This window comes from Salvia miltiorrhiza, unplaced genomic scaffold, assembly GCF_028751815.1.
Source record: "Salvia miltiorrhiza cultivar Shanhuang (shh) unplaced genomic scaffold, IMPLAD_Smil_shh fragScaff_scaffold_79, whole genome shotgun sequence".
NCBI classification, from domain to species: domain Eukaryota; kingdom Viridiplantae; phylum Streptophyta; class Magnoliopsida; order Lamiales; family Lamiaceae; genus Salvia; species Salvia miltiorrhiza.
This window is the reverse complement of record NW_026651486.1, coordinates 57,642-129,371: the sequence shown is the minus strand read 5'-3', so window position 1 is coordinate 129,371 and position 71,730 is coordinate 57,642. Positions and strand designations below refer to the sequence as shown.

Sequence of the window (71,730 nt, the reverse complement as noted above, 5' to 3'; positions counted from 1 at the left end):
TGCGAAATCGACGGCGAAAGAATTGTGGCCCATAAACAGGATCGACAGAAAAATAATCGCGATGGAGGCGCTCGGCTTCACTTTCACGGTCACGACGAACCACTATCCGCTTCTTCCTCGGGCGTGGTGGAGGTGGATCGAAACGATATGAACTTGCCACTGTCATAAAATTCACAACACATCTCATAAAAAATAAATCGGGGGCTTGAGTAGGATCGGGAAGAGGAGGAAGTTGTGCGGGATCAACATGAACTTCTTCGTCGGATGAAGAATTTGAGGAAGAAGAATTGGTGGATGAAGACATTTTCTTTAAGAATTGAAGAGAAAATGAGTAGTTTGATATAGTGTTTGTGATTGAGGAGGAAGGGGATATGTGATTATATATAGGTGAAAAAGAAAAAAAATATATTAAAATTGGCCAAATTCGACCGTTGAGAAGGCAACGGTCATTTGACCGTTTATTTTTTTTTAATTACGGAAATGGGGCGCGTGTAGCACACCCATCTCCTTCGCTCCACCTTCGCAGCAGGAGCGTTCCATCGCTCCACCTCCATTGCACCCGGGTGCGGCATCGGTTGCGGGTGCGATAGATCGGGATCGATCCCGGCTTCGCACCCGCCGATGTTGATGCTCTAAGTTGGTTGCTTCAAAAAAAAACACACATAAATTGGTTCATAGTCTTTCAGCATGCAAGCGTATTTGGGTTTTTATCAACAATGGAGATTACTCAGGTTTCAGATCACATGTTTATCTCATTTTTATGTATTGTGAAACGAGATAGTAACATAGAGAAGAGAGAGAGTTGGGGGTGCTGTGTCATTGTTGTTGGTTTAAATTCTGCATATTCTTTCATGTTCGTGTAGCTGATGTAAAGTGTACATTCTTGCATTGACTAATGAAAAGATTAAAGCTCTCATGTGCATGTAGATTATTAGATCGAACCACATAAAATCAGTGTCTTCATTGTTGTTTTAATTTCTCTGTTTCATGTATGAACTTTGTTCTTGTTTAGAGTTTGTGATTTTCTTGAATTCTTAAGTTCTGTTTTGAGTTCAAATAGAGTCTAAATCATAATAATTGACGCCGTCTAGCGAAAAGTAAATATCACGGTGAAAGTCAAAAGGAAGCGATCAATCTAACACAAAATCAATTGATGAAAGTATCATAACGACTGCTAAGTTCGATATGAAAAAATTTACAGAGTAAAATGACTTCGCACTATGGAGATTAAAGATGAAGGCTATCTTAACCCAACATAGTCTAATGGGTGCGATGGATAGCAAGCGAATGAGGAAGATAAGGAAAAACATCTATAGATTATGCAAAAGGCACATAGTGTTATCATATTTTGTCTTGGAAATAAAGTATTGCGTGAAATAGCTAGGGATGAAACTGCAGCATGGGTTTGGACTAAGCTAGAGTCCCTATACATGACAAAGTCACTAACAAATAAACTTTACACGAAAAAGAGATTGTATTCATACAAGATGACAGATGACAAGAGCATTCTTGATCAATTAGATTAACTCACTATGGCAGTGGAGATCTTAAAGATATTGAAGTAAGTCTTGGGGATGAAGATAAGGTTATCCTAGTGCTAAATGTCTTTCCAAGATCTTTTGATAATCTCAAGGTTGCGATGATCTAGAGTAGAGAAACCTCTATCACACTTAAGAAAAGTGCATAATGCACTAACATCGAAGGAGCTACAGAAGGCAGTTGAGACCAAGACTGGAGCTGCAAATGAAAGTTTAAACATGAAGAGTAAATTCACAAAAGGAAATAACAAAAAGCATTGGAATGAAAACAATAAGTCTGGAAATTCTAAGGCTAAAGAGGATAATAAGAAAGAAACCAGAATATGTCACTTTTGCAAAAAACCAGACGATATAAAAAAAATATTGTTATAGTTGGAAGAAGAAACAAGAACAAAAGACTACAACAACCACTGGCATAGCAGACATTGCATAACAATGTCAAGAAACATAAGCTCTCAATATCCTTACTGATATCACACACTTTTCCATGATTTTTAATGTTCTTAAGATGTCAATTTTATAGGAAATTGAGTGTTTGATGATTGTTTTGTACTTAAATTATTTTATCTTGTGAAATATGATACTTGTTCGTACTTTGATAAAAACTACAGAAATATATATTGAAGTTGAATTTGGAGATATGTTCTTAATAAGAGTTCGTGGGTGCAAACGGATCGCAAATTAGAGTTCAAACAAGAAAATATGGCCGAAACAAGAAAGTCGCACGCAGTAGTGGAATTGTGGCGATCAGGTGGAGACCGCCCACTCAAGAAGGATTTTTTGCTTGGAAGCGGCGACCTGGCGGCAGTCGCCAGCCGTGGTCGCCGCGTGTCCGTCTTTTTCTCGGTTTCTGTATTTTTTTCATGTTTTTTGGAATTTTTATACTGTGTTTTTCCATGTGCCTATAAATAGTCTTTTTGTTGACCTATTAGACACTCTTCTACACCTCTTTTCTCCCTCTTTTTCATATGTTCCAATTTTAGACTTAGAACTTTATAAGTTTTCATAATTTATTTTCTGCAAGACTTCAAGATTCAAGATGTTCATTCAAGATTATTTTCAGGTTTGATCTATTTTATTTATTTTAGTTGAATTCGAGTTTTAAAACTAGATTTCACAATTATAAATAATTATGATAACAAATATTTTAGTTTTACTATCTATTTTGGACATTTTAAAAATCCAATCTTAAATTTTCGTCGCTATTCTCGATTTATTCTTGCATTTTTATTTTATTTTTAGAAAAATATGATCAATAATGGTTCCTCATTCTTCCCATTGATGACTCGAACCCCCAACCTATTAGTTGGAGGGAAAGTGTCTTACCAACTGAGCTACGCTTCGTTGTCTTATTCTTGGCAAGTTGGCTGTTGGCGACTTCTTTTTTAAAGTAGAATTATTCTATGTTGGGACACAAAAAGATATATCCAACCTCCTGGTTTTGATGATACCAAAACTGATAGAAAGTCTCTTCTAGACTGATATTCTCTTTATGGACTTAAGTGTTTTAGTCCTATCTAGTTTAGACTGGAGCGGCAAAGACTGAAGACCAACATCTAAAGACACCTGACTAAAGATTGAAGACTAAAGTTGAAAGAAGCTAGACTAAAGAATTACAGACGCTTGACTGATGAACGATGTGATCTCTGATCAGCCGAATCAACTGAACGATACGCACTAAAGATGCAGATACTGGAAAAGCATCAAGGACACTATCTCAGCCGGAATATTCAACTGATGAACTTTAAGCTGAATACTCTCTCTGACTAACTGGCGGTTCGAAGACTGATACGTTGGAAAGCTTCAGTCAGTCTCTCAAGAAACTGAAGTAGTCAACAATTGTACTTGGTGCAATTAATGCTAAGGACAGAAGCATTAAAAGCCGAAGATAGGAGATCGGCCTTCCTGATACAAAGCTTCTATTGCTGTGTCACATCGGCCTGCAACACCATCTCCAAGAAAGAAGACTTTACTTCTTTCAGAAAGGATATCAGAAGATTGAAGACTTGAGCCCAAATTCAAAGTTATCTCACAACGGCAAATTTATGAAGACAATCTCCACTAACTGATCTATTCAAGACTTTGCCTATAAATAGGTTCAACATCCAAGTTTAATCTTCACCGATTCAAACACATCCTGCTGAACCTCTGCCAAATCCACAAGTCAGCCTACTCATACTTATCCATAGTTTGAATCGAAAAAGAGAATACACCAAGCCAAAAATCAGTCATCTGATTACATATATTCTCTTAGAACCTCTAGGCATTCCTTTGTAAATCATAAGCCTAGATGTCAATTACAGAGAGCATGTTCTCTGTAATCTAGTTGGTAGTACAAAGCCCTTTTCAACCGAGCGAAAATAGTGTTTGAGTGATAGAGTCTTAGACGGTTGTCTAAACTCGAAGAGTTCTCAGCCCCGCAAGCAAGACGAGTGAAGTCTTAGCAAACCTGCGAGATTGAGAAAAGAGACGAGAAGTTCAACCCAGTGTGTTGGCACTGAAACGGTAGTTTTAGTTGTAAGGTTTGTTGTGCACCCGTAAGCACAAGCCTAGTGGTTGTCACTCTAACCAGCTGACCGTGAATGTAGAATATTGATCTGAACCACGTAAAATTCTCTGTGTTCTTTATTGCTTTCAGTTGTTACTTTTCTTTTATGCTCTCAATCTTTACTTCAACTGAAACCGGTATAATTGAAAAAGAGAAATCTGAAACCTGACAACCCAACCTTCAAAAGGCTATTTTGTAAAAGATCATTTTATTCCGCTACGTGTGTTATTGATTGAACTGACAAATCTTTGATTTGTTCGTGAGATTCATAACACCTATCTGATTTTACTAACACTAGACTAAAGCAAAATTGGATCAATTGTTTATTGATATGTTTTTTGAACTGAACCTTTATCAAATTCAGTTTAGGGCTCACTCTCATTTCTCATTTTAAAAATATATTTAAAAAAAAAATCTTAAACGGAATATAATGAACAACAAAAGAGGCCAACAATTTGTGTAAATTGCGACTGAACAATATTTCCAAACATATATTTTAGTGTATATATTGTGTATAAATTAAATACAGAATGGCTGGCGATTAATTAAGATGTACAAGCAGGCCTTCGAGGAGGCAATTGCTGGTGAGGAGTTCTCTGCAGAAACAATTTAAAAAAAAAAAGCAAGTTAAATATTTTTTAATATTACTTGAAAATATAAATGCCATACTACAAAGTTAAAAATTGATAATGTAACTTTACTTAAAAAAATATGAAAGGCTGTGCACCAATTTGATAAAAATTTAGAAACGCGACATTATTGAATTTTTTTTTGATATTTTCTGTTATTTTTACTTAAAATATTAAAATATTTAATTCCTTAACCTTGCTGGTAAAACGTTGAAGTGTAATACCTGTAATTTTGGTCGCAATGTCTCGATAGCAATTGTTGATTTTTGATCAATTCCTGCACCTTGCTGGTAATTTTATGCAAAAAAGAAATATAATAATAAAATGATATATAGGGGGGAGATTTATATGATTATGTAATTAACTATTCTTTAAGTTTTTATCCGAAATACTTCTTCCGTTTCATAAGAGTGTACATGATTGTCGGCAACACAGGTTTTAGTAAACATTAATTAGGTGAGTATATTATTGGTGGAAGAAGTGATCCATATTTATTAGTGTAAGAAGGGAATTAAAAAAGAAAAAAGTACACATTTATATAAAACGTATCAAAATAGCAAAGATTGCACACTTTTATAAAACGGAGAGAGCATGATTCATCATTATTTTTAATTGTCGTTACTTGAGATAAATTACCTTGCATAGAGCCCAATCTGCCGAGTCAAAGAAGGCCCGCTCATGGTCCTGAATTTAGGGCCAAAATAATTAGGTATTTATTTTAAAAGTTAAAGCCCTTTTAAAATAGCCTCAAAATGACATTTTAAGAGGTACTCGATCCTCTTTCATAACGAAAACCTAGACATATATATATATATACTTAAATAAAATATGGAATAAATGAGTAGAAATACAATTTAAAAATTAACGATATTAATAATAACTACAAGATTAATAGCAGTCCCTAATTATAATTTGAATTTAAACTACAAAGTTGAATTAAAATGGTATGAGACCGTCTTGTGGATTAAAATCCGTAAGACAAATTAAACTCCAATTTATGGCATACTAATACGCACATCCGTGCTATGCACGGCGAACATCAAAATTAAATGACGCATTTGAATAAATAAGTATAAATATTAAACAGAAATAAAACATAAATAAAATATAAATAAATATAAAATATATTTTAAAAAATAAAATAAGCACATCAATTCCTCTAAATTATTTGATAATGAAAATTAACATTACAAATCTTTATTATAGAGTATTACATGTCATAATAAATAAATAAATATTTTCATACACAAAATTTTAACGAAGAGAGAGAAAATATAATATTTTAAAGTTTTCTTAATTTATTCGTTTCAAATTCATATTTTTATTATTTTTATACCATATTAAATATTTTGTCACGATCTTATATATAATATGAATATTAAATTTTTATGCATAAATTAAATCTGAGGATGTTTAGACAATAATTAAATTGTATAAAAAAAATAGAGAAAAATTGATGGGAGAAGAAAGAGAAGAAAAAGGGAGGACGGGCAGGGGGATGAATGGGAAAAACTCCTAATTTATACTATATTATATAGATTTATAACTTACTGACATCCAATTGACTTTGTTTCTAGATTTTTACTTATCTTACATATTTTAATTCATAATTCATAAGACTGACATCCAATTGTCTTTGTTTCTAGATTTTTGCTTATCTTACATATTTTAATTCATAATTCATAAGACGAACTCATACAAGAATCTCTTTTAAACAATTTATAAATTAAAAATACAATTTTAACGACTACTTCATCTTGTTTTTTTCAACCCCAATAATGCCTCTCTAATGCTCTCTCTTTCTCTCTCTCGGCTAGGGATGACAATGGGCAGGATCTGGACCGAATCTCATTAATATCAGATTCAGATACATTTTAATTTATGGGATCCAAATCCGCCCCAAATTCAATGGATTTGAAAATTGGGATTCAAATCCGCGGGTCCACTGGTCCAAATCCATGGATCTATTATTTTTAAATTAAATTCAAAAAAGTCACAAAATCAACAATATCTAGTTTCCATCATAAAAAAAAAATTGCACAAAACATATTCATGCAATACAAAGTCTCAACATAGAAAAATAAGTCACTAAAAATTCAAAATAAACAAATCTCAATGCTTAAGTCAATGATAACAAGTCTTCCAAATTACATTTTCTAAGAAAAAAAGTCTCCATCATCCATGATACAACTACTGTAGGAGAAACTAGGGTTTCTTTTAAGACATAGTGTATTATTTTTAAGATCTTAAGATGTAGCAGAACGCAAAATATCATTTTACCAATTTTAATTTAGAAAAACTTACTTATGTTGAAGTTACAATAATTAATATAGTTAATAACATTTTATATGCAATAGAAACATCGAGAAAGCAATATGAAATTTTAACAAAATCAAGAATTCAAATAAAGTGCGAGAGAGCATAATGAGAGAGAAAGAAAGTGTAGTGTGAGATGAGAGAGCAAAATATAAAAAGCGAGCACAATACAATTAAACTTTTTTTTTATGATCGATTAAAAATTAATATATAATAATTTTAAAATTATTACTATATTATAAATAGTGAATTTATTTTTAAAATTTAGCCACTTAACTTTGGGACCCTAGGCCTTTGCCTACTTGCTATATAGAGTGGCCGGGTCTGAGCAGCAATAGCAGACTAGCAGTATAGTAATTAAACATTCTTGTTATTATTACTAAAGTAAAAAGTACACTCACCTTTGATATTAGAGGCTTCTTTTTGGGAACAAGTCCGCCATACTTTTTATCAACCATTGCAATCTGTAATAAAAGAAAATTTCAAATAATAAATTATTTCACGTGACCAAACTACCAATTTTTTCGACTAACACATAAAATTCATGGAAGCAACCTAACAGCCTAAATAATGACAAAATAAAGGGACTAACATCCTAAATTGGAATTTAAAAATTAATTTTAGGGGTTAGGTGTCATTTGAGCTTCAACGTCCCGCCTAACTCAATTTGACTTCCATTTTGGAAAAGGGAAATTAAGCCACGAATATTCTACTTTTAATTTCAAGTATATTACCGAATTTGACTTTCTTAATTTTATCATCTTTTTAAAACCATTTGCATCTTATTAGGAGTGTCAAGTGCGACAATCTCATTAACAAAAATTAATACATATATTAAACAAATAGAACATTTGAAAGGGGAATTTCTGAGTGTTCACATTAATTTGTTGACAGGCTAACCACCATCAAAATTAATCAAAGGCATGCAACAAGTCTATGCCGACATTAAATTTTATGTATAGTCGAGTAAATTAAATTATTACTATTATTTTAGACATATATTTAAATTAATTAAAATCTTAAAGAGTCAGTGGCTGAAAAATGCTATCTTGTAACAATCAAATAACTCAAGAATTGAACTATCGAATTTTATGGACCACTATGTTGCTAGAGGTAGACCATATTGCACGTGAACACCTCCAAAAAGAAAAAAGAAAAATCTATATCTTTATTCCATTTTGTTTCTCACTATTCGAAAAAGTTCTCATGTGAATATTCTATATCACTATAGATGTCATAATATAAATTCAACTTTTTTATATCACAATCACATAGTATTAAATCAGGAAGTCTCTTATACCGATGATCACACGATGTAGATTAGTCACATACTGTAATAAAATACTTTGTGTACAAAAGAATTTGTGTTAAATTGTGTATTGCACACAAATGTGACGAGTTTAGATTAAATTTCTCGTGATGCATGTAAATATAGCATGTATGCATATTACACTAATTCTATTCTATAAAACTAAATTATAATAATAAATCCGCTGGCAAAAATCCTATTATAGCCCATTGGAAGTTTACCTTTTGTATTTTGTGTTTAGAACATTGACTATAATGGCCTAAAAGGAAAATAACAATTTTAGGTGTGACACGATCATCGTAAGCATCGTATTGTTTCAATGAGATGAAATACGACATTGAAAAAATTAATGAGAATTTTGTAAGAAGTTACCTCATGATCATGTTGGGAAGAAGCATTATACTGTTCACTTCTCTTGTAATCCTCCATGAGACTGCCTGTCAATTGTGTGTGTGTGTGTGTGAAAGAGAAAGAGAGAGAAGAAACAATACAGAAACAGAGGAGCTTTGAGAAATGGGCATTGGAAACGGATTGAACTAAGTATAAGACGGAATTCTTATTTCATTAATTTTATATATTTGAAAAAGGGAAAGAATATGAAATAACAACAGGAAAATTCCAACCATACAGTCAAACAAAAAAACCAAAAAGATAAAATAAAATTATACATTTAAAAAATAAAAATTCCGAGAAAGAAGAAGAGAATCGACATTACCTTGATGTAGAGGAAAGGAGAGAAGCAAGCAAAGAGAGAGAAAGAGAGAGACGATGGAAACAAAACAAAAATATATACAAGCGTGTGTGTGTGTGTGTGTGTGAAGGCGGATTTGTTAAGAGGATTGAGTTAAAGGGTAAGACAATATTAGACATGAATATACTAGTATTTTATTTTTATTTTTGTTTTGAGAAAATGGTATTTTAATTTAATTTATCAAACACGCAAATATGTGTGTGCGTATAATATGTGGCATATCCGCATATCTAGAAATATTCTTTATACATGGATACATATTTTGTGCCATGTAAAAAATAACCATTTTGACACCTACCGAATTGCAAATAAATCCATGATTAATGACGGATATATAAAATAAAAGATTAATTCTATATTGGAAATGTATAATTAATTTGAGTGTAGCAAAAAATACACATTCAAATCCATGATTTATTACGTGGTATATATAGAAAAATATATTTCCAAATTCACACCTACTAATATGCGCATATGTGTGTGAAATTTATTATAACAAGGTTGAGAGGGTTGGCTAATATTGGTTAGGGTAAAAGTTAGATTATAGTTAAGGGTGTTAGGACATCAACATCAATTGGAGCCTTAGCCTAACACGAACCCTACAATTTTTGGACAGCCTAATCTTCTTCACGCCGACACGTCATCTCAATACATTTTTTTTAGTATCACTAATACGCGTATATTAAAATTAAATGATATATTTAAATATATATATATATATATATATTTAAATATATCATTTAATTTTAATATACGCGTATTAGTGATACTAAAAAAAATGTATTGAGATGACGTGTCGGCGTGAGATCTAGGGCACGATCTGGTGCGTTTATTTTATCAATCCTATGACTGATATTGTATCTGGAGGGTGATTTTTTTTTCGCAGGGTTCGAATCCTGGAGGGAACAGAATATTTTAAATTTTGTTATTCATCAGTATATACTGCATTGTTCATCAGTATATATGTCTTATTCATTACGAATTTTTTAAATTTTATTTTTCATCAGTATATACATCTTGTTCATTAGATATACGTTTTGTTCATTAGTATTATATGTCTTATTCATTGTACTCATGTTACACGAAAAATAGGCGCGCCCCTATATATATATATATATATATATATATTAGATAAAATTAGAATATTAATTAATACAAAATAAGATTTAAAAATAAAATAAAATAATCCACATCAGTTACTCAATAAAAACACGAATTTCATCACGTAAATTTTCAATTTTATATAAAATGTAATGGTAATTATAAGTATTAAACAATTAAAAATTATATGAGAAAATTAGGATTACACAAAAAAATATCTCCTGATCACTCCCTACTTTTTTTTATCTCTCCCATTTTCGCAGCTTAACTTTTATCCTCTTTCAGCTCTTCTCTCTTTACATTCTAAAATATGGCTCTCCATTAATATTATAATTGCAAAATTATCATCAATTTAGTGGAAAATAAATTATTGAAAAACTGTGATTTCATATTATATATAGATATAGATTATCAGTTAAGTGAATATATTGGAATATTAAATTTAATAAATATTGTAATAATAATTAAATTATATATAACCTCAGTGTTTGAGTGGTGAAGGTGTCCGGAATTACTTAGGGGCTATGATGCACGGATTCTTCAAAAATTAGCATGTACGGCAAATCAAATTCTTTTAGGGTGCGATTCTCTCGGATTCTCGTTGGATTCGCACCCGATTCGCCGCGTGGCGTATCTTTTAAAATAATTTATAAAAATAAACCGGATTCGCAAATTCAATAGGCGAATTTCACGTATCTCGTGCACGAAAGGCCTACACAATGTTATTTTGATAATTTTATTTTCAGTTATGACTTATATATTGGACTAATAATATTTGAATCGTTATATTGTTGCTCAATTAACTTATATAATTGAAAATGCTTAACTTTTGGGTAAAATAAAATGTAAATGACATATAATTAATTTAAGAAAATTTAAATTGTATATATTTTATAAGCATTATATATCATAAAATTTTAATAGTTAGATGTATCATTGCCGAATCGCACCCTATAATTTTTAAAAACCCGTATCCCCGTACTCGTATCGTATCGCTCCCGCATCCGCACCTCCGTACCTATGCAACATAGCTTAGGGGCAATGGTTAGCCGGAGCTTCTGAAGTTTTTCCACTCTTCACTGCTTTTGTTTTGCTTTCTCGCTCATTTTTCTTTAGACGGGTACTCTTTTTCCTTGCTAAGGATTTTCCCATTGAATTTTTCCTCAGTAAGGTTTTAACGAAGCCCGGCCCTTAGTCTGCTTTTCTGTGCTTTCAAGGGTTTCCTTAAGTTTGCTTTTCTTTTTCTTCTTTTAATAAAATCGTTATTCAATCAATTAAATTATATATAACAAGTAGAATATTTTTCATTTTAAATATATCTCTAAATGTCAATCTAAAATTAAATTTAATTGCAAAAAGAAAACAACAAATATGTTTAAATTTATATTAAAATTAATATAAATTCTACTTTTTCAAATTATATTTTGAAAAATAAAGAGTTCTAAAATGAATTAATATAATCTAACTCTTCTTAGTTGCATTAAACATTATTATAATTAAAATATAGTATATAACATAAAAAATTATATCTAACAAAAACATAGGAAATGAAATAAAATTAATATATATAAAAAAGAAACAAAGAGAAAAAAAAATGGATCTTCAACACTGAGAGGAAGGAGAGAAAATAAAAGGTTTAAAATTTTAATGAAGAGATAAATTTTATTTAATTATATACTATTATTTATTATAAATTTATTTTTGATAGTTTTTATATCATATTAAAGATTTTGTCATGATCTTTAATTTATGATGCATATTAAATATTTTTTTCGTGAATCAAAGTTGACGATGTTTAAAAAAAAATAAGAAAAAAGATAAAATTGATTGGAGAAGAGAGAAAAATTTGGTAGAAATTTGGTGGGTGAAGATAAAAAATGGAGAAAAAAATAGCATTAAAATTATTTTTTATATATTATATAAATTATTTTGTTAAGATGTATTCACATGTCACAAGTTGAGTACGGATGTTTTAATTCGACTCTCGATCTAGAAGAAATCGGTATAACCTTTTTCACTAAGGTTGCGTTTACTTTGGTGAATAAAAATTTATTCATGAAAAAGGAGGAATAACAAAAATTTATGCATTTAAATGTCTCATTCCTTTTTCAACATGATTTGACACAAAAGAGATGCTCACTATTTTTCCTTTCTCATTTTCACTTCAAGGATGAATAATATTATCACACCAAAAATAGAGGGATAATATTATCCATCTTTCAAGTGAAAATAAGGAAAGAAAAATTTTTAGCATTTTTTTTGTGTCAAATGTTGGAAAAGAAATGAGACATTTAAATGCATAAATTTGTGTTGTCCATCCTTTTCCATGGAAATATTTATCCATCAAAGTAATATTTGTGTTGTCCATCCGTTTTTTTCTGTTAATGAGCCGGGGTTGTTTAGGGACGATGGTTCGGCCGGAGTTTCTGAAATAATCCCAACTCAGCTCGTTAACAGGGTTTCTTAGACGAGTACTCTTTTTCCTAACTAAGGCTTTTCCCTCCCGGGTTTTCCTTAGTTAGGTTTTAATGAGGCTCGACCCTTAGTCTGCTTTTTGTGCTTTCAAGGGTTTTTTGGTTTTCCGTTTCAATAAAATTTATCCATCAAAGTAAACGCAGCCTAAAAAATCAACATTCCACTACTAAACACGCCCGTTAGCAAACTATAATTTTTATCTCTTTTATTACAAATCATTTTTCTCGAGTTTTTTTTTTTTTTTTAAGAAACCACCCGAAGGGTGAGAGGTTAGGCAGACCCCCAATCTATAAATAATATATTTCTAATTAATTATTATTAATATTTTAAAAGGGGCTATAAGAAATAAAATGGGGGCTACGAATAGAATCACCCTTATTATAAGAAACAATAGGGCCGAATGGCCCTACTGGGCATACAAAATCAAAATTTAGCCTCAAATCTTAAAACATCAAATTTTAGCCATTAATTAGGCGGTATGCCTAATTTGCCCCTTTTCCATCGCACTCCAATGCTGCCTCTTCCGCCGCGCTGAACTCAAATGGCCTCCGAAGTGAAACCGCCGAGCTGCTCCACTATCCTCCGTCCTTCAATTGTCGTCGCGGAGTTCTGAGCCTGCCGTCAAATGCTCTCACGAACCGGAGTTTAATCTGCCAGCACCGCTTTCGCCGCGTCGGAGTGGTGAGATCGTTCGCCACCACGGCGGAGTCGGAGGCTGACTACGCCGCCGGCGAAGGAGCACCAGGTGTCGACAGATCTGATCTGATCTGTAGGCGGCGGCGACAGATATGATCTGATGAGGCGACAGCGGTGGATCTGATCTGATCGTTGCGCCGCCTCCTCCATCGGCAGATCTGATCTCCACCTTCTTCGATTTCAGCCATCGACAGATCTGATCTGATCTGGTCTGTGCTGCACGTATGGCACTTATGGCACTAATAGTGCCATAAGTTCCATAAGTGCACACTTCCCCCTAGGGTTTAGATATTCCATTTAGGGTTTAGATTATTCATTTGGGGTTTAGATGTTCCATTTAGGGTTTAGATTATCCATTTAGGGTTTAGATGTTCCATTTAGGGTTTAAATGATGTTGTTGTTTCTGTATTTGTGCTGATGACCATTTTACTTAGTTTTATTTTGAATTTCGTTGGCACTTATAGCACTAATAGTGCCATAAGTGCCAAAATGACTATTTTACTTGGTTTTATTTTGGATTTCCAATGGCACTTATTAGTGCCATAAGTGCCATTGGAAATCCAAAATAAAACCAAGTAAAATAGTCATTTTGGCACTTATGGCACTATTAGTGCTATAAGTGCCAACGAAATTCAAAATAAAACTAAGTAAGTGCCATAAGTGCCTAACCCGACCCGGCACGCGACCCGCGTGCCTGATCCTACCCAGTCCGCCTCATTAAGGGCAAAAACGTCCAAATCAATAAAAATGGCCAAAATTTGTGTTTTTTCAATGTGTGGCCATAAATTGTGTTTTATGCTTCATTTTGGCTACTTCAAAATTTTACTCTTATTATAATTAGTCAAATATAACCGTTTCTCGATTGCCAAGGAATGGATAATGACTCAATAATATGACAATAGTTAATTAATGTTGCTAAATATATTACTTCAGAAAAAAAATATTGCTACATATATGGTATACTATCGACGTGTACCTATCTAGGACCACTAAATACATCAATAATATGACAATATAGTTAATTAATGTTGCTAAATATATGGTATACTATGGGTGTGTACTTATCTTGGACCACTAAATACCTTTAGTGGGCTAAGGCTTGGTGGGCAAAAACTCAAGGGCCCATTATTGCTAAAGTTTTTTTTTTTTTTTTTTTTTTTTTAACTTATCATTGTTAAAGCTATGTAATACTCCCTCCGTCCCTGAAATGGCTTCCTCTTTGGAGACGGCACGAGTTTTAATAAAAAGTTGTAAAGTGTATTGATAGTGGAGAAAAAGTGATATAATTATTATTGGAAGTTGTGAAAAGTGTTATAATTAGTATTGGGAGTGGTGAAAAGTGAAAAGTAAGAATAAATAAAGTATAATTAGTGGTGGGGTAGGTTTCCAAAAATGGAAAGAAAGAAAGAGGAAGTTATTTGGGGGACGTCCCAAAATGGAAAAAGAGGAAGTTATTTTAGGGACGGAGGGAGTATAAAAGTGTGTGTTTGGTAGATGAATTACACTACAAGATACTCGACATAGGCTTGTTCGTGTAAGAGCACCTCCAATGCTTGTATCTTCGGTTGTGTCTTAGGTGGTGGTCCTCACCTAAGACACAGCCATCCACAGTCCTTGTGTTTTAAGTTGTGTCTAAGATCTTAATTTTCAAAAAATTTCCAATTGTATATTTTAATTTTAAAATTTCAAATTTTCATTAAAAATAAAATTCAAACATTACAACAAAAAAATATTACACAATTTAAATAATAAAAAAAATACATAAAGAAAATATAGAATTTTAAAAGAAAAAAAAATTGAAACCCTACCGACCCCACCCCACCCAGCCTTTTTTCCCTTCTTTCTTCCCCACCTATTCACTTTATTTCCTTCTTTCTTCCCCACCCAGCCGCTTCCGCCCATTTATCCTCTACAAATTTTTTTCCTAAGTTTTTTTTTTTTTTTTTTCCATTTATCCATTGCTCTTCAATTTTTTTTAATTGTGCGCGTCCGCCGAACGCGCCAAATCCCATCGCCCTTCGCCCCGATTCGCCGCTAAGTCGCGGCCTCGACCCAACTGAGGTCTCCAGCGCGCGGTGTCGTCCCTCGCACCGCGTCAACCCAGGGCCTATGCTCCGCGTTGGAGATGCTCTAAGAACTAAGACCATATGCTTCAAAAGTTTTACAATAATAACTGTTTTGGTTCTCTTCAATGCATATCAGAAACTTCGCTGAGAACAAATTTAGTTAGAGCTTTCCATACTTGATAGAGAAGATGAAACACCTCCAACATCGGCAAATAGCACTATGTTTCATAGGATGTGCTTCTGAGAATTCCAAGTATTCTGTATGATTATTGACTAATGTTTTACTCCGTGTAGGAATCTGAGCCACAATTCATCATCTAGATCTTTGGGAAATGTGTTTGCTGGCCTTGAGAGTCTTGAACAAATGTATGTTACTGTTGGGTCCCGAAGGGTTTACTGAACAGGTGTATGGGGGGAGGGAGAATACACCTGTAGGCTATTTTTGCGAAAAACAAACAAATCAATCTTCAGTTGGCAAACGGTTGTAGACTGATACTGAGGAGGCTTCAGTATTTTGATTCCAGTCAAGCACAGAGCTATAACTGATATCCACGTAAGGCTTCAGTCTAGAGTTTGTAAAACATAGTAGAGTTACAAATCTTACTGACTATCAGTTGATTGGTTAGTTAGACTAATAACTCAGCAACGGAAATTTAAACTTAATTCAAATAGCCTTTAGAAAGTTTGTCACTTAATAAAATCCTTAGTTACACTTTTCAGTTAAGCAAGTTCAGTAATAAAATAGACTTAAGCACAGAGAAAGATCAACTGAAAGCAAATAAAGAAGACAAGGATTTTTACGTGGTTCGGAACAAGTTCCTATATCTACGGCCAGATGATCGATCTGACAAACATTATGGCTTGTGCTTACGGGTGCACAACAAACCTTGAACTGAAAATCAAATTTTCAGTACCAACACACTGAGTTGGATTTCTCGCTCACTCTTAGCACGCTAAGACACACAAATGCTTTTTCCAGCATTTGTCTAAGATCTCTGGAGTCAGAGCACTAGTCTGAACTCATCTATACTCAAACACTCTTTTCGCTCAGTTGAAAAGAGGTTTGAAATCTTCCAACTAAGATTACTGAGAACAGGCTCTCAAATAATCGATTCTAGGCTTAGGATATAACATGGGTTGCCTACATTTCTAAGAGAGTTTATGTAATCAGTATGACTGATTTTACAACATTTGTGTACTCTCTTTTTCGATTCAAAGTTTTGTCTAAAATAAGACTGCTTGTGATTTTGACAGAGCTTCAGCGTAAATCTTTGAATCGGTGGTTATTGAAGGCGTTTCTCAAGCTCTATTTATAGGTGAAGTCCCGAATATATCCGTTGGAGAGACGGTCTTCAGGATTTTAGTCGTTGTGAGACATTCCGTGCTTTGGACTGAGGCTTCAATCTTCTTAGCTCTTGATTGGTTGAAGGTTTGAATCCTTTTTGTCCTTGGAGCAGGGCGCGTCTGAATTTTAGCACGAAAAAGAAAAGTTGGTGTACTGGAAAGGACGATCTTCATATCAGGTGCATTTAATGCTGTTGCGGGTGCCAGCGTTTCATTTTGATGAAGAATGTTGACTGATATACTCAAGTTGAAGCTCCGTTGTTTACACGTGTTTGCACGTGAGACTCGAGTTTAACTGAAGAATCAGTTAGAGCTTTTGTCATTCGCTTGAATAGTCGTTGTCTTCAGTTAAATTGTCTTCCTATTTAACTGAACGTCTCTAGTTCATGGTGTCCTTCGTATCACCAGTGTCTTCCTTCAGTTGTTCTATCTTCAGTCGAACTTTGATCTTCTAAGTCTTCAGTCTTTAGTTTCTTCGGTCTTCGACAAGGAGAAACTTCAGTTATCTATAAACTCCAATCTAGCTAAAAGATTGAACTCTAACAGTTGAGTTCAAATAAAGAGGCTAGTCTAGAGAAAATAAAACTAAGGGTTTTGAGATCATCAAAACTGGGATAAGAATATTTTTCTATTTCCCAACAGTTATATTGCTACATTTGCTGAAATTCATTTGATCATTTTTCAGTTTTGAGAAAATGCATACTTTTTTCACCAGGGATTTGTCGTTCAATAGCTTCACTGGAAATCTACCTATCCCGATCAAATCTATGTCAAATCTTAAAAACTTGTGAGTTTGTTTCTCTGTTATTGACTGTGAAAATTACATGAAACTGACATGAACTATTTCAGGTGTTTGTAGAGCCATCAATTTATTGGATCAATAATTTTCTTAGCTAATCTCACTCCCATTGAACTGTATGTAAATCTAATAATTTTTTGGAAATTATTTCCACTATATTTAGGTGATTATGCACTAACCAATCCCAATTTTCAAGGAGATTGAAGATAACCATTCCAGTGGTGTTATTCCAGGACATTTCAGTGGTGTTATTCCAGAACACTTTCTCATCATAAAATCAGAATTTCAAACATCTTTTAACATAGAGCTTTCTTCTTCATAACCTATTAAAACCATTAAAAGAATTCATTAGTTTCCATAATGAACTCCAACAGATAATAATAAGCATGAACTATGTATTAAAATCCATAAAAAAAACTCTCAAAATATGCGTATAAAATACGCCTAATCTAATTCCCCCACACTTAGACAATGCTCGCCCTCGAGCACAAGAAAAAAATAATAGGAAAGATAAAACACAAGACAAAACTCAACAAACTAACAAGACCAACTATGGCAACAATCACAACAACAAAATCTCAAAATTAGGACAAGATACAATCATCATTTTCCTCAAACCATTCTTGGAATCAACAAATATGTGCATTCACCCCTTCATTCGAGTCAAAAGTGTGCAAATCGATCCAGTCTCACCAAGTTCGCTCAAATCTCTCAATATCAAAATGCAAGGTGAATTCACATAATGCAACTTGATTTTATCCATTATAAGTTTGCCACTATGTCAATATCTTCAATCCCAAAACGAACTCATTCATGAATCAACAGGTCTTTTCACAAGGTTGTAATGGAGGTAGGGTGCATAGGTAGGATAACAAAAGTGGATAAACAAGGCTAATAAAACCAACAAAATGCAAGTAGTTCACCACATTCGAATCCCAAAATCAAACTCAATCAAATCAACCCTCATTCACAATATATAGGCATACAAATTCCAATATCCTCTTTAACTTCTTGCTTCTGTTTTTCTTTTTCCCTTTTTTTTTGCAGATAGTACTGTTCACATTTATTTTTGAACTAAAATCATTGTTGTGGTCCCGGAGGGTTGACTGGACATGTGTATGGGGGAGGAATACACCTGTAGGCTATTTTTCACAAATCAAAACAAACTTAACCAAATTTCAGTTGGAAATAAGTTGTAGACTGATACTGACAAGACTTCAGTAATCTGACATCAGTCAAGTACATGGCTTAACTGATATCCACGTAGGGCTTCAGTCTATAGTTTGTAAAACATAGTAGAGTTATTGATCTCAGTAACTATCAGTTGAGTCGTCAGTTGGATTAATAACTCAGCAGCAAAATTTAAACTTAGTGCGAATAGCCTTTAAAAAAGGTTTATCACTTATAAAATCCTTAGTTACACTTTTCAGTTAATCCAGTTCAGTTGGAAAATAATTTTAACACAGATAAAGAAAAACTGAAAGCAGATAAAGAACACAAGGATTTTTACGTGGTTCGGAAACAACATTCATATTCCATGGCCAGATGATTAATCTGACAAACACTCTGGGCTAATGCTTCAAGGTGCACAGAAAACCCACCAACCCACTCTCAATTGGATTTTTCTCTGACACTTAGCACACCTTGACACTCTCGTGTCTCGCTAAGGTCTTTGGAGACAGAACCCTTGGTCTGAACTCCCTCTTGGCTTACCTGGTGCCAAGGAAACCGATCTATTTAGTTTTTTGGTACTAAACAACCACTCAAACACTCTTTTCGCTCGACTGAAAAGAGGTTTGGACTCTTCCAACTAAGACTACTGAGAACTGGCTCTCAAGTAATCCATTCTAGGCTTAAGATAAAACAATAAGTGCCTAGTTCACTAAGAGAGTTTAGGTAATCAACTAGACTGATTTTACAACAAGTAATTACTCTCTTCTTCGATTCGAAATGCTATCTATGGAATTGCTGGCTCGTAAATTTGACAGAGCTTCAGCGTATGTCTTCGAATCGGTGGAGATTGTTGGCGTTCCTCAAGCTCCATTTATAGGTGAAGTCTTGAATAGATCCGTTGGAGAGATGCTCTTTAAGATTTCTGCCGTTGTGAGAGGATGTCACTTCTTGGGCTGAGGTGACAATCTTCAAATACTCCATGTAGCAAACATTTGAATTGTCTTGTCCTTGGAATATGTCGTTTCTGCATCTTTACACGCAAGGGAAAGCTTTAGTGCTTGCAAGGACGATCTTCAAATCTTCAGCATTTAATATTGTTGTACTTGAACATTTAATGCGGCGTGTCCAATACTCTTCACTTTTGTTTGATGCAGAATGTCGACTGGTACTTGACTTAAGCTTCAGTTCGACACTGATATTGTATTTCACGAATATCTTCGACTGGTAACTGTAGTCTTCCAATCAGGGTGCATCTTTCGGTCATCCAGTGCAAAAGCTTCAGTAAACTTCCTTCAATCTTCGGTCTTCAGTCAGTTTATCTTCAGTCTTTGCCGCTCCAGTTAAAACTAATGTGGACTTAAACACTTAAGCCCCTGAAAAGAATAAAGACAAAGAGGCTTTCTAATAATTTTGGTATCATCAAAACCAGGAGGTTGGATATCTTTTTGTGTCCCAACAATCATAGCATCACCTACAACCTCATTCTTAAACGACCTACAACCTCCTTTGTCAATTTCAATCCTCATTCATTCTAACCAATGCATCTTATCTCAATCAACCTTATTCCTCCAACAATATAATATCACAATGCAAAACCACTTGCATCGTGTTGGAAATGGACAAAACTTGGCTAAAATTTTTGAGGCTTTAATCATATAAACAACTGAAAGTGTCAAGACTTCAAAATGGCTTACTAGTGAATATTGAAAGGTAGGATATTTTTAAGGCCAATGACACGTTCATTCCTAATGCCTAAATCACTTTCACAAATGAGTCCAATTTCAAATTTTTTAATTATGACAACATGGCAAACCGAATATCAAGAAGTCAAGTAGGGGTGTGCATTCGGTCATATGATTCGGTTTTTGCTAAAACCAAACCAAATCATATTTTTGTTCGGTTTAAAAAAAATCGAATTGAACTGAATTAGCCGAAGAAACCGAACCGAATTAACCAAAATTTTATAATTAAAATCGAACCGAACTGAAAAACCGAATTAATCCAAAAAAATCAGAAAAAAATGAAAATTTGAAAAAAAAATGAAAATTCTGAAAAAATAACTATAAAATTTAAAAATATATTAGAAATTAGATATTATAAAATTATAATTAAAATATTACTCCCTTCGTCCCACTTAAATTGACACTTTCCTAAAATAGTATGTGGTCCCTACTTTCTCTACACACATAAAATAAGTGGACCATACCTACTTTACACTCTTAACCTAATCTTCTTAATCTCCGTGCCCAACTCAAAAGTGTCAATTTAAGTGGGACAAAGGGAGTATATTGTATGTATGTATGTATGTATGTATGTATGTATGTATGTATATATATATATATATTATAAATATAATTATGCTTTTCAGTTTTATTCGATTTTAAAAAATTTGAACCGAATCGAACCGAAAAACTGAAATTTTATGGAAAAAAATCGAACCGAACCTAAAAACACAAGAAAATCGAACCATATTTTAAAATTTTGATTTGGATCGGTTCGATTATTTGGTTTTGAATTTTTCGCTCACCCCTAAAGTCAAGTATGAATAATACTCATCGAAAACAAGCAAGGAGCATTCAAATTGTTGCTCGAAAGGTTGAATCATCACTATATGAGTGATTTCCAACAAAATTGATCAATTTGTATATTCGTCATCCTCAAACACATATGAGTTTCAACACATTTTAATATCATCCAAGTAAACAACCAAACAATCAATATCAATATGCTCATCCTAACTAATCAAAATGCCCGCATGATATGTTGCCACAGACAGAGTCACAAATACCAAAAGATAACCAAAATAAAATGAGCACACAAACTCAAGACAAAAGACATAAAACTTTCCCAACTCTTAGAAAACACAATGTCCTCATTGTGTGGGGAAATACTAAAACAAAGACACAAAACATAGAACACATAAAAGATAAGGGTAGGGGTGGAAAATCGGGTACCCGCGGGTACCCTACCCGCAAAATGCGGGTACCCGCGGGACGAAAACTGCCGAAAACGGCACCCTCACCCGACCCTCTTTTCCGATGCGGGTACCCGAATACCCGCAGCGGATACCCGCTGCGGGTATGAGGGTACCCTCACAGTCCCGCAATTTTTTTTTAATTGTAATTTTGCGGGTTTTTGGTCCCGCTGGAGGGTATTTCGTCCCGCGAGAGGGTATTTTGTCCCGCATTTCACAAAAAAAAAATTGAAAATATCCTTTCTATTTCATCGATTATCCATAAAACCTGTGACGAATAAAATTCCTAATATTGTTAAATAAAATTATTTAATTTAATTTTTAAATTTTGGTTAATTGGTTTAATTCCTAATATTATTAAATAAAATTGGTTTAATTCCTAATATTTATTGGTTTAATTCCTAATATTATTAAATAAAATTCCTAATATTATTGGTTTAATTCCTAATATTATTGGTTTAATTCATAATATTTATTGGTTTAATTCCTAATATTTATTGGTTTAATTCCTAATTGGTTTAATTCCTAATATTATTAAATAAAATTCCTAATATTTATTGGTTTAATTCCTAATATTATTGGTTTAATTTCTAATATTTATTGGTTTAATTCCTAATATTTATTGGTTTAATTCCTAATAAAATTGGTTTAATTCCTAATATTTACTTTTGGTTAATTGGTTTAATTCCTAATATTATTAAATAAAATTATTTAATTTTTGTTTTTTAAATATTTATTGCGGGTATGCGGGTACCCGCGGGTACCCTCTACCCGCGATTTTTGAGGATGCGATACCCGCACCCGACCCTCCACCCGAATTTTGCGGGTATCGGGTACCCGATACCCGCGCGGGTATCGGGACGGGTGAGGGTATACCCGATACCCGCAACCCGATTTTCCACCCCTAGATAAGGGGGAAAAAACGAAGCAAACTAAAAGAACTTCCATGAAACTGGATCAATTTTTAGGTGGTTTCAATTTCCTCTTTGGTAACTTTACAATTGAAGGCACAATTGGTTTAATGCTGGTTAGTATGGGCATACCGCGCGACAGATGCCGTGCGAGTGAGAACTTCATTGGTGGAGTTCAACTGCACTTTACACTCTTGAATTCCATCACAACATTCTGGTTGTGCTTCTTTATCCTTCTTGAATATCTCCACAATCTCATTTTCATCTTCTTTTTTCTTGTTTTGAGGCAACCTGAAAAAATAAGGAAAAGAAATTAGTGCTTTAGAATTAGAAATTTTAGATTCAACACTTGCATTGGAAGAAGAGAAATTTTCATATTGTTGTGCCCCTTTGACAACTTCATCTTTCTAAACTCTTTCTTGCTCTTCCTTCTCCTTTTCATCTTCATTAGGCTTTGGATCAAAAAATTCTTCCTCACTCATTAAATTCGCAACATAAACATACTCATTGGGATGTGCTTTTGTTTGAGATGGATGTTTTTCTTGATTGACTTAGAATTTGTTCACTTGAGTGGCGAGTTGAGTAATTTGTGTGCACATACTAGTGTGGCAGTATAATATGAATAGGAATTTTAACTATAAAATTTCGTTTGAGCATAAATGCTACAACACCGAAGTTTTGCATGGATGACATAAATTTTGTTAAAAGTAATTTGATTTATGGCGGAGATAATATGAAAAAAAAGGCTAAAACAATTTGAGATGAATATATTTTAAAAAAAATATTTTGCGAAACAAGGATATATAAAAAAATTAATTAAAAGTTTAAAAAGTCTTTTAGACTAATAGAAACTTGAAAGAATACATATCTAGATAATTTACTGGAATTTTTAACTAGTGAATAATGTTCATTAGATAAAAAAAATGTGTTTGTTAAAGGTCTTTCTCATTGATTTGCTAGGTCTAATATTGATTAAAGCTAATTTACTCATTATTTTTATCTTCTGATTATTATATTATCGCTAAATTATATTCTCAGTTATATTATAGGAGAATGTACCAAAATTTAGAAAATATAATTTTTTTAATATTTTAATCAATTAAGTATCATAGTGCATGGCATGAGAGAAAAACTAATGAGGTAAAAAATATGAGACCATACATTAAATGAAACATATATATTATAATTATTATTAGATAAAGATTATTTTTTATAATTCATATGAATACATACTATATAATTTGGATGACACAAGGAGTATAAAATAGCCAAGCAATATTAATTTCCTTGATAATAAACACCCAATACATTTTTTTACACTTGCAAACTATTGTATTGAAATGTAATAATGGTTGACATTTGGTTTAACAATATGTAGGGAATTTATTAATACTTGATTTCCTCCAAATCATTATGGAGTAGAATGTTATGTTTGAGAGCTTCACCAAAGTGTAGAGTATGTTCACCCATTGGAATCCTTCGGATCCCAAATTGGTCCACAACGCTTAAATGAGTGCACGGATGGAGGTTAATTTTTACGCTTTCTTTAGCTCCGGCCACCACATGAACCTTCTCGAATGCCACCAAACGTTTCTCCTCCCCCATAGATGGGGAGGATGCAAATAGCATCATAGTGTGGGTCCCGTCCATATCTCCGGCATTCTCAACATCAACATGAAACCCTAAGTTTAGAGCATCGCAATTTGTGTTCGAAACCCTAATGCCATTACTCATTAGCAGTGTGTTGTTCTTCAAAATTTTTGAGCTTGTGTAAGGGACAAACACTTTTGTTGGGCCATGGGCTAATGTTTCTCTAAACTTGGTGTAACTTAGCCCAAACCCAAATGAAAAAACAGTTGGACCCCTGTAAAATCGGTATGTCCGACCCGGATACCCTCTTGTAGGGTCAGCGTGCATCGACATATCCGTCATGGGCACCTTGGCTAAATAATCTTCAGGGTACCATGTCATAGGCAACTTCCCCCCTAAAAATATATATAAAAAATTAAATCATATATTTCAATCTAAACATGTAGAATAGATGTGTGTGTATATATATACCTGGATTGGTCGTCCCAAATATAACATCAGCAATCGCAGCACCTCCAGCTTGGCCCGGATACCCAGCCCATATAATAGCAGCAATTTTTGGGTCATTTTTAGCAAATGTAACATCGATTGGGCCCCCAGACATTAAGACCAACACAACTGGGCCTTTGGAGGCCTTGGCCACCCTTGACACAAGCTCTTGTTGGTGACCCGGTAAAAGAAGCCCGCGTCGATCGAGGAATTCACGCTCGATCGATTGGCTAAGGCCCATCACCAACACCGTCGCGTCCGCTTGACGAGCGGCGACCTCGGCAGGTCCAAATCGAGTATTATCGGGGCAACTCACTGGAGCGCATCCATTTTCATGAATCGTCCTAGCATATTTTGATATACCTTGTAATGCAGTAGTATAGCCACACGGAACTCCTATAATCAAGTTTAAAAAATAAAATTATGATCACATTGTACACAAATTCATCAATATTAGAGTTATTAATAATACGAAAACAAACAAAATAAAATGTATAAGGAGCTATACCAGCATAGTTGCCTATCATGGTGTCCGTGACGTCGGAGTTGGGCCCGATCACAGCGACGGTCCGATAGCGAGCGGGTGAAAACGGCAAGGCTCCGTTACGATTTTGCAGCAAAACAATTCCTTGGCGGGCGGCTTCAAGGGCCAAGTGTTGATGGGCCGGGGTGCAGACATCTCTGGGGCCCAAATAAGCATATGGCTGTCTAGGCCCGTCAAACATTCCCAAACGCATTTGGACTGTGAGTAAATTCCCGAGGGCCCGGTTTACGTCCATCTCATTTAATTTATTGGCCCGTATGGCTCCCTCTGTGTGGAGCGCAAGGAAAGGCCCGCAATCCAAGTCCAAGCCTGCATGCATAATTGAATGATTAAGCTGGCATGTGTAATTTTCCAAAAATGCCCCCAACAGTTGCGTATATAAACCTGCTTTAATCGAAGCAGCTGCTGCATCTTCAGGGGTGGATGTGTAATGTTGACTGTTGTATAGAACATCAACTGAGTCGCAGTCGGAAACAATGTAGCTGCATTTCATGTCATATTATATTATTTATTAATTGCGGAGTTGAACCCAAATGAGTTGATCTGAATTACTATTTAAACTGAATGAATACACAAACCCGTTGAGGCGCCATTGGCCGCGAATAGTGTCGCGTAGGAGAGAAGGGTCTGCACAAGTGGGCTTGCCATTAACTTGGTTGTAGGAGCACATCACACTTGCCACTTTCCCTTCAAACACACATGCTTTGAACGGCACATTGTATGTTTCCTCCAAATCCTGCTTGCTCACCTGCATCCAATACTACGTTACTACCCTCTTTCCATTTTTCTTTCATTCTCCTATTTTCTATTCCCTCTATCTCATATTTTGTCATTTTGATACATTCCACAAGAGGCTGCATTTTTTCTTTTTTGATAGCTTCTTCCACTAATAAAAGTGATACTCCTTCGGTCCACAATTTAAAGCCCTACTTACTCTTAATTTTTTTGTCCACAAATTAAAGTCATATTTTGCTTTTTGTACTTTTTTACTCTTCTTCTTTTCCTATATTTACTACTCTTTGTCACTAATGGACCCACTTTAAAACACATTTATCATTTTTATATTCTATATTTACTACACTTTATCACTAATGGACCCACTCACAACACCTTTATCACTTTAGTCAACTACCATTATATTTCATCCACATTACTTTTTTCAACTTTCTTAGTTTTCGTGCCCACATTAAAGTGGGGTTTTAAATTGTGGACGAAGGAAGTACATTTTTACACTAACAATAACATTTATTAAAATCTGTGTCACCAACAATTATGCTCATTTTCATGGAACGAACGGAGTCTTTTTTAATACGTGGTGATTCTACGAATAAAGTCACGAGACTAGAGCTCGATCACTTATTTATTATTATTATTATTGTTAATAATAATATGGTTTCTTTTTCATACCGTTTGCCTGTTTGGGCCCAACCATATATATCGATAAGAAGTGATTGATAGTTTAGAAATGGAGGATAAGCCGTGTAGGCAATGATCACGAATTAATAACGGAAAGAAGTGATTGATGTTTCTTTAAATATAATAAAGCAATCCCTTTCTAGGAAATAACGAAAAACAATTATTCAAAACTCCACATTTGTGCAATAAAAAGTTATAGATGTTTTTTCAGTTTTAGACACCGACAAAATAAATATCCTTGGCATGTTTGTTTGTCAGGAAAGTAATCTGAATTGTGATTGTTATTTCCAGGAAAATGATTCCATGGAAAATGAATCCTAATAGATTCATTATCCAGTGTTCGGAAATATCAAAACTAATTGTTAGGATTTTGGATTGTATCATTAAATAAATATATTTAATTAATATATGTAAGAATTAAAGTGATATTTACCCTTAATTTTCATTAATTCATAATATAATTTTCAAGGTTTCAAAGATTATTTTCAATAATTCAGAATATAATTGATAGTGTGAAAATAGTTCGGGGTTTAAAGTGATATTTGCCCTTAATTTTATAGTAACAACAAAGTACATTATTAAGATTAAATAAATGATTTATAATTCTAAAATTAAATTCATTTTTTTTCTTAGATAATAATAATAATAATAATAATAATAATAATAATAATAATAATAATAATAATAATAATAATAATAATAATAATAGCAATAAGTATGATTCATAATTCTAAGAATTAAATTATGATTTCTTAAAATAATTCATGAATGAATGAATGAATGAATTAATTAATTAATAATAATAATAATAATAATAATAATAATAATAATAATAATAATAATAATAATAATAATAATAATAATAATAATAATAATAATAATAAGTATGATTCATAATTCTAAAAATTAAATTATGATTTTCTTAAAATAATAATAATAATAATATTAACAATAAGTATGATTCATAATTCTAAGAATTAAATTATGATTTCTTAAAATAATTCATGAATTAATTAATTAATTAATAATAATAATAATAATAATAATAAGTATGATTCATAATTCTAAAAATTAAATTATGATTTTCTTAAAATAATAATAATAATAATAATAATAATAATAATAATAATAATAATAATAATTTCATTTTATAAAAAAATAATATTGGATATATATGTAAGTAAGAATCCTGAGAATGAGGAAAAAGAATACCTAAGAAAAGCTAGGAATAAGAATCCTGGAAAGTTGTACTACTTTCCTTGTTTTCAGGATTCTTATTACTTTCTCTATCTGACAAAAATTTAACCAAACACGGGAATTTAATATTTTGGAATCAGATTATTTTCCCAGGACAGAATCCGTGCCAAACAAACATGCCCTTAGAGATATTTTGACATAGGTTAAATAATTACCTTGGCATTAAAATGGAAGCGATCGACGCCATTCCAAAAATCAAGATCATAGGCGGTGTAGTGCTTGCAACAGGCGGCCACCTTGAGGCGGTTTCCGGCAGCGTTGCCCTGCAGCCCCTTGACGTAGCTGGCGGCATACTTAGCCGCCAAGGCGGGGTCCTCGCCCGGCGTCTCCTGCCCTCTGCCCCACCGAGGATCCCTGAATATGTTCACGTTTGGGCTCCAATAGCTCAGCCCCGCTCGACCTCCGTTGTACATTGCTCGTGCTTCATCTGACACCACCTATATTCATATTCCATATTAATTCAAATATCATTTTATTTTTTTTAAATTTCATTAATTAATCCATAAATAAGAGGATAAAAAGTGCTCGTCTATCACAAGCAAGGGAGAAAGGATATATACATAACGAAAAGGAATGGTTAATGGGGTGGGGTAGGGTGCAAAATGTCATGTTAATAGCCATAAACTAATTTATCAACATAATTGACATGTCTTTCCGATTTAGTCCTAATCCACAAAGAATCCTCTCAAACTCCACTATACATCTTCTACAATAACTATATACAATCCTCCCCTATATACAGTCAATTCATCCAAGTAAATAGATAATTAATTAGCATTAATATTATTTTTATCTGTCAAGACTAATCATTCAAAGTAAACACTTCTGGATAAAAATTAGTGTGTTCTATATTGATGTGACGTGGCAATAATATATGGATACGAGATGCAATCATCTTATATGCAATCTTGAAGCATTGAATTTTATTCTTATTCATTTTACCATTATTACATCCTAATATGATAGAAACAATATTATTTAATATTTTAAGGATTGCAATTTACAAAGAGATCATATATAGTAGTAGTTAATAAGGTTAAAAAAAAATTACTAGTTTCTATAATAGTAGGACATAATAGTATAATATTGAATAGGAATAAAATATGATAGCTAAAGAATGACTTTTCATGTCTATGTGGCATTGTGTCATCAGCAATAAGAGCATCTGATGAGTCAAGATTCATCAAACAGATGACTAGGATCAAATTAAATTTATAAATCACTAATAAAAATTAGTACAAATATATGAGCTTGAATCATAGTTGACCCGTTTTGTTTATCTTGACCTATTTGACTGTCTTATATAGTTTAATTTATTTATAGAAATAATTAATATAAATAGAGATATCATTGAGAATTTTGAATGAGCAAAATCCCAAGCCCACTGATCACCCATCCTCTATTTTGTAGGGTTGCTTTTGAACTATATATATATCAAATTTATGGCATGCAGAAAGCTGATTAAGCATGGGCAGTGCAAGTGGCAAATTATTTGTATTCATATGAATTATAGAAAAATAACCTCACCCACCCACCATATGCCTCCCAATATCAGTATTGGTCCTTTTTCTGCCGCGATCATTTGTTTTTGGACACTAGTTTTATCTTTCTCTTTCCAGTTTCATATTTCATTAGTCACATGCAACTTCATTATGTTAAAAGGATTCTGTCTGTCACCATTTTGAAAAAGAAATTTTGCCACCCCCTGTCACATTGTTGCATCACTCTTCATCAATTATTTCTCACCCAAAAAAAAGAAAAAAAAAACCTTAAAAAAATACTAAATATTTTTTTTATAAGTTAAATTAATTGGCTAGTTAGTGCTTGGATAAGTTTTAATGATAAATAAATCTGGCACATATATAAAGTAACATAATTTTCCTTTTCTTAAAAAAAAAATAACATTATCTTTATACTATATGTTTATTAATCGAAAAATAGTGTGTCCCATGTAGAGACTAATGATTGCGAGAGAATATAACACATTATTTAAAAATTTACTCTATTCATTTTTCATGCTACACATGCTACGTGTGTGATGAAATAAAATACGAGACTGGAGTCGTTATATATCTGACCTGACCAATGGCCTCCCACAATGAGGCGTTGTAGGAGGCGGCGGTGGTGATGACTTGAGGGAAACTGGTGGCGCCAGGGAACTCACCGCCGAACTTGACGCCAGGGCCGGTGTTGGAGACGCCGTGGAGCGCCTCCGACCACCACTCGTAGCCGGAGATCCCGAGCCGCTCCACCGGCGCGGCATTGTTCACTAGCATTCTTATTTTCTCTTGCAAAGTGAGCCTTCCGATCAAATCCCTAACCCTATCTCTTATATGCAACGACGCTCTACAAAACGGCAAGTTCTTGGTGGCGCCGTTGTTAGGGTCACAGGCGAACGGAGGCCGCGACTCCGTTAAATGGAGGAGGAGGAGGAGGAATATGAGGAGAGAGAATGACAAGTTTTGGTTTAGAGGGTTTTTGGCCATTGTTAGAGTGTGTGTTTTGGGACAAGAATTTTTTGTGTGTAGAGAATGTGTTTGAGGGATGAATGTATATATAGTGTGAGATGCTTCAAATGTTGATGATTGTATCTTCACGTCGTTTCATGTAATGTGTGTTGTGCGTGAAAAATAGAGAGAAAAGATAATGTTGATGAGATGAGTGAGAAAGTAGAACACGCATTTGCTTGATTTATACATGTAGGTAAGCATATTACATACATATTTAATTAATTATTTTGGTGACGCATTTATTTTAGTTTTCGTTTGTTGTAGGTGGGGAATTTGAATCTTGTTTTTGTTTTTGTTTTTTGAGATAAATTACATTATTCACGTTATGAAAGAAGTTACGCATAATTACGAAAATTAACCACCAATACAAATTAGATTTATGAAAAAAATCGGACTACAAAATGACTGCATCAACTTTACTTAAAAATAACTAATTGCAGTAAAGTTCTCAAGAATCTGAGGAAAAGATTCTTGATTGGATTATTGGAAGTTAGTCTTTTTCGAAATAAGATTTGCTTTGTGAAAGTTTGCTTATGTATAAATATAGATAATTCATATATTATCGTAATCTGCGAATTATTATAAAAAATGAAATTAAATTCATATCTATCCCTCACCTTTTGTGAACATTGTTCATGTTTAGTCGTCTACATAATTTTTCTTTGTTCTATACATTTATTTTGATGTTTAATACCTTATAATCTGTTACTATAAAACTAAAATGTGAATTATTTTGGCAACCGTCTCCATTTATAAATTCGGTCAATTGCCTATGGTTGCTTTTGCAGATTAATCAAACCAATAATGCATTATTATTGGTTCGCACAAATTAATGTCACACATTTTAGACACCTATATTTATATTATTATAGATATACAAAATTTGAGAGCTTTTAATTATTGAGTTCCTAGCTATATACAAATGTAGAAATTTGCAAGTTTTTAATTAATGAGTTCAGTCAATTCAAACCACCCCTTAATTAAGTGGGTATTAATAAGAATATATAATGACGATATCGAACCTGTACTTACAATGTATATAGTAATATATAAAAAATGAGTTTTCTCACCCTACTTTTTCGTTCTTTCTTTTCTCACCATTTTTTTACTATTTTTTCATTTTGGTTTTTATATTATAGTAATTATTTTTTAAAAATAGTCAAATTTGATTCATAAAAAAAAAAATCAATATGCATTTTAAATTTAATATTATAAAATTCATCAAAATGAATTTAAAATATTTTATTTTTTGTCACTTCATTAAAATTTTATAACTTTTCATTTATGTTTGTGTATGGAAATATTTATTTATTAATTTATTATGATGTGTAACTTTATAATAATGCATAATGCTAATTGTCATTACTGAATAATTTTTAAATTTATTTAATAATTATAATTTCATTACAATTTATATAAAGTTGAAATTTTACATTGTCAAATTCAGAATTTTATTGAGTAATTGATATAGATTATTTTATTTTATTTTTTAAATATATTTTTTATTTATTTATATTTATATTTTAATTTTTTAAATATTTATATTTATTTATTAAAATGTATCGCTTAATTTTAATGTCCGTCGTGCATTGCACGCGCGAATGAACATACTAATTTTTATAAAAAGAAGATACAAAATACTACCTCCTTTTTTTCAAGTGCCCTATTAAAATGAATTTTATTTATGAAGAAGTGTCTCATTTGAGAATTTCATATATGGTAAATGATGCATAACTTCTCATGATTATCTTTTATTAATGATAAAATTTTTACCCTTTCAAATTTTCATTCAATAATTAGAGGTAAAAAGAGAGAAATTATCCACTTTATTGGTTTGTGTGTTTTGTCGGTATGCGAACTTAAAAAGCAAGGGAAGCTTATAAGAGCATCTCCAATGCATTGGTGCTTAGGGGGTGTCTTAGAAGGTGGTCCCCACCTAAGACACACCCCTCTCCAATGCATTGTTTCTTAGATGAGTGCTTAGATCCTCATTTCCACAAAATTTATATTTCTACACTTTTATTTTTAAAATTCATATTTTATTAAAATTAAAATTCTACATTACAATAATTTAAAGACATAATTTAAATACAATAAAAAAATAAAAATTACAATAATTTCCTAGGGCTCAATCGGACCAAAACAAGACCAAATGTGCTCCTTCAAGTCCAATTTTAAAATAAAATCCCCAATTCTACACTTTAATTTTAAAATTTCAAATTTTTATTAAAAATAAAATTCAAACATTACAATAAAAAAATATTGCACAATTTAAATAATAAAAAAATACATAAAGAAAATATAGGATTTTAAAAATTAAAATATTCAATACTACATTAACTAAAATAAATAGGATTTTAAAAGAAAAAAAAAATTGAAACCCTACCGACCCCACCCCACCCCAGCCAGCTAGCCTTCTTTCCCTTCTTTCTTCCCCGCCTACCCACTTTATTTCCTTCTTTCTTCCTCTGCAAATTTTAATTCATCCCTTGCTCTTCAATTTTTTTTTTCTTATTTCACGCGCGTGGCATCCACACAGAAGAATTTTTCAGCCTTCGCCCCGGGTCGCCCACTCGTCCCGGCCTCACAACTGGCCGCATCTCCAGCGCGGCACGTCCTCCTTCGTCCCGGATCGACGCGGCTTTTCGACATCCGATTGGAGATGCTCATGAATCAATTAGAAAGTTTAAGGTGTCCATGAGTAGTATAAGCCAACTAATCTATTGTGAATAACCAACAAAATAAAAAAAAAATTGGATTTTGTGAATATCACTAATAGTCAAATAAGTTCGATATTATTATGCTCTGCTTCTCGAGTAGTATAATTGATATGGAAATTACGATTTCGCACGTTAACAGAGTAGCTGATCATGGAATATAAAGTTATCATAATTAGCGGTCCAACCCGTGCCCAACCCTTGTGCGATATACTAGTGTATTTTGTACATTTATATAGTGTAGACATCTCGTACAGTATAATATATTTTTCACATTTATGTGGTGTAAAGGTCATGCATATATGCGATGTAGTGGCTTATTTGATATGCCTCTTGTAATTAAAAAAAAAAATCCATACCCAAAAGCCCCTTAAGTGGTTCTCACTCCTAGAGAGCCCCTTCTCCACATTGGGGGATCTCTAATTTTATTTTTATTTTCTATTCATTTTAAATTTATTTGTAAAATTCAATTAAAATTCAATATTACATTAATTAAAATGCTTCATCAAATATCGGATCGAAGGCTAATTAATTTCGATAATGTCGATTACCACCGGCTTCACGGTCGTGATGAATGTATGCTTTCTTATTCTCTATTTTTTTTGGACTATCAAGCTCGTACATGACTCACTATTTTCATAAAATCACTCATAAGTTGCATGAAATAAAAGCTTAGATGAACGTTCAGAGCTGGGCCAATTTGTGACCTACCATACGATCTGTTATCTCATCGTTATTCAAATAGGATGAAGAGTTGGAAGAAGAAGATATTGTTTGGAGAAGAAGAAAAATAGATGTAGAGAGAAATGAGTGAAACATGGTATAAAATAAAGAGGTGGTCTTGGGTACACCCAAGTGTACCGTACAACCGGGTTATGCTGTCACTTAAACTTTGACCCGCACCTTGATTTGAACCCATATCCTGACTCAATCCATATAAATAATACTATTTTGAGTACGGGTCAACCCGGTTGTACAGTACACCCAGGTGTACCTAAAATTTTGTGTAAAATAAATGAGAATGAATGAGGTATTTATAGAATAATTTTTTTAAAAAAATGACCATTTGCTAAAAATCTCCTTTTGTTTTTAATAAAAAAAAATGCTCAAAAGAGCCATTATTACATAAATTCAATTTTTATTTTTTTTCTAATTGGACCGTCAAATAAACGTGCCCCTTTTTCTCTCTCTCTCTCTTCTCACGTATCCGCCGCGCTCTTTTGTGTCTCATCCCAAACCCCCGACTGTGTTATGTAGCTCGCGTGAGCTGCGATACAGATGCTCTTAATCCTCGTTACCATTAGTTTAATTTGCTATTTTGGTCCAATTCTTCCAACCTAAAATTCATAGATATTTAATTAAGTTGTCATGTATAATTGATAGGAACTCCTTAAATGCCTATGTTCATATTATTATATATATCCACAATCTATTTTATTGGTGCATGAGAAGTATTTACGTATTACAATACTAGATTCAAACAGTTGCAGTAGAAATCGAGAAGAGAATCTTATTGCAGCAAGGGATCGGATACTCCATTCGTCTATGAAACAGAGTCTCGTTTGAGAGTAGACACAAATTAATTCTAATAAAATTATTAAAGTTGTTGTAAATAGAATAAATGTACAATTTATTGGGGTAAAGTTAGTATAAAAAAATAGAATAAAGATAAATTATTAATTAAAAATAGAATAAACGTATAATTTATAATTAAATATAAGAAATAAAATAAGATGTGGTGGACATATATGGCTCAAAAAGTGAAATGATACTCTTTTTCGTGAATAAAAAAAAGTGAAATGAGACTCTTTTTTTAGTAAAGAGAATTGTTTTCATTATATTTATTGCATGTTGATGAACAAATCACGCATAATTAAATTACTAGAATTGTTTTCATTATATTTATTGCACAATTTTGATGAACAAATCACGCACAATTAAATTAGGACACACAAACAAACAAAGTTGCATAGTAAAATCCTGTCACAGGAAAGTGATCTATGTATGCTCGTGATATATTGACAGCCAGCAGAAATTTGAAATAGGTGAAAACGTGAATTTTGTCTTATATTATTACAACTTACTAGGTTTACTATATTCGAAGACAAATCTTTTAGTAACCAAAGAGGAAAATCATGAACAAGTCACAAGATAAAAACATAAAAACTTGTGCAAAACTATCCTACATCGGAAGCACAAAAGATCTCTAAGAGGGCTATATTTTTTAATTTTCTAGTTCCATTCAGTTTGATGGTGTGGAATTTTGTTCATCTATTCTCATAAAATATCAATAATTTGTCGATTTTATTAAAATAAGTGAAAACTAAATAAATTGTTCGGTGCCTAAGTTAGCCACTAGTACCTATATCCAGCTCAAACTTATATATATTCTGCTACATGTTTATATAATTTTGTTTGTACTTTTAGTTATGTTTAAATCCATAGTATTGCCGTCATACAATCTTATTATGTGAAACGGCATTAGAAATAAAAATTACTCAAGTTCCGATAATTTCAAGTTATATGTACGTGTATATATAATATTTATTAAGAAAATATTTGATCTTTAATTTCTATATGTTGTATAAGCCTCACATTTTTTGATGGTCTTATCTAGTCTAGCTTTAAAATGACTGGTTCTTTTTCAATATAGTGTGAAATTAATATTAAGATATGTGTAGAAATATATAATTTATTTATGATAATTTGTGCAATTATAAAGAAATATAATAATTGAAAGCTAATTATTTGACATTTCTTGTCTTATTGTACCAATTTTTTCAAGATAAAAATTCAAGGGTAGTCTTTATCTCTTCTCCATCATTTTCGATTCTTGCTTGTGAGATAATCAACCAAGCTTGGGAATTATATGCCGAAGTTTCAAATTCATTCAACTCTTGTCCAACTTAATTTGGGAAAAAATAGTGGGTTCTATGATTAGGTTTGTTTGCTCAAGCTGAAGCTTTATTTAGGAAACTTGTACTACCATATATCCCGTGCAACGCATGAAAATAGTTATAGTTATATAAAATAATAATAATATATATAATTTTTTTAATAGCAAAAGTCTTAATTACGAATAAAAGTTTTAAAGTCTTATTTGCTATTAAGAAAAATATTACTTGATTTACATTAAATAAAGTTTTATTTACGAATAAAAAAGTCTAATCTTATTTCATTAAATGGAAATTTTTATTTACATTTAAATAAAGTCTCATTTATGAATAAAATGTCTTAATATCTTATTTGGTTTTATAAAAATCTTATGTATATTTAAGCAAAGTCTTAAAAAAAGTCTTATATGATTTTATGAAAAGTATCACAAAATTTTCTTCATCAAGTCGAATTACGGAAAAATTGTCTTCTCAAAATTTCAAGTTTGAAATTTAGAAAACGCATCCGTCTGGAAGTTTTTCTACGCCCCTTAACTTTTATGGTAGTCTTTTTTCTGGTATTAACCCAAAAACAATATATAATCAATTTTTAATGTGATTTCTTTTGAGCTAAGAATATAGATAATGTTGAATTTTGATAGGAATTGGCGCTGATTGCTGACTAGATGTGAAGTGCATGGACATGAACATATGACAATGACGCTTGATCGTGAAATATTTAGCATTTTCTTGAATTTATTTTATTATTTTATGCCTTAATTTGATCTGGCCTTTTTTTTTTTTTGCAATATCCTAAAACTGGATAATTCTGGTATAGGGAGACCCTACACCTTTAACGTGAAGGTTATTACGATGAAAACGATAACTCCTTTTGGTATATACAACCTTAAAATAATATAGCTAGCTATATGCATATAAATTAAAATGTAAAGAAATATTCGAGATACGTGTTAAACTTTAATATTTGATTTGATATGTTACGAGATTTCAGTTGAGTTTATCTTCATAGTACTTTGATTTTAAGTTTTCTCAAATTATATAATATGATACTATCATATAGCCATATTGTCTAGTTATAAAGTTAATTCTTGAATCATAAGACATAAATAGTGGACAAGGTGGGTCTGCACCAACTGTCACAAACCAGAAAATACTCAATACCATACACAGTTGGACCATATGGCTATGTCTAATTGGGTAGATAGGAACATTCATATCCTATAAAAATATTATTTTTATATCAAATCTATATAATATCTCGTGTCAACTTCCTATTAGATGCTATAATCAAATATTGTATAGTCTTTATCTATTATCTAATCAAATAAATAACTCGCACGCAAACGAGTCTTTAGATGTCTCAACTTTACCACTTGAGGTAGGCCTCACCGACGATTAAATGTTGTATAATAAAGAGTTCATATTTATCTCATACTTTGATTCACTAAATACGATTTAGTATTATGCATCAAGTATTTGCACAAGTGATAAAAACAAAACACTGCCTCGCAACTAGGGATGTCAATGGGTGGGTTTTACCCGGACCAGAACCATTAAAATTGCTACGGTTCCGGAACCAGAACCGACCCATTGCTTAATGGATCCACACCGGACCAGACCATTAAGTGAAAAATTAAATGGTGCGGGTAGGTTAATTACCCATGGGTATTATAAGACCCATAGATCCAATAATACCCATTACCAAACTTAAAAATGCCCAAAAAAGACCAAAAAAACCCATGGTCTCGATACACCAAGTCCCAAAAAAATTTTCCTCCCCAATCCCACCCCAGCCCCGCCACCCCCACCCCACCCATCCCCACCCTCCCCCCCCCAATTTTTTTTTTTTAAATTTTTTTTAAAATTTTTGGGAGGGGGGTGGGGGGTGGGTGGGGGTGGCGGGGGTGGGGTGGGATTGGGGAGGAAAAAATTTTAAAAAAATTTTAAAAAAAAAATTTTTGGGAGGGGGGTGGGGGGTGGGTGGGTGGGTGGGTGGGTGGGGTGGGTGGGGGTGGGGTGGGATTGGGGAGAAATTTTTTAAAAAAAAATTAAAAAAAAATTTGGGGTGGGGGTGGGGGGGTGGGGTGGACGTGGGGGTGGGTGGGGGTGGGTGGTGGTGGGTTAGCGGCAAAACATGTCGGGTCGGACCGGACCCATAACAAACGGGTCGGGTCGGATCTGACCCGTCAGGTTTTGGGTCTAAATGGGTCGGGTCTAGAACCAGAACCAGAACCGTTGCTTTATAGCTCAACGGGTAATGAGCGGTTCTGGTTCTGGTCCAGGTAATATCCACCCACTGACATCCCTACTCGCAACGCCGGATGTTTTATAAAATCAGATAATAATAAGAATAATATTGGCAACCCATGCTTGTCTGCAACTTGTTATCCCTTAGCATTAAGTGTTTGTAGGGGGCACACAACTGTGTTGCAGCAGACACATCTCCATCATTAGATGCGTGAACGTTATGCAATCAACAGTTACTGCAATGACGATGGGTATCAACCAAAACCAAATCATAGAATGTTGTCCAAATAGATCAAAATATCCTCCAACATATGAAGATAGATACAATATACTATGTTACAGGGGACTTGATAACGTTGATCGGGTTTAGAACGGATAATTTTCCCGCCAATACCACGTCAGCGGGCCCGCGCGGTTACATCCTACTCATCCTCACCGGCCCCATCTCCTTCGCCTTGCTCCTCAACAGGTGCTTCTGTATCTTCCCAGTGGCCGTCTTCGGCAACGGCCCGAAGACGACGGACTTCGGGACCCAGTACGCCGGCATCTTTGCCCGACTGAACTTCATTATGTCGTCCGCCAGGCCGGATGCGTCAACGCCCGGCTTGGGTGTCACGAATGCGCATGGCGACTCGCCCCACCTCTCGTCCGGTCGGGCCACAACCGAGACCTCGAATATCGCAGGGTGCTGGTAGAGAATATTCTCCACTTCGACACTGCTGATGTTTTCGCCTCCAGATATGATGATGTCCTTCGATCGATCCTTGATCTCGATGTAGCCGTCGGGGTGCTTCACGGCTAGGTCGCCGGAGTGAAACCATCCGTTGGCAAAAGCCTCTGCGTTCGCTTTAGGGTTCTTCAGATATCCCTTCATCACGGCATTGCCCCTGAAGACGATCTCTCCGATCGTCTTACCATCAGAGGGCACAGGTGTCATGTTTTCGGAATGGACGACGTCCAAGCCCTCCAGGGCAACATATCGGATCCCTTGCCTCGCGTTCAGACGGGCTTGATCTTCGGGGGGTAGCGAGTCCCACTCGGGCTTCCATGCACATATAGTCGAGGGACCATAAGTTTCCGAGAGTCCGTAAGTGTGAGTTACTCGAAAGCCTTGTTGAGACATTGCAAATAGAACTGAAGGGGGCGGAGCAGCACCGGCCGTCATCACATGGACAGTACGAGGGAGGGGGAGGATCGTCTCGTTTTTCGGTGCATTCACGATGGTGTTGAGAACCACAGGTGCAGCACAAAAATGAGTCACACCAAGATTTGCTATAGCCAAGTAGACACCTTTTGCTGAGACCTAATGATACAAAAGTGAATATACATTTCTAGGAACAGAGAATCTTGTGTAAGACGGTCTGACGAATTAGATTCATCATTCAAGTCACGATCCAGATCCAAACACTATAAAATACCACCAAAATTACAAATGTGTCATTTGATATTGGCTTGAATCCAGATATCTGACCTATTTGATGAGTCTTGATTAGAAGAATAGAAGAAACAATTATGCTCGTAATACAAGTTTTTCGTCAAACAATTATGCAGGCGAAGCTTACGTAATATTGATTAGAAGAATAGAAGAAACATGAAGATATTTACCTGTCTAAGGCATATGCTCGTCCCACAAAGTGCCGCGAGAGTCCAAGTGAAACACCAACCATTGCAATGGAACATCGGTAGAGTCCAAAGATAAACAGCACCTTCTTGCATTCCCCATACAACGGCATTACTCAGAGCCATGAGATACGCCCCTCGGTGGTGCAGCACGACCCCCTTAGGACTAGCCGTCGTGCCCGAGGTATAACCCAATGTGATGCTTTGCCACTCGTCTCGTGGTGGTCTCCACTCAAAGTCCGCGTCGCCAGTTTCCATAAACTTTTCATACTCAATGGCTCCTCTTCCCAGTGCGTAGTGTAGTGACTTCGGATCACAATTCTCATCCGCGATCACTATCAGAATCGGAGGCCTGAACTTTTCTTTCTGTGTATCTGCTATAATTTTCAGAGATTCCTCGGCTAAAGTGAAGAACTCTTGATCAACCATAATGACGGCGGATTGTGAATGTCCGAGAAGAAAAGCTATGGTCTGTGCATTCAGACGAACATTGACGGCATTTAGTACAGCACCGGACATTGGAACCCCAAAATGGGCTTCGTACATGGCTGGAATGTTTGGCGCAATAACTGCAACCTGTCAATACAAAAGCCCGAAATATCAGTTATCTATGCAGCTAAAATGTGGCAAAATTCTTTGAAAAATCCTAAGATTTTGTGCACAAAACTCTGAAAATCACTTTAGAGTTTATGCATCGAATCCATGTTGAGAGGCGAAGTTGAAGAGTTTAATCATGTTTCAGAAGTGACCAAGGTAAAAATCTAATCCAATTATTGTATTTTTCTATTTGCAGTAACATGAAATACCAAAATAGAGTTGATACTCAAATTACTTGTTACAATATGGACGCACATGCTTTCACTCACGAAATTCAGCTTCTTCGGGATATGCATTTGAAATTACAGTAGCAGTTTATTTAATACAGCCACAAGTTTATATTGATTTAAACTTCAAGAAAATCATTCTCTCATCTCATTTTTCATTCAGTACACTTATCAAAAACAGCACACTAAAGACTAATAAACGTCTCAGGAAAATTGATATCAAGTTGAGGAATCTGAACCTAAGACCTCCCAGCTTCAGCGTTTTTGTGGCCTCACCTTTAAACTTACAAGGTAATCGCTAACTTTTTAAGGCAATTCCGATGATGTGAATCCTCAATCAACACTCAACTAGTACTAAAAGAAGGTGTCAAGCCTCTATTATTAGCCTATAATGAATACGTCTTGTAATATAACAACTGAACATATACACGGGAGCCCAACTTCTATAAGTAATGTTTTGACAAAGCAGAGCAGAGACTAGTATTTGATGTTGTGACCCTGTGACATGTTTCACATTTGAGGCCCGAGCAAGACATTGAAGCTCAATTATTACTTTACTATATCACATCATGTACGTTTCAAGTCGGTTAGAGTAGTTAAGTATTAAGTATTAAGTCACAGTCAAGCTCATAATGGATTTAAGAAATCTAAGGTGTGCTGAACTAAGAAGAGTTGACTTGTAAGCATATTGCTATTATTTTTTCCCAACTAAAGCATAAGCCACTTGATCATTTGTCCTTCAGCATACACGACATTATTTTTACCTCTAATTCCATTCAAAGTAGAAAGAGAAACAGTAGTGAGAATTTATTGGTGTAGCTACTAAAATCTAATATAAAAAAGTTCTGATATTGTCATAGCTGGGAACAGACTAAAATCTTGAAAATGATTTTGGTTTATTATAAAAAAAAAAAAAAAAAAAAAAAATAGATCTTGAATTTATTTTTTTTCAATTAAATCGCAAAGTTGATATTACAATCTCGAAGGATTAGCTGAAGGGTGATTAAGTTTGAGAACTTTATATAAAACATGGAGTATAACCAAAAAAAAGGATGAAACTAAATAAGAGAATAACTCTTTCTTCTATAAAATACCTGCAAATAGACATCAAAACCCTATTGATATGGCTTGACTTTCTTAAATCCATATACATAAACTACGATCCTCAACCACAACGGACACAATTTATGCAGCATAGAGCCTTCTAGTTATACGAAAAAACCATCTCATTCGACTTGTACGAGAATGATGTCTCTAAGCATGCATAAACCATCACAAATCTTGTGTATCTTACAATTGAGCACACACTTGAGTCCAACATCTACAAGTGACTCTACATCGCCATCAGCTTTTCCAGGCCTAATATTCCACCTCAAGACCACAGCCATCAATAAACCTATATGCACAACCACTTCTATATTAACGTGCTATGTTTATCATCAGTCAAGAGGTGATTTTATACCACAATATTACTTAGCTCACCCCCCACCTCATAGTCCCCCTCCCCCCCCCCCCCCACAGTAGGCGTCTCAAATTTTGCATTTTTATTATGCCAGCTTCTACCGTAGCCATTTCTAGCTTACTAGCTAGCTAGAGTAGTTAGGTATAAGCATTGTCTCAATCAATCTAAAAATGAACTAAAACATCCAATTATTATTATGGTCTTAGATTTGTATTTCATCTAGTAGATGCATTCACATATAGGCCACTCAATCATTTATCCTCTCACACCACACACCTCTTTTTTTCCCCTCTAATTCCATCTAAAATAAAACAAGAGAAGTGTGGATAGTTTACGGATGTGGCTGACAATAATCCAGAATAACATAAACATTATCATTAGATTAGCTATCCCTTATCTAAAATGGATCAAAATCTTGACACCCAATATCATAAAAATGGATTCTTGATTCTCATCAATATGCAGCAAATGATTGACAAGGGGCCGCTTAATCAAGTTCGATTTTTTTTCCAAACAAACTTGCAGCAAAATTCCAATTATACTAATTTTTTAAAAATAGTTTGTTTGACTAAATTCTTGAGCAATAATGAAAGAAAACGACTCACTGTGCTACCAAAGGTGACACCGCGGGTTGCGAGGGCGGAGGCGAGCTGGCGGCATCGACGGTAAGTCTGGTGCCACGTGTAGCTGAGGGAGCCGTGGATGATGGACTTCCGGGTCGGGTGGACCAGGGCAGCCCGCTCCAGAAACCCGAGCGGCGTCAGAGCCGTGTAGTTAGCTGGGTTCTTGGGCAGATCATCGATGTCTCTCTCTGCAACGCCCATCTGCGCGTTTCCGACGGTGTGATAGTGTGTGCAGATCTTTCATGCTTCTCTCTACCAGTTTTTATATTGGACAAAACAGAAGCCGACGAGAATCGGAGAAAAAACGATTAAATAATTCGACTGCGTGTGTAATTCAAAAAAAGAAAAGAAAAAGAGGTGGTCTTGGTGCAATCGGGTTGCACCCGACCCGGATGCGACTGGAAATTAAAAAAAAAACAAAAAAACAAATTGCATCAGCTCCTGCCTCTCTCTCTATCCGTCCCTCCCTCTTCTAACTCTTCTCGCCTCTCTTTCTCTCTTCTCCCTCTCTACCTCTCCGACAGCATCTTCACCGCCGAGGGCGAGAGCAGCACATCGAGCGACTTGAGTGCGGAAGCCTTTCTACCTCTACCATTCAGACCCTGCTTCCTCAGTGATGCCCAATTCAGTCATTTCACCACAAGTGCAACAATTATCTGGGATAATACGATTTCCATAGTTTATCAATCTCTGCTATCGACTTGGCTGAGATGCTCTGCTTAGTGCTTTCGTTGTAGCATCAACCTTTTTTTTACTGATATGCCCTTCTGCTTTTCCTAATTTACTAGAGAGTGGAAATTGCAGACCAGTCAACTCCTTATTTTCTTGTGCAAATTATTTTAAAATGCATCATCAATTCATCGGCTACAAATATGAGTTAACGGAATTTAGTCATTTTATATTATGTCTCATCTTTATGGCAAATTGATTTAATTTTATTTTTTTTACTTGGATTAGGGAAAATAAGATTTCAAGCAATTGGAAAATGATATTTTAATATATTTAAATGACAATATTTTTCTTAGTAAATGACACTATCTATTTTAATAAATGATATTGCATTGATATTTAAATGACACTTTTTATTTAATACAAACGATACTTTTAACATATGAAAATGATACTATAATATTAAAATTGACAATTATAACATTTTAAATGATACTCCCTCCGTCCCATGAAGCATGACACACTTCTTTTCGGCACGAGAATTAAGAAATTGGTATTTTGTGTGTTAAGTGTGGTAGGTGAAAAAGTGAAAATGTGAATAAAGGGTAATTTTTTTGCCATTTTTAGAAACGTGTCATGCTTCGTGGGACAGACCAAAAAGGAAACTGTGTCATGCTTCGTGGGACGGAGGGAGTATTATTTTTCTTAATAAATGACACTATATATATTACTAAATGATACTACATTTATATTAAATGACACTATTTTTATTAGTAATGACACATTTACTATATTTAAATGACACTAACTTTCTTAGTAAACGACACTTTTAATATATCCAAAAATGACACTATTTTTCTTTATAAATGATACTCCCTCCGTCCCCAAAATAAGTTCCTCTTTGGGGTCGGCACGAGGAAAAATGGTAAAGTGTATTGATAGTGGAGAAAAATATGTTATAATTAGTATTGAGAGTGATGAAAAGGTAAAAAAAGTGTTATAGTATTGAGAGTGGTGACAAAATGAAAAGTAAGAATAAATAAAGTATTATTAGTGATTGGGTAGTTGTCAAAAAATGGAAAGAAAGAAAGGGGAACTTATTTGGGAGACATCCCAAAAAGGAAAAAGAGAAACTTATTTCAAGGACAGAGTGAGTATTATTTTTCTTAGTAAAGTACTACATTTATTCGACATACAAATGACACTTTAACATTTCAAATGACACTAGTCCGATTGACAAATGATACTTTAACATTTTATATGATACTACTCCCTTCGTCCCAATATAAGTGGCCACTTTCTTTTCGGCACGGAGATTAAGAAAAAAATAGTTATGCTTTAATTATGTTTGGTCCAATTTTATTAGTGAGTTAATTATGTGTAGCCTTCCTCATGCAATCTAACAAAATCCCACCGGAAAATACAGTACATTATTCCCCCAAAAAATCTCTATGGATTCCAAAACAAAAATTTGATCCAAAATTTCTAGAAATCGAAATTCCTAGAAACCAAAATCAGCGAATTTATCTACCATTGAGTCTTATCAATTCCTCAAACCACCGATCTCTCGATTGTTTCTCAATTAAAAAAAAAAACAAAACAGAAATTAGGGATGCCCAAATACACATGCATCAGAGATGGTGCAGATCACTGCCCTCAATTTAAGGCCTCCGTCGTCGGCGGCGGCGCCGCCTTCCACAGCCCCTCCTCCGCCAACTCCTCCAAACAAGCTTATAATCAAGTCGCTCAGCTCGCCTTCTCCCATTTCACTTCTCGTATGTCTCCACTCTCTTGCTTTCCAAAAAAAAAACCAAATCTCTGCAATTCTTGGTGAAGCCGAAGACGGACAAGGAGAAGAGGGAAATCGCCGACCACCCTCAGATGTAGGCGAACCACTACCACCGCGACCACCCTCAGATCTAGGCGATCCACCACCACCGCTGACCACCCTCAGATCTAGGCGTTGACGTCGCTGCTCCATGCGGCGTCGTCTCCATCAGCTCTCGCTAGGCCCCCAATCCAGGGCTGCCGCCAGCCAGAGCTCTAGCCTGCGACACCAAACTAGACGCTCCTCTATTTCTCTCTCTTGCTCCAAACAGAACACACACAGACACCGCCCACTCCAATAGCGACAAGCGCCTTCGCCGCCGCCTGAGGGACGAGCGCCGCCGTGGTGGAACAGTAGCAGCGGCGTGAGGCAAGAGGGAGTAGATTTTCCGTCGATGCAAATTGGGCTTACAAATTTTAGAAAGAGGCAAGAGGAAGATAGTTACAAATAAGTTTTAATTAGCACTTTTAATTAAATGAATTAATTGAGCTTAATCAACTAACAATATTTCCATTTTGGGAAAGTGACCACTTTTAATACTCCCTCCGTCCCAATAAAAGTGGCCACTTTTTTTTGGGCACGGAGATTAAGAAGGGGATTGTTATGGTTTAATTGAGTGTGACCCACCAAAATTAGTGAGTAATTTTTAGAAAGTGGCCTACAATTGTTGACCAAATTAATGAGTAATTTTGGCATTTTTAGAAAGTGGCCTACAATTGTTGACCAAATTAGTGAGTAATTGTTGACTTAATTAAAGTAAACTTTTGCCATTTTTAGAAAGTAGCCACTTTTAATGGGACACCCAAAAAAGAAATGTGGCCACTTTTATTGGGACGGAGGGAGTAGGACAAACCAAAATGGAAAAATGGTCACTTTTATTGGGACGGAGGGAGTATAACATTTCAAATGACACTACAAGATTTGAAATGACATTTTAACATTTCTTAAACTAAATTTAAGATAATAAACTTTAAAATAAAAATTGAGAGAATAGATTGAGATGTGAAGAGATAATTGTGTTGGATGTGAAAATTTTTAAGGAGAGATTAGTATATATAGAGGAAGGAAAGGAAATTAAAAAAAAATGGAAACTGTTGTTGCCTCCTCAACGATAAAACAAAAAATACTATAAAAAAAATCGGCCAACAGTCCGATTTTTTTTTTTAAATCAAAATTTCCTTTTTTTTTAATTAAGTGCGTGTTTTGCACGCGCTCAACATTAATCTCCTCTGTGCCCAGCACCAACGAAAGCATCGAACATGTGACGCCTCGATTCACCAACGATCGCTCCTCCACCCATGCCGATTCGGTTTGGCACGAAAAATGTGGCGCTGTGGATGCTCTAAGTTCATTGTTTGTGGAGTTTTCATGTATTGGAGGCTTAAGGTGAATCCATGATTCTCTACTATTCCCTCTGTTCCAGTTAAGTTGATCAACTTCTTTCCAGCACAAAATTTAAGAAGCTAGTGTTTTAAGTGTATTTAGTAATAAAGTGAATAAATGATTAGATATTCATTTGCTTATATTTATTCCATATAAGGATTTTGATCAATTTAATTGGCATATCCCAAAAAAGAATATTGATCAAGTTAATTGGAACAAATGAAGTATTTTACTATTGTTTACAAAGGCTGAAAAGTAACGTTTTTATTTTACTAGAGCTAATTATATTTTGGATTTTGTTCAAAAAATAAAGGTTTGGTTGATTAGTTAATGAGTGATTCTATTCATAGCCCTTATTTTACTCTTTACAGCCCCTTTTAGAATACTAAAAAAAATTAATTAGAAATTTACTATTTTACCCTAGATTGTATAGCCCCAAATTACATTAATTTTGAAGAACGTTTCGAAGGTAAGCAAGCTATGAATTCATCTCCAAGCTCTTTCAATTCATCTATCACTCATAAAATTTGTAGAATCGAAACAAACCATAAGGTTTTCGTCTTAGTAGCATAGCATTATTTGCATTTATTTGAATGGTTGCTGCATATTGCTAATAAGTTTTTATCACCGATGAACTATACCATATGCGTTTTTCACTATCTGTAAGTCACGAACACAAAATCATGTTGAAATGAAATTTGGCGTCGATTCAGTTCAGGTGTAGTATTTGTGAGACCTTTGGTGTCTTTGATTTTGTGATATGTTTTTAAAATTTTGTTTTGATGTTGGTATTTGATAATTTGGAAGATGAGTGGAAGAGTAGGTGGGTGTTGTTTGATTGGAAGAGGTGTGAAGGAAAAGCTGGTATTCAAGCATACAGCCGGAAAATGGAATTCTGATCCAGATGACAAATGTATAGTTTATTTTTGTATAGTTGAGATTATGAAATATTGGATAATTATGTATGGTCTTTTTTTGGGGGAATGGACTAATTTTCCCAGGAAGAAACATGTTTGAGTAATTGCTTCCCTGCAAATGGAACACTTTCATTTAAAACATAACAAAATGAGAGGAAATGCATAATGATATCATTCTATCATGTAATGACTTGGAAAAGAAAAGAAAAGAAAGAAGTGCATTCACAATACATATCTCTCTCGTTTATAGTGAAGTAGACAACGTAGCTGGTGTGGAAAGATGGATTTGATGCAACTAACTGGTAGAACTTATACCAATTATGCCGTGAACCTTATCTATATACTATATAAAAGAACAATTCAACGGTAATATATTCCCGGCAATTTTGTTGATAGTTTTACATCCCAAAATTTTAGCTAATTTTGAAAAAACGTGTGTGTCATTCGTATCTGCAGTTTAATTCCTCTAAAAATCTTATAGATGTAGTATAGACTTCCAACAAAGAAACAGATCTCTTCCAACATATAAACAATACAAATTGTGTTTCTATCTTCTAAGAGCAGTTGTGTATATACTCTTAAATTTATGTAATTTCTTAAGAAATTGAAAATATGATGTAGAGATTTCAAGGAAATAGAGAAATACCGAAAATAATGAAACTAAGGAGATTGGGAAAGCTGCCGGAGACAGCGAGAAATTGAGAGAATCAACCGAAAACAAGAAAGGTAAGGAAATTGGGAAATATGTTGAAAACGAGAAATTGGAGAAATAGAGAAAAACAAACTTTTGCCAAACAAAAAAAACTGTGATGAATTACAATTACCTGCTCCAGAAAGCTCACGCTCGGCTCACGCAAATAGTTCTCTCATTATTATAGAAGTAGAAACAAAGAGAATACAAAAAATCATAGAAGAGGAAAACAATTTGATGAACAATCGATTATAGAGATCACATTCGAAAGAAAACTTTTGTCTCTCTCTTCTACCTAAAACTTAAAACTTTTATCTCTCTTCTACCTTCTTCTTAATCTCTGAAACTCTTACTCGCTGCCGCCAAGAGCAAACAGAAGTTCAATTTCCACTTCTCCTGACTTGCAGCACGAGATATTGGGAAAACAAATGTGGATCCAAGTCCCCAATATGTCCCCTACAAAAAAAAAAAAAAAACAACTCCCCAATATGTCCCCACGACCTAATGAATTTATTAACCTAAAGTACTTCTTTTTTAATATTAATTTAATTTAATTTTTAAAATTTTTGTTAGATATCAATTTTTATAGTATTTCTTATTTACATACATCTTTAATTAAAATATTTTTTTAATGCAATTAGAGAGAAGAAAATTATATTTGTTCACTTTAAACTTTACAATTTTTAAAATAAATTATGTCAAGTAGAATTTGTATTAGTTTTAATATAAATTTATAAATAAATAAGCTCAGTCATATACCTAAAAATAGAATTTCATACTATATGGTTTAAATCTATTTAATATGTATTTATATTTTTTTAAATTATTTATTATTTAAATAAATATATTTGCTATTGTCTTTTAAACAATTAAATCCAATATAAGATTGATGTTTATATATATTGGAGTAATATATAAATAGGACTTCAATCTTCAGATATGATTTATATTAATTTATTTTGTATTATTAAGAAAATCACCGACATGTTAAATCTATATATAATACTCTCTTTGTCCCATTAAAAGTGGCTCAAAACTTTGACATATACTTTTTGAAGGATTAAAATTTTTCTATTTATGGAAATAGGCTACTTATAGTGGGACGGCCTAAAAGATAATACAGATCACTTTTAGTGAGACGGAGGGAGTATAAAAGACAAGTCTAACGTAAATTTTTTCTTACCAAAATTTTTTTCTCTTTATTTTTCTTTTTGTAGTTTTGATTCTCTTTTAAAATCATCAACTTTGATTTATAAAAAAAAATATTCAATATGGATGATAAATTAAAGATAATGACGATATCTTTAATTTGATTTAAAAATTATAAAATTTAAAACCAATAAATTATTATAATTTAAAGTCACAAAATTATTTTTTCTCTTTCTCCTCTCTCTTCTCTCCTCTATCATATCCTCTCTGATTTCTCATTTTTTAAAATGTCATGGCTCTTTCTTTTCTCTTTCATTCATTTTTTCATATTTTTTTATTTTATTTTGTATGTTTTTAGTATTTTTATATTTTACTATTTATATTGTTATTAAATCAGTTTAATGCAATTACAATGATGAAACTTATATTTATTCATTTTAAAACTCTTTAGCTTAAAACTTGAATTTTTAAGCTTCAAAATGATTCATTGAAAAATCATTAATTGAAACAATTATCGATTTTCTATAAAACAAAAAAATAAAAGTAAATTGAAGAGTAATTTTGTAGAAGCACGTTTATTTAAATTTACTGAAATTGCATATATTTTATTTTTGAAAATGAACGACACATATCTCATATTAAACCCTTTATTTTTTCACTTTCCAATGATATTTCATAATTTACATATGTATGCACATTATGAATTAGATCAATTAATTGCTATTTCAAAAATTGAAAATTCGAATATTTTCATATTCATATTTTTATTGAGATTATATTGTGGATAATTTAATTTTTTATTGATATCATTTTATGTTTGTATTAACTTATATATATATATATATATATATATATAATGTTTAATATTTATATTTATTTATTTAAATTATCGTGTAATTTCGATGATAGTCGTGCATCGCACGAGCGGGCACATACTAGTATTCTTTTATATTCTAATTTGGGGGCTATACAATATAGTGTATAATAGTAAATTTTTAATTAATTATTATTAGTATTTTAAAAAAGAGGTTATGAAAAGTAAAATGTGGGCTATGAATAGAATCACCCTTAGTCAAGTGTATATGTTTATAGGAAGTTTAGGATCAAGCAATGATATTACTTTGGGCCCAATGATAAATAAGCCCAACATAAAGGATATATAAATTGGGCCTCTATGGTGCCCACTTAATTAATTATTAGCACTGTCCATGGGCCTACGTTTTAATTTTTTGGACCGGCAAGAGCCCATAGGATAAATGCCCGTCGGTGTCTCACTACATTATGATGCCAACTCATACTCATTTATAGATTCCACTAAATTACTATGTGGAGATGTTTATTGGTTATAAATGGCTTATTTTTTTTTTTTGAACGTGTTATAAATGACTTATGATTGTATATAAATAACTTGCAAAAGGTTTTTTTTTTTTTAAGATATAACTTGCAACGCTTATTTATAAATTATAATAGAGTTCTTTATTACTGCTAAATGCACATATTATGTGCGCACATAATGCCCCTGAAAATTAAACCGGACCGGTTTATTTTTTATGACCCAGTTCAAATTTTATCCTTGACTAAATTACCCTTATTCTATATTGTGAAGTTAGTGATTTGTTCTTAATGATATTTTTTCCTTTTTCTTTAACTTCAATACTTTTGGAAGGTAATTGATTTGTTTCTTAAAATATGCCCAATTTATTAATATAAATTTATATTACTAAACTAAAAAAATGAAATATAAAATCAAATTGAATTAATCTTATTTAATTTGTTACTCCATCACCTCGATTTTCATATATATAATGAAATTAGATCAACTAATTCAAAAAACAAAAGATTGAAATTAAGCACCCCACTTTCTGGAAACAATCCACCGGTACCACCCCAATGTGACGTTTCTTATTGAATGAAAAATCAAGAATACATAAAAACAAAAATAAGAGTCATGTCCACTTGTATGTAATCTTTTGATGTACGAAAAATTTAATGAACACTAAGAGTTGAAAGACAATGGATTTGTAAAAATCCTGCCAGAATTTTCACTAGTTGACTGTTGAATTATACAATTAGTCAGATTTTACATATCCAGTGGGTTGTAAGTCGACTATGTAATTGATTATACAGATTTCTCTACCATTGTTATTAACAACACATGAGCTAAACCACGTTGCAAGTCCTTTAGAAGCTAAGGATCTTCTAGTTGCTTTGCTGCGGGTCATAATTTTTTGTTCAAGTCAAATTCTTTCTTAAGCACTTCACTCAGGAATTTCATCGAGCTGGTTGTGGGCATTGTATTTGATTGCGATTTGGTTGAGATTTCACCTTGTTGTAATCGAGATTTTCATTATAAGTCTTGTAGATTATATGTATTTGTATCTTGTTCATAAGAAAATGAAATCTTGTAGAGAAAAGAGCGAGAATCTATGTTCTTAATATTCAATTCGTATAATGGAAGAAAGGAAATAAGATTTTGAAAATCATTTCCTTAATAATTACCATGGGTAATGAAGTAAATTGCAAATTCAATTAAAATTAAATTTATTCCCCAGTTAATAAAAATATGCAAATTGACAAAAATGTCCAATTATGTGTGCACATATTATGTGCATTTAGACTTTTCCTATTACTTAATACATGAACTAAATAGTATATGAATCAATCCATGCGAAGTTCAAAGATAACGACCCCTTAAAAGGGAAGAAAAAATTCCAATTTACCTTTTGACAGACAAAGGTACAAAATAAGGGATGGCGACATTAAAGTTTTCGACTATGCAATGTTCACACTTTCCATGCAATGTTCACACTTTCCATGTTTTTTTTTTTTTTTGACTTATATTCTAAAAATAGAGTCGACATCTCAATTGGATTCAATGAGTTTCAAATCTTGATATATGTGAAAACAGCGCCGCGTAGTCGACAGTATAAAAATTACTCCAAAATGCAATACATTGACTTTCTTACTAAAAGTAAATAAAAATGTTAAATGTAGTTACTAACCGAATTTTTGGAGCTTCTTTCATAAATTAGAGGAATTTTTGTTTATTTTTTTTATAAAAAAATCGAACTTTACAGAGAGTTTTAATCTTGGGGCTGCGATTAAGAATTTGACATTCAGAAGCTGAATCAACTTATCGAAATGTTGAGGAGAGTTATTATAATAAACGAGGTTAAATTATTTTTTGCACATCACACTGAAATGAGGTAGATATAAATCCATCATCCTCCATTTAGTGCAGTTTACATCTCTCGTCGAGATATTTTTACTTTAATTGAAACTAACGAACTAATTACATAGTAAGAGCAATATTAGTATTAATTTTAGTAATTAGTACATACCAAATTTCCCATTAATGATTTGGGCCTACATGCCAATGAGTAACGACCAAAATAGTTTGACTTCAAATTTTGAGTTCAGGTGCTATGAACCCACCGAAATATTTATATAAAAAATTATATATTAATTTTAATAGTCATTTCATCTTAATTAACTATAGACATCAGTCATTATATATACATAAAGGGCTCGGACACAACTTTCGACGTGTCCAATTTGGCTTTTGGGGTTCACATTATTATTATTAAAGTAAGGAAGAATTTACCTAACCCATTGATTGGACATTTGGACATAAAAATGATTTTTTATATGTATTCTCATTATTTTATAATATATTATGTGCGTAATAAGTTTAGATTAACATAGAGTATAGTATTTTATTTCGCCTTTTTCATCTGACACAAACTTACATGCCTTAAAATATTTAAAATGCTGGATCGAAACCAGAAGTATGGGAAAATGATGATTACTTGATAATTATTATGTTTTTTTTTTTTTTGAAGAAACTTGATAGTACTTTATTACGTTGGAATGTTGGATGAATATAGCTAAAACATATATACAGGTTTAATTTCTATATATAACTGCAAATAAGTAGAGAATGGAAATTTATTGAACATGACAATAATGTGAATTGAACATACTAATAATTTTATTGAACGTTTGGATTTTTGGAGTTCGAACCTTGGATACGTTCAACACAAATTACCATTGAACGTTAACAAACGAACGCTGACCGTTAGATTAGATAAGATCAACGCATGAGATTTGGTCTCTGTTCTTTATATATATATATATATATATATATATATATATATATATATATATATATATATATATATAGGGAAGGGCTATACAAAAAACTCCCCTTACACTATAATATAAGGATAAATCCTAACCATTAAAATCTAATCTTGTACGGCTGAGATTAATTTCCTATGAGGAGTTACATTCGTTTTTTGTGTACCTATAATTCGTACATAATTTTCGCTGGAGGGTATAATTGGGGAGTGTAATTTATTCTATATCTATCTTAATTATCTGTTTCCGAAATTAAAGCCATATTTTTTGGTAATAAAAATGTCATCATTAATGTGAAGAATGGGAAAAGATTTCATCGCATATTTAAAGATTATTCTGGAGAAAATCATTTCAGATTCTCAATATCTTTGAATTTCATCCGATAATTATTACTTGACAAGAAATAACACATAATCTAATAATTCATACCGTACATACAAATATACTTGCCTAATAATTCATACAGTAAATACAAATATAATTGCCTAATAATTCATACCATATAATTCATATAGTTGATAATTCATACAGTATATACAAATATATTTGCCTATAGTTGATATCATTCTTTAATCCATATCATTCTTTAAGAGGAGGAGGCCGCAGAGGAAGACATTGGGGAGAGACAAAAAGGGTTGCTTTTGACAGAGGAGGGGGGAATTTCAGGTCAGAAAATCTGGGACTTTGGGAAGAAGTTAGGTCTTTCAAGTCAGATTGAAGAAGAGGTGATTGTCCGCCAAATCGAGATGCAAGGTAACTTCCTTTCCTTCAATAATGCTGGGAGTCAGATGAATTGTCCATGAATTTACTGTCATACAACATTAGGGGCTTGGGGAGTATTGCGAAACAGCGAGATGTTATGGAACTTGTAAGAGGGCATAAGATTGATATTTGTTGTTTACAAGAGACAAAAATGGAGACTTTTAGTGATGTTTTTTGTAATTCTTGGTGGGGGTTTAATAACACAGATAAGGCAATCAGGAACTCTGAGGGGAGAGCTGGGGGAATTGCGTGTTTATGGAATAGGGAGGTTTTCGAAGCATCTAGTTCTTGGGATTTACCGGGGGCCGTGGTTGTTAACGGTAGGTACAAGGAGGACGCCCTCTTGTGTTGCATTATCAATGTTTATGCGCCAACTGAATCAAAGGAAAAGAGGATTCTCTGAGATGCAATTGGTTCTATTGTTGAACAGAATGCGGATCGAAGTGTGTGTATTTTGGGAGATTTTAACGCAGTCAGGAGAAGAGAAGAGAGGGTGGGCAGCGGGGAGACGTTTCGAGCGTCGGATGCGAGGTTTTTCGAGGATTTTATTAGGGGGAACGATCTGAAGGAAATTCATACACAAGGTCGAAAGTACACTTGGTACAAGCCCAATGGCAAATGCAAGAGCAAGATCGATCGTTTCCTTGTTAACGAAACTTGGATGCTTACTTGGGAATGAAGTTCTGCACGCGGTCTTCACCGTTCGATCTCGGATCACTGCCCAATTGTTCTCACTACTAGAACGGAGGATTGGGGACCAAGACCTTTTAGGTTCCTAAATGCATGGACGAATCACCCGGAGTTTGAAGATGTTGTAAAGAAAGTGTGGACGGGGACTGACTGTCAGGGATGGAGCTTTTTCGTGGTTAAGGAGAAATTGAAGAAACTTCGCGAGGCTTTAAAAGTTTGGAATCGTACTTCCTTTGGTGAGATTGATTCTAAAATTCACGAATTAAAGAAGGAGTTACAACAGAAAGATGAGCTTGACGAGCAGAGTTGTTTAGGCGAAGTGGATGTTATCAGAAGAAATGAGCTCCAAGCTCTCATTTCCCTTCACATGAAGCATAAGCAGATGACTTTACAACAGAAGGCTAAACTGAAATGGCTTAAGGAGGGAGATGTGAATTCTGGCTTCTTCCATAAGGCGATTAAAGGGAGGCGGTTGAAGAATGACATAGGTGGACTGATCTTTGATAACTCATGGATCTCCAAACCGGAAGAGGTAAAAGCTAGGGTGAGAAATCATTTTGAAACCTTTTTCAAGCGGAAAGATAGACAGATGCCTGTTATTCCCATTGACTTTGTGAGAAGGAAAATCTCTGATGAGGAGAGAAATTGGCTGATTAGAGGTTTCGAACCCGAAGAAGTTAAAGAAGCGGTCTGGAGCTGCTCTGGCGATAAGAGTCCAGGACCTGATGGCTTTAACTTTTCATTCTGGAGATCGGCTTGGCATGTGGTTAAGGAGGATATCCTCCAGGTCTTGAAGGACTTCCACGCGAACGGTAAAATTCCTAAAGGAGGTAATGCTTCTTTCATCGTTTTAATACCGAAGAAAGAAGGGGCTGATTCGTTGAACGAATTTCGTCCAATCTCGCTCATTACCAGCTTGTATAAAATCATTGCAAAGATCTTGGCGGGGAGACTGACGAAGGTGATGGGGTCGATCATCTCTGATAATCAAAGCGCTTTCGTTAAAGGGCGGTTCATTCTCGATGGTGCGGTCATTTTGAATGAAGTTGTTGTTGAGTCAAAAAAGAAGCGACGAAGCCGGATATTCTTTAAGATTGACTTTGCCAAAGCTTTCGACTCAGTTCAATGGGATTTTTTGGATACTTTGCTGGATAGAATGAACTTCGATGGGATTTGGAGGAAATGGATTCAAGGGTGTCTACAGTCAGCCACGGCAAGTGTCCTTGTTAACGGGTCATCAACGAGAGATTTCAAAATGGAGAGAGGCTTGAGACAGGGTGATCCGATGTCTCCCTTCTTATTCCTCATTGTTGCGGAAGGGTTGAATGCGCTTGTTGAGAGAGCAGTGGAACGACAGTTATTGTTTCCTGTTAAGATTGGTAAGGATGAAGTGCCGATTACACATCTCCAGTACGCGGATGACACCATCTTTATTTTAGAGGCTGATGAGCGTAATGTGGAATCACTGAAAAGTCTGTTGCTTCTCTTTCATTTTGTCTCGGGTCTTGCTGTCAACTTCGCGAAGAGCAGCCTGATGACGGTGGGAGTGAATGTGTCAGTCGAGAGGACATGGGCTTCGTTTCTCCATTGCAAGATTGGTTACTTCCCGTGTCTTTACTTGGGAACCAAAATTGGAGGTCGGAGCAATGGTGTTAGCGAATGGAAGTTCTTGGTGGATAAAGTCTCAAACAAAATTGCAAGCTGGAGAAAAAGACCTCTCTCGTTGGCAGGGAGGATCACTCTTGTCAAAGCGGTGCTTCAATCTATTCCGGTATATCAACTGGCATACGCTTTCATTCCCAAGACTGTGCTCAAGAACCTCAATTCCTTGTTCTCCAGATTTCTGTGGGGTGGAGACTCTCAGTCGAGAAGAATCACCTGGTTTAAATGGAGCTCCTTGTGTTCCAATAAGAAAACAGGAGGTCTTGGATTTCGGGATGTGGAATTGTTTAATCATGTTCTGTTAATTAAATGGCTTTGGAGATTTTTGGTGGATGGGGGAGCTTTGTGGGCGAGAGTGATCAAATCGATTTATGGGGAACTTGTCTGGGGCGAAGAGGGGGATTGCTCGATGGTGGGAAGAAGTGGGCAGTTGGGGTGGTGGGCGAAAATTGTGGAGAAAGGGGGAGGAAGAGACGATAGATGGTTCATTGATCACCTTCAACACAGTCTCGGGGATGGGATGAATACAATGTTCTGGGAGGACGTGTGGGCTGTTAACAAACCTCTCAAGTTCTCTTTCCCGAGATTGTATAACTTGTGCTCGAATAAGAAAGCCCTTGTCGGAGAGAGTGGGTTTTGGGAAGGAGAAGAGTGGGTATGGTCGGTGAATTGGAGGAGGGATTTGAGGGAAAGAGAGAATGGCCAGGTGGAGGAACTTTTGAGACTTGTTGCTGCTTTTGTCCCTTCTACAGGTTTAACTGATGGATGGAGTTGGAGGGCAACTACGGACGGTAAATTCTCAACAAAGTCGGCTTATGATTTGGTGGCGGCTTCCAGAGAGGCGCAACAAACTCAACCGGCTGAGATGGCTATGGTTTGGGAGGCTCCAACATCGCACAAAGCCAAGGTGACAGCGTGGAGATGTCTTAGAAATCGTTTGGCTACCTGTGACAACTTAAGAAGACGACAAATTCAAATTAGCTGGGAAGAGAGAGGATGCAACGCCTGCGTTGCTGGAGAGGAGACGACGGAACATCTGTTTCTTCATTGCCCGAAAGCTTCGGCGGTGTGGGACCAAATCTTCCAATGGTTACACATCAAAACGGCAAATCCTAGAGGTACTCTCCATCATTACACTTCCTTCATCTCTGCTGCCAAAAAGAAGAAAGGAAGAAGATTACTAAATGCGTTATGGGTGGGAACGGTTTGGACACTATGGGAAAAAAGAAATGAGAGTCGTTTTCAAGGAAAGATTTGGGATATTGAGAGACTTGTTTTACAGATCAAGGGTAGACTTTGGAGTTGGAATGAGGTCTATAAAGTTTTGGAGTTGAGAATCCCTTTCACCATGTGGTGCTCAAAGGGTTTCAATCTTTCCTTCTTGTTTTGATTGGCATCTCTGGTGCCTTGCTTTTTATCTTAATAAAATTTTAATTTTACCGATCAAAAAAAAAATTCATACAGTACTTTCAAAAATACTTGGCTAATAATTCATACGCATATAATTCATACAGTACATTCAAATATAATTGCTTAATAATTCATACAGTTGAATTGTGTAGGTAACCTGAAAGTATGTTGGATTATGATTAATGGTAATATAAATTACATGTATGAATATTTGAAGATAGGTTTTTTAATTTCATACAGTACTGTGAATTGTAGATACTTGTCCTTCATCATAAAAGTGGCGTCGACTAGTTTCTGAGTTCTCCATAAAAATCGTGTGAAATTTGTGAAAATATGTTTTCTTTTCTTTTATTTTACATTTATGTGTATTAAAGATATGTATGGAACGTGATATATATGTAAATAACATAATCCCCTTAATTAAGGAAATTTTGAATATAAAAAACATGAAATTACTATCCTAACCTATGGGGCTGCTGGCGTTAGTTACATGGATTAAAAATGATTCAAATCTTTTTGAAATGATTCCACTATTTTTTGAAATGAGTGGTTGAGATTGAATTGAGGGTGATTTTTTTAAAATATTTTTTTTAAAGGATAAATATAAGGAAAAGATGTGGGTTCATGTTCAAAAAATGAAAGTGTCATAGTTTTGGTTGACACCCAAAATGGCAAAAATGTCATACTTTTCGTGGACGGAGGGAGTATTACTTTAGTCAATAATTAAATTTATTGATTAATGTGAGTCCATATATTAAAATATTAAATTAATATATTTAATTTTTCTTATGTTATTTATATTTTATTAATTCTATAATTCAAAATTTAGTTTATTATATTTTAGAAAATGTAAAATCTATATAAATTCCGATTTATAACAATAAAATCATGTAAAATCTCGTATTGATTTTTATGACACTTTTTTCAGTTTATAACATAAATGAAAGTATATGCTATTTTATGCAATTTTTATTAAACAAATTTTGAATCCCAAATCGTTTTTTTCATAAAGCTTTGCAAATTAAAAATCTAAATTGAATAATATATTTTGTAATCTTCTAATCAAATTTTAAATTACGCATCGAATTTTCATTAGACTTTATCGTCTCTACTTAATTAATTAGTTGGTCAAATAAATAATTATATTTTTTCATCAAAATTTTAATTTAATTTGACTAAAAATAATTTAGCCAATAACTAAGTTTGTCAATTAATAGAAGTCCATATATTAGAATAATGAACTAATAAATTTAATTTTTCTTATGTATAAAAATTAATAATTAGCCAATAACTAAGTTTGTCAATTAATAATTTATCATTGATAGAATACGCTTATAAAAATTGATTTTTTTTTACGTAAAATAATATGTTATGTTATATCTTAATAGAATGGAAAAGTTGATGCGAAATCCAAATTATATCATTTTATTTAGATTTTATAAGCATTTTATGCTTCTTTATACCTCTAGACGAGATAATGTTTGAATGTCAGAGGTGGTCTATCAAGATTCATACAAGATGTACTAAGAACTCAATTTTGGCTCCAAACAATGTGATGCTCACAAGTTAGAAGTGGTTTGTCAAGCTCTAAATGAGATGATGCTATAACTTAATTCCAGTGTTTTAAGCTCCAAATGAAATATTGTTTAGCACTTAGCTCTAGCCTTTCAAGCTCCAAATGAGTGATGCTTCATCTCTCTCATAAGTCAATTTTTATATTTCAAGTTGCGGATAAGATGATACTCATAAGTCAAATCTCATATAACAAGCTTCATATAATATGATAATTAGAAGTTTGACGTACAAAAGTTAAATGTGATAGCTACAGACAAGATGATGCTCAAAAATCTTGTAAGGTTCAGATGAGATGATGTTCACATATAAGATGTGGTCTTAAATTTTACCTATCAATTTTAAAAAATTATACTCCTATAACATTAGTAAATCTTTCCTATATACGATTAACAAAAAATACAATGTATCAATTCTTCATCATATATGTCAAATATACCTAAATCTTTTTCTTCTTATTTTTGTAAAATCTCCAACCTCACATCAACTTTTTATAAAATTTCATAAAAAAAACTTATATATAAAGGTAATCTATTTTAGCTCTCAATAGAAAAAAATGGCGAAAATTATTGAGATTATTATAGTTTGAACTGTACAATCAATTTATTTTGATCAAATAAAATTAATTAAAAAATAATTTATTTAAATCCCCATTTCATATACAATAATTATAAATAATACTATACAATAATAATTATGATGTGAAGTGATTTCCTGTCGAATTTCGACGGGTTAGACGCTAGTTCATCTAATATTGGCCAAAATAATCAAAGACTCTAACCCTAGTTCATCTAATATTGGCCAAAATAATCAAAGACTAATATCACAAAATTTTATTTATACAATAAGAATACCAATTTATTGCGTCGAACATAGAATTTATTAAAAACTTAAAACAAATCATAGTAGCCTATAAGTGTAATTATTTAAAAATAATACAATTATCAATATTCATTCATTATGTAATTTTTTTCCTAAAAATAGTAAACGTATTGTTCATTAGTGGGGATTTATATATCCTTGCCCATATCCCGAACTCAATACGAATATAAATTTTGATACTTCATTTTGACCTCGAAATTTTGCCCATGCCCGTATCTCCATCCAGGGTATCTAGATCTGCATGTATAATTGTCATCTCTAAATTTGATTTATTGAACTTATAGTTGTACAATGTGTTAATGATTTATTGAAGTTAAATTATCATAAACTCTTTATTTATTTATTTGTGTAATTTATAAAAAAAGAGGCTGTTATTATTTGTCTAAAAATCAGCACTATTTCATTTTACTAGCATTTTTAATTTTTAAATTTATATAAAATTAATTTTAATTGAATATATTTGAATTGAATATTGAAAAAATAAAAAAGAATTCACAATTATAAAATTTGATATTATGAAAAACAAAGACAAAAAAATAAGTTAAAAAAATCAAAATAAAATACTAATTAAAAAGAATTAAGAATATATATTTATTTAAAAAAGATGAGAGAGGAGAGATAAATTTATAAAACTTTAATAGTATTTAAACAAATTTAATTTTTACATTTTAAATCAAATATTTTCATAAAATATATCATATAAAAGCTCTTATCGTGATCTTTAATTTGATATGCATATTAAATATTTTATAATTAATCGAATTTCATAATTTTGGAAAGAAATATAACAACAAATAAGAAGTTAAAGAAAATAAAAATAAAAATAAAAATATATAGCTTAAATAAAAACCTTTAATTTTATTATAACTATAAAATTACCACTTAATTTTGATTTGAAATTGAAAACTCCTTTTTAAATATAATACTAGATTTTACTGTATTCCACATAGGAATGTCATCGATGCAAAATTAATATAAAAATATTGTATCCAATCAAAGTTGAATGCTGGGATGGGATGCTACCAAACAATATATAGTTCGTTATATTTTCGCAAATTAAAACATTATCTCAATATAAGAAGCAATAAATGCAATATATAAACGCCAGGAAAAGAAGAACTCCATTATTTAATTCTTGTCAAGATTTATTGTACGTCAACAATCGATTTGTCACACTCAAAAAGCAGTCCATTATTTTCAGACCCCCTTTTTTCTGCTCTCATTTCTTCAATCTTTCACTGCTCCCACGCATGAATTCTTCAGCATAATGAAGAAAAGATCGCCTTTTTGCTGATTCTCGATAGTTCTGTGAACTTAAATCATCCGATTATTCGGGAATTTTACAATTTTTGGGGGCGTCAAGTGATCTGCCAACTACAGATGGAGGGTAACAGTGTGCCGAGTCGACTCGTTGGGTTGGAGATTCATGGCTTTCGCACCATGGAAGGTGCAAATTTAATTCATCTGTGCATGCCCACGTTGTGTTTGTGTAAATTCCATTTATTGATAGTTAATCAATTTTTGGTAGTTTTTGGGGGGATAATTGATGGCTGCTGGTCAACATTTGGGTTTAGGGTTTTCAATGGCTTCACTGTCCTTCAATCTTGAGATGTTTTTTTTTGGTTGGGGGGCTATTGCTGGTTATTTTTTGTCTGGTTTTGACCAATGAGAAGTAGGGGGGATTGGACCTTGACCTACTTTCTAGTGGAAAAGATAGTGATTCTCTAATGAGAGCTGTTGATTGTAGTTTGTTTCTAGATTAGGAACGAAGTTAAAGGGATTTATAAGTGTTGGTGAAATGGTTTTCTATATTGTGATAAGTTTGGGGAGTATTAAATGGAGTATCTATGTACTCTTTTTGATTGTTTGGCTGCTTTTATTGGAGGGGGGGTTCACCTTTAATCTTGTAAGTTAATGTAAGTGGTGGTTGTTGTTGTTCTTGCATTATTAGATTGATTTGAAGCTGAGTTAGTGCTTGCTTATGTTGAATACTTTGGCTAACTGTAATATTGGACGTCAAATGGACAGATTTGGATTTCCAGAATATCTTGGAGGAAGCCACGTCAAGATGGCTCCGACCGAATGAGATTCATGCGATTCTCAGCAACCACAAGTATTTTCCTGTTCACGTCAAACCCATGAATTTGCCAAAAAGTAATACTTTTTTATGTTTATGTCTTTATTTAACATTCGTAATTGCTTGAATCATTCCTGCACACGACAATCATGGATGTGGTTGTGTGAGATGGAGTGGATCGTGGAAGAGATTGATATCAGGTTGTTAACTGGATGAAGTTATGGTGATTTAGGTGGCACAATTGTGTTGTTTGATCGTAAGATGCTCCGAAATTTTCGGAAAGATGGCCATAACTGGAAAAAGAAGAAGGATGGAAAAACTGTTAAAGAAGCTCATGAACACTTAAAAGTATGGTTTTCTCTTGTTTTAGTATTTGAGACAGTTAAATGTCATTTACTGTGGGAAAAAATGGATATTGTCCTATAATGTGTTCTAGTGCGTTTATCCTTGATTAACTCATTTTAGAAACAGTTTTCTTTGTTATATGTATCAGGTTAATGTATTGCTTCTTTATCCTGCCTGAAGAGGAACTACTTGTTACTTAGAATTTCTAATTTATTAGGTTCTAAACTGACATGCCAGCATTGTATTGGTTGTCATGAAGGTTGGCAACGAGGAAAGAATCCATGTATACTATGCTCATGGAGAAGACAATTCAACTTTTGTTCGCAGATGTTACTGGCTGCTTGACAAGTATGTAATTATTGAAATCCGCTGATGTATATTAGTATTAAGCTAAAAATTAAATTTCCCGCAACTCCTGCATCTGTTGCAGGTCTCTGGAACATATTGTCCTCGTGCATTATCGTGAAACTCAAGAGGTTTGTCATCCCTCAATTAAACAATTATTGGCATTTGAATGAAATTTAGTGTTAATTGTCTTTTGATGTAGTTGCAGAATTCCCCAGCCACGCCCGTAAAGTCTCCATTTCCTACTTGGACTTTGCCCGAAGGATCCGAGTCTGCAATAGACTCGATGTATTATGACGGCAGCATGCCAGTCTTAGGTAATTTCAAATTTAAGTACTCACTTTAATCAGTTCATTCCTCTTGGAAAGAGATGGATTCTTGTTTAGAAAAACAGAGGCACAACTAAAGCTTGAAACTATTGTCTAGCAATGCCCTTAAAACTACTGTTTACTTTGAGTGATAAGATAGATTGATAAAACATAAGATTGAGTATTTGAAGGATAAGATGGTCAAATATGTTCAAAATTAATCAATCCATCAATGTAAATGGCAGATTAACTTGGAGTACTTATCAATCTATCCTATGATTCCTATCACTAAAAGTAAACGCCTCTTTATTGGATAAAGCTAGTCATAAGTTTCATACATATAAACTTGAATCTGAAGGATTCGAGGTGAACTTTTCACTGGCACGACTAATGTTTGATTCATCACTTATGATATTTCAGAACGTAATGACAGTGTAGTGATTAAAACTCACGAACAGAGACTTCATGAGATAAATACACTCGACTGGGATGAGCTTTTGGTGCCAATTGATCCCAACAAGCACAATTCACCCCAAGAAGGTATGATCCCTATATGCTTATTTTCTTGAGAAATTCTCAATTTAACCTTTTGTGCATTAAATTTTTATTTATCTAATTAAAAAAAAATTGTTTTCTAGCAGGAAAAACTGCAGGCTTTGAGTTGCCAAATCAATATCACACGAACAACTATAAAATTAGTGTAAGTGGATCAATGATGCTTGATAAATTTGAAGCATGGACCACTTATTCTCTGCTTTTGTTGATCAAGAATTACTAGCAAGCATTTTGATTGCAGAATGATGCACAATCAACTAATAAGGTATCACCAGAAAGCTCGGACAACAGTTTCTCCGGACAAGCTGCTTACTCAGTCAATTATAACATTCCCAACAATTCATCCTACCAGACAGTGGGCCTTGAGACAACTTTTAGTTCGGATACTAGAACTTCCGGACTGGTGACGTTAGGTGGAGCTGGTAATGGCATGCATTCCGTGGGGGCAGATGGTTCACAATCACAGGATAGTTTTGGAACAACACATGTCGTTGCGGGATCTCCGGATTCAGTTGATAACCAGTCCTTGGAATCCTCACTTTTAAATTCACATCAATCCTTCTCGTATAACATGAAGGATAATCATCACCACCCTCCGTTGGGGCAGATATTCAATGTAACTGATATCTCACCTGCATGGGCTCTTTCGACCGAGGAGACTAAGGTCCTTTCCATTGTCACTGTTTTCTTATTGATTCGTCTCTTCTGTTGATGCAGTATTCAAGTGCTTTGTAGTTTGCCGTTTGTGTCCTACTCTTTGAGAATGAAGCAAGAAATTCATGGATTAAGGGGAAATGGGATAATTAATGCCTCAAGATATCGTCAATTATTTCAGAAAATGAATGTTGAGGAGAATGTTCAAATTAGAAAAAATATAGATTAAAGTAGAATATGCTTCATCAATTTTCAGTAAAAGATAAAAATCGAGAGTTTTCTTGTTTCGAACTACTTCTGACTTTTTCAACTAGTATTTTTGCAGAAAATAGTTTGTTGACTCAATGATTGCTATGCAGATCTTGGTAGTCGGGTTTTTCAGTGACGGACACCAACACTATGCAGATTCCAAGTTGTATCTCGCATGTGGAGATTCTGTTATTCCAGTAGAAGTTGTACAAGCAGGAGTTTTCCGATGTTTAATTTCGTCTCAAGCTCCTGGATTGGTGAATCTCTTCATGACTTTCGATGGGCATAATCCTGTCAGCCAAGTCCTAACTTTTGAATTTCGTGCTCCCATACAACACAACGGTTTGGTTTCAACTGAAAATACAGACAACTGGGATGAATTTCAGCTCCAGATGAGGCTTGCTCGTCTTTTGTTTTCATCATCCAAGGACTTGAGTGTTTACACTGCTAAACCATCCCAGTCTGCTTTAAAGGAAGCCAAAGTTTTTGCTAAAAAAACCTCCGTCATTTCTCTTGGATGGGGGTATTTGTGCAAAATGATCGAAGAAGCGAAAATGTCTTTTCCCCAGGCAAAAGATAGGTTGTTTGAATTGACTTTAGAGAATAGGCTACAGGAATGGTTGCTAGAAAAAGTGGCAACCGGGTGCAAAATTACTGAACGTGACGAACAAGGTCAAGGTGTTATTCATTTGTGCGCTGTCCTTGGATATACGTGGGCGGTTCGCCTATTTTCGCAATCTAGCTTATCTTTGGATTATCGAGACAAATGTGGATGGACGGCCCTACACTGGGCTGCATATTATGGAAGGTATGGTCACGGATTCTCACCTTCTCGGTGTGTCATCAATGGTGCATTGCTGCTTTCATTTTATGTACATGATGAAGTTAGCAATCTTAAAATATTTTGTTGAGGTATCTCTTATCCTTATAAGTTTCTTATCTCTAATTCCATACCTCAGTATCTCAACAACTTGTTTTTGGCAAAAAATTGTGTACATCCGGATGCACGGTGCATTCACCCCAATCAGGGTTCACCAATCCCCAGTTATAATTTATTAATCACAATTAGGATCTAATTAGGGTGGATGCACCATGCATTCTAGGGTTTGTTACCGAGCGCATCTACTCCAATTAGGGTTTCACCACTCCCCAGTTATAATTTATTAATCATAATTAGGATCTAATTAGGGTAGATGGACTGTGCATTCTAGGGTATGTTAGCGAGCACATCGTTTCAAGACCTTAATGCTATTACTTAAAATCTGTGTAATCAAGTTTATCTTCAAATTGCAGGGAGAAAATGGTGGCCACTCTTTTATCTGTCGGGGCGAAGCCAAATTTAGTCACGGATCCAACCTCACAAAACCCCGGTGGATGCACTGCTGCTGATCTTGCTTCTTTGAGTGGTCACGAGGGTTTGGCAGCGTTTCTGGCTGAGAAGGCTTTGGTTGCCCAATTTAAGGATATGACGTTGGCTGGAAATGTTAGTGGCTCGCTGCAAACAACCACCAATGACATGGTGGACACTGGGAGTTTCACCGAAGAGGAGGTGTATCTGAAGGATACCCTCGCGGCTTACCGGACAGCAGCCGATGCAGCTGCGCGTATCCAGGCTGCATTCAGAGAACACGCGCTCAAAGTGCAGACGCAAGCAGTTGAGGCATCGAGCCCAGAGACTGAAGCACGGAACATAGTTGCAGCGATGAGGATCCAGCATGCTTTCCGCAACTACGAAACACGCAAAAAGATCGTGGCCGCTGCTAGGATCCAGTACAGATTTCGGACTTGGAAGATCCGAAAAGATTTCCTTAACATGCGTCGTCAGGCCATTAGAATTCAGGTAAGCGTGCTATTTATGCTCCAGTTTAAGCCGGATCCTCTATTGCATTATTGTATCTACGAATGATCACCACGTGTCGAGGAAATTTAGAAATTTACGAAATAAGATTTTCCATGTATAGAGTTTCCAGTAACAAAATTTTGGTAGGTTTTTAGATCTCCTCGACACGTGACAATCATAGGACCCAGCTCGGCGTCTACCTATACCAGAGATGACTGATTGTAAAAAACTCGTTTTGTGGCCCAGATAGTTATGGTGCCATTCTCATTGGAGTTGTTTTAATGCAGGCTAACTTCCGCGGTTTTCAAGTGAGGAGGCAATACCGTAAAATCTGTTGGTCTGTCGGTGTCCTCGAGAAAGCAATACTGCGGTGGCGCCTGAAAAGGAAAGGCTTCCGCGGGCTTCAAGTCCAACCCGATGAAACCCTGCCAGATCAAAATCAAGAAAGCGACGCGGAAGAGGACTTCTTCAAGGCCAGCAGGAAACAAGCGGAGGAGCGCGTGGAGAGATCCGTTGTGAAAGTGCAGGCGATGTTCCGTTCGAGACGAGCGCAGGAAGAGTACAGAAGAATGAAAGTAGAATGCAGTCGAGCAACGGTAGACGGATAATTCTTCTATCTTCACCTTGTTATTCCCCAAGTTTTGAAAGCCCTAATAATAGTGATGATTGTTGGTTGTTTTGCAGCTGGAATACGAAGAATTACTCCATCCTGATACTCAAATGGGATGAGAAAGGTGTTTTGATGGTGTGGCGTACATTTGTAAATTCTGAACTTGAGTAGGCCTTTTGTTTGGATGATGAGTGTATCTCTCCCCCTATACAAGTTATATGGAGTTGTGGGGACGGGAGCTTCATCTTCTTTCTTATCAATTCTTGTTTATTTAGACATCAATCACTAATCTAGTGTTACTCTACTGTTTTGCAAATCTTGTGTGTATATTGGTGATGTCATGTTGTATGGTAATGATGTCATATTGTACACGTGTATTGGACTCATTCCTAATGTACCAATTTATGTCTTATTGTACCAATTTATCATCTTCAATTTCTAAAATTAATTGGATATCGAATTACATCATCGACAGCAAGACAACAACAAAATGTAAAATCACATCCATTCCAAAAACTCGAAATCACAAGTTCTACATTCAATCACAAATCATCATATGTATATGAACAACTCTTTCTGTGACACAGACTCACTTGATGTACTGAGACATCCATCTAAATCCATCACCATATCCCATTCTACGCACAATGCTGCACATGAAGACCTCGAGCGGTCGAATGTTGCAGCCATCAACGCTAACCCTACCTTTACCGGTGGTGAGGCCGTCGTTCAATCCGATGAAGAAGCGCAGCTCGTCCTCGGAGGCAGCAGACGGTAGGTCAATCTTGTTCCCCAGGATGAGGAACGGGACGCTTGCCAGCGCGTCATCTGATAACAGCGCGTCCAGCTCCTTCTTCGACTCAGCAAACCGCTCCTTGTCACTGGCATCCACCAGATACACCACAGCATCAACCTGAACCATTTTATCATTCTCAAAATCAACCAACATAATGTTGATGGAGGTGCAGTTAATTTGCATAAACAAAGTATGGAACCTTTGCATAGTAATCCTTCCAGACTCTTCTCGCAATCTGATGACCGCCCAAATCGAAAGCTTTGAATCTTATTTTGCCAATGCTCAGCTCCGCTGAAGTTGGATATTGAGTTGGTTGGTGCTGCATCAGCCTCTGCATCCAAAATCACATAATCATCCAAACACCAAAACCAAAAAAAAATTGCACTTCCTAGTAAAGAAGATCAACATGAATTGCTTAAGTGCATTCAAACACAACATCACATACCAATCCATTCAAACACGACTCCAAGATTCATAACTCAATAGTATATAGCAACACTTTCTCAAACTACAACAATATATTCATAAGATGAAGAAACTTCTCTAAATTAATGTAAAAATCGGAATTGGCTGGCATCATAATATTTTCGAAAGACAATGATTACTTCACGCTTCAAGAAACCAATCATAGTTTTCTCTCTCCACATAGAAAACTATCAACAACAGAATCTCATGGACTTTTAATCACTACACACAATCACACACTATTTAACATCCAAAAAATGCCCAAAATCAAAACATGTAATAACTAGAAAAAAAGGGAATTGTGACCTCGTCTTTCAACATATGAAGCAAGGTAGTTTTCCCGGCATTATCGAGACCCAGAAACAAAATCTTGGCCTCCTTTTGATGCAATCCCAACGCTGCTAACAATCCATAAAACCAATCCAAAAGAAACATCCTTCTCTCTCTATATATATGTATATATATATCGATATTCACCAAAATCAGTATCTTGTAACTCAAAAAACGAAAACCCACTTAAAAATTCAACGGAACTCAGCGGTTGTAAAACAAGTAACCACAAGCTGAAGAAACGAACTGCAGAATATTGCAACAGCTGAGATAGCAAGAAACAAATTTTTGTTTCGCGCTATAAATAGAGAGAAGAACTGGGCACCGGCTGAACCGGTTCAAAACTGCTAATCTTGATGATGTGGAAGGTTGCGATTAGCTGAGGAGCGTCATCCGCATTGTTGGTCACCGCGGAAACTTTATGCAAACCTTTTTATTTTTTTTGCGTTCGAATTTTATGCTAACCTATATTTAAATGCATCAAATTCAATTTTTGTAAAGAATAGAACTCAAACAACTGCATAGAAAGAATTAACTACACTTGGAAATCTCTTAATTTCACGATCACCCCAATTGCAGTGACGTATCTAGGCGGTCCAGTGGGGGGGACTGGGCCCCACTGAAAATCTTCACAAAAATAGTATATATACATATATATATAATATATATAATGTCTTTATTTATTATTTAAATGAAAATTCATTTTGATTATTTTTAACACAACAAAATTCTAATTGTATTATGACATAACTTTGTTGTTATTTTATATTTTCTTTATTTCTTTAGCTAATTGGTGAGTTTGATTTAAATTTGTTGTAGGGTAATTTTTTGTATTGAATTCATAAAAAAAATTAAAATTTAAGTTTAATATAAAATTATTTACAACTATACTTGTAATTTGTTGGATTCTCTATGATTTTTCTTATGTAATAGGTTGTTTCTTTAAGTTTTTTCACACATTCAATTTTAATATCACGTGAATTACTCCTTCTGTCGTCCCAACTATCTTGAACCTTTTTTTTTTACACGAGAATTAAGAAAATAGTGTTTTGTGCGTTGATGAAAAGGTAAATAAAGAGTAAATTTTTTGTCAAATAAGAAAATGTCTCAAAATAGGTGGGACGCCAAAATGGAAACAGTCTCAATATAGGTGGGACAGAGGGACTATTAAAATATTAGTTACTAATATAATTTGACTATATATTTATAACTCATGTTAATATTTTAATTTATATAGGATGTGTGATAGTCATATATAAATATTTTAAAAATTATTATAATTTTATTATAAATTTTAGGGCAAAGGTGCAGATAGGTCCCTGAACTAGACCCCCCTAGAGCGTTGACCCCCCCATACTCCACCCAGGCGCAAAAACCTTCCCCATAGTCAATGAAAAATGTGCAACTAAACCCTCGTGTTAAACGGCCTTCTAACGCCGTTTTCTTAAAATAATAATAAAAAAAAATTGTTTTTTGTTTTGTTTTTGAGGTTGTCGTCATGCCTCCACAAGCTCTCCGACAGGGACACCCACGCCGCCGCGTCATAGCTCGAGTCCATCGCCCGCAGCCTTCCCAACGACGCCCTCCCTTCATATCATTCATCATCGCCATAGCCGAACAAACGATGGTAGTAGCAGAAATTTGCAAAAACTGATTGAGTGAATGGAGGATTTTGAGAAGAAAATATGGAGATTCAAGCTGAAGAAAAATAATAAGTAGGCTCAAAAATCAACACCACCAACAAAACAATTCTGGGGTTGCTCCGTAGATTCCTCGTTGTTCGGCAGCACCGTGCCCTCGCTTATGCTCGGCTCAAATAGTATTCTTTCTCTCTCCCCGTAGCCACTACCGACTCCTTGAGTCCATCGGCGCTGAGCCGGTATTCTTTCTCTCTCCCTGCAGCCGCCACCGACTCCTCGAGTCCATCGCCGCGCAAACGGAGGAGTCCGGGTCGTGGAGGCGGCGGGCCACGCTGCCACTGCATCTGCCTCGTCTCCGTCCTTGCCGCCGCCCACGGTGACGCCCTCTCGCCGCATCTCTCGAGAATCCTCTCCGCCGTGGCCCGCCGCCTTCGCGACCCAGACTCCTCTGTCCGCGTGACCTGCGTCGCGGGCGCCCTTTCCCTCACGTCGCATCTGGCCTACGCGCCATTCACACCGTGGCCAAACCCTTCCTCGAGTCCCTCTTCTCCGAGCAGGAGACCAACGCCCAAAACGACGCCGCAGTGATGAGCGCTTAGGGTTTTGACAATTTTTGGAAAGAAGGAGGCGCCGGCAACAGCCCTCGCCGGAGAAGGAGGCGGCGGCGGAGGAGGAGGTTATCGGTGGGAGGAAGAAATGGGGAGAGACAGAGAGAGCTAATATTGGGGTAGGCCTACTTGAAAAAAAAAATTAGTTAAACGGCGTTAGAAGGCCGTTTAACGCGAGGGTTTACTTGCACATTTTTCATTGACTATAGGGGAGGTTTTTGCACCTGGGTCGAGTGTGGGGGGATCAACGCTCTAGGGGGGTCGAGGTCAGGGACTAATCTGCACATTTGCCCTAAATTTTAATTCATATATATATATAGGGAGAGGTTC

The 71,730-nt window shown here is 34.3% G+C and overlaps 6 protein-coding genes and 2 long non-coding RNA genes across 12 annotated transcripts in view; 2 read left to right on the top strand and 6 right to left on the bottom strand.

Annotated features, from left to right (window-relative positions):
• Positions 1–166, bottom strand: part of LOC131003170 (uncharacterized) — a 1,215-nt gene extending 1,049 nt beyond the window's left edge. The window contains exon 1 of the mRNA XM_057929652.1: positions 1–166. This exon is cut by the window's left edge and continues 747 nt beyond it. Within this exon, the coding sequence (XP_057785635.1) occupies positions 1–166 (166 nt within the window).
• Positions 167–4,531: 4,365 nt separating this feature from the next.
• On the bottom strand, positions 4,532–9,337 carry LOC131003135 (uncharacterized). Its single transcript, XM_057929611.1, has 6 exons — positions 9,056–9,337; positions 8,713–8,777; positions 7,433–7,495; positions 5,352–5,399; positions 4,940–5,002; positions 4,532–4,682 (listed from the first exon to the last, which is right to left on the bottom strand). The coding sequence occupies exons 2-6, from the start codon at positions 8,767–8,769 to the stop codon at positions 4,632–4,634; spliced, it is 282 nt and encodes a 93-aa protein (XP_057785594.1). The 5' UTR covers positions 8,770–8,777; positions 9,056–9,337; the 3' UTR covers positions 4,532–4,631.
• A 14,551-nt stretch (positions 9,338–23,888) lies between these two features.
• On the bottom strand, positions 23,889–30,666 carry LOC131003148 (beta-D-xylosidase 1). Its single transcript, XM_057929632.1, has 7 exons — positions 30,005–30,666; positions 28,082–28,363; positions 25,832–26,001; positions 25,638–25,735; positions 25,218–25,562; positions 24,692–25,105; positions 23,889–24,615 (listed from the first exon to the last, which is right to left on the bottom strand). Exons 1-7 carry the CDS (start codon positions 30,410–30,412, stop codon positions 24,017–24,019), a joined length of 2,316 nt encoding a protein of 771 aa, XP_057785615.1. The 5' UTR covers positions 30,413–30,666; the 3' UTR covers positions 23,889–24,016.
• A 7,876-nt stretch (positions 30,667–38,542) lies between these two features.
• On the bottom strand, positions 38,543–43,689 carry LOC131003133 (acetate--CoA ligase CCL3-like). Of its 2 annotated transcripts, none has more exons than XM_057929609.1 (3): positions 42,806–43,689; positions 39,900–40,490; positions 38,543–39,597 (listed from the first exon to the last, which is right to left on the bottom strand). In XM_057929609.1, exons 1-3 carry the CDS (start codon positions 43,022–43,024, stop codon positions 38,710–38,712), a joined length of 1,698 nt encoding a protein of 565 aa, XP_057785592.1. In that variant the 5' UTR covers positions 43,025–43,689; the 3' UTR covers positions 38,543–38,709. The 2 variants fall into 2 exon arrangements, with proteins under 2 accessions (XP_057785592.1, XP_057785593.1); XM_057929610.1 differs by lacking the exon at positions 42,806–43,689 and adding an exon at positions 41,833–42,147.
• Positions 40,490–41,466, top strand: LOC131003134 (uncharacterized). Its single transcript, XR_009094550.1, has 2 exons — positions 40,490–40,667; positions 40,947–41,466. It is a non-coding gene; the product is annotated as an uncharacterized LOC131003134 (long non-coding RNA).
• Positions 43,690–44,893: 1,204 nt separating the features above from the next.
• LOC131003132 (uncharacterized) lies at positions 44,894–46,154 on the bottom strand. Its single transcript, XR_009094549.1, has 2 exons — positions 45,401–46,154; positions 44,894–45,160 (listed from the first exon to the last, which is right to left on the bottom strand). It is a non-coding gene; the product is annotated as an uncharacterized LOC131003132 (long non-coding RNA).
• A 15,489-nt stretch (positions 46,155–61,643) lies between these two features.
• On the top strand, positions 61,644–67,982 carry LOC131003129 (calmodulin-binding transcription activator 5). Of its 4 annotated transcripts, none has more exons than XM_057929604.1 (13): positions 61,644–62,025; positions 62,607–62,732; positions 62,888–63,003; positions 63,260–63,348; positions 63,431–63,476; positions 63,548–63,662; positions 64,074–64,193; positions 64,295–64,353; positions 64,450–64,872; positions 65,222–65,919; positions 66,405–66,951; positions 67,239–67,547; positions 67,636–67,982. In XM_057929604.1, the coding sequence occupies exons 1-13, from the start codon at positions 61,959–61,961 to the stop codon at positions 67,678–67,680; spliced, it is 2,760 nt and encodes a 919-aa protein (XP_057785587.1). In that variant the 5' UTR covers positions 61,644–61,958; the 3' UTR covers positions 67,681–67,982. The 4 variants fall into 4 exon arrangements, with proteins under 4 accessions (XP_057785587.1, XP_057785589.1, XP_057785588.1 ...); XM_057929606.1 differs by having other exon boundaries at positions 61,645–62,025; positions 63,554–63,662; XM_057929605.1 differs by having other exon boundaries at positions 61,645–62,025; positions 63,554–63,662; positions 64,292–64,353.
• Positions 67,983–68,052: 70 nt separating this feature from the next.
• LOC131003131 (GTP-binding protein SAR1A-like) lies at positions 68,053–69,770 on the bottom strand. Its single transcript, XM_057929607.1, has 3 exons — positions 69,129–69,770; positions 68,557–68,688; positions 68,053–68,474 (listed from the first exon to the last, which is right to left on the bottom strand). The coding sequence occupies exons 1-3, from the start codon at positions 69,255–69,257 to the stop codon at positions 68,151–68,153; spliced, it is 585 nt and encodes a 194-aa protein (XP_057785590.1). The 5' UTR covers positions 69,258–69,770; the 3' UTR covers positions 68,053–68,150.
• Between the last annotated feature and the right edge of the window lie 1,960 nt (positions 69,771–71,730).

Bases quoted from the DNA above. Each gene is read 5' to 3' on its own strand.
- LOC131003148 (XM_057929632.1), bottom strand. From the start codon at position 30,412: ATGGCCAAAAACCCTCTAAACCAAAACTTGTCATTCTCTCTCCTCATA. The intron at 28,364-30,004 runs GTCAGATATATA...ATATGAATATAG, and splicing joins TGTGGGAGGCCATTGGTCAG to GTGGTGTCAGATGAAGCACG. The intron at 25,563-25,637 runs GTTTATATACGC...TTATGCATGCAG, and splicing joins AGCTGCTTCGATTAAAGCAG to GCTTGGACTTGGATTGCGGG.
- LOC131003135 (XM_057929611.1), bottom strand. From the start codon at position 8,769: ATGGAGGATTACAAGAGAAGTGAACAGTATAATGCTTCTTCCCAACAT. The intron at 5,400-7,432 runs GTGAGTGTACTT...CCCTAAATTCAG, and splicing joins AGAAGCCTCTAATATCAAAG to GACCATGAGCGGGCCTTCTT. The intron at 4,683-4,939 runs GTATTACACTTC...TTGTTTCTGCAG, and splicing joins CATTGCGACCAAAATTACAG to AGAACTCCTCACCAGCAATT.
- LOC131003129 (XM_057929603.1), top strand. From the start codon at position 61,959: ATGGAGGGTAACAGTGTGCCGAGTCGACTCGTTGGGTTGGAGATTCAT. The intron at 62,026-62,606 runs GTGCAAATTTAA...TCAAATGGACAG, and splicing joins TGGCTTTCGCACCATGGAAG to ATTTGGATTTCCAGAATATC. The intron at 66,952-67,238 runs GTAAGCGTGCTA...GTTTTAATGCAG, and splicing joins GTCAGGCCATTAGAATTCAG to GCTAACTTCCGCGGTTTTCA.
- LOC131003133 (XM_057929609.1), bottom strand. From the start codon at position 43,024: ATGGGCGTTGCAGAGAGAGACATCGATGATCTGCCCAAGAACCCAGCT. The intron at 40,491-42,805 runs GTGAGTCGTTTT...TTGTATTGACAG, and splicing joins GTGTCACCTTTGGTAGCACA to GTTGCAGTTATTGCGCCAAA. The intron at 39,598-39,899 runs GTAAATATCTTC...TTGTATCATTAG, and splicing joins CGAGCATATGCCTTAGACAG to GTCTCAGCAAAAGGTGTCTA.
- LOC131003131 (XM_057929607.1), bottom strand. From the start codon at position 69,257: ATGTTTCTTTTGGATTGGTTTTATGGATTGTTAGCAGCGTTGGGATTG. The intron at 68,689-69,128 runs GTCACAATTCCC...TTTTGGATGCAG, and splicing joins TTCATATGTTGAAAGACGAG to AGGCTGATGCAGCACCAACC. The intron at 68,475-68,556 runs GTTCCATACTTT...AAAATGGTTCAG, and splicing joins GGAAGGATTACTATGCAAAG to GTTGATGCTGTGGTGTATCT.